The sequence below is a fragment of the Eptesicus fuscus genome, chromosome 12 (genome assembly GCF_027574615.1).
Source record: "Eptesicus fuscus isolate TK198812 chromosome 12, DD_ASM_mEF_20220401, whole genome shotgun sequence".
Taxonomy (NCBI): Eukaryota; Metazoa; Chordata; class Mammalia; order Chiroptera; family Vespertilionidae; genus Eptesicus; species Eptesicus fuscus.
This window is the reverse complement of record NC_072484.1, coordinates 67,521,593-67,582,540: the sequence shown is the minus strand read 5'-3', so window position 1 is coordinate 67,582,540 and position 60,948 is coordinate 67,521,593. Positions and strand designations below refer to the sequence as shown.

Here is a 60,948-nt window from a genome sequence, read left to right as displayed (position 1 = left end):
GGGGAGTTGCGGTGCCAGCTTAGGACCGGAGAGGCTATCCCCAGTTCCCCAAAAGAGGTTTGTACGAACATGGTTCTAACAGTCAGGGTCAGCCGGGTGAGGACAGGGACCAGGCGAACGAGGCTCTTACTAGGGCACAAGCTAAGGGGGCACCTAAAAACTCGGGAATCAAGGCAAATGTTTTAAACTTTAAAAAGTCAAATTGGCAAACCGTGGCCCACAAGTCAGCTGCCTGTTTTTGTAAATAACATTTTATTAGAACTAGGATCAGGATTAGGGTTTACTTTCTTAGTTACAGCGCGAGTATACCCCACAAGCTTCATGAATGTAAGTGTTCGCAAAGCCCCTCAGCCTGCACGTGGTGCTAGTGTGGCCAGCTCACCTAATTTAACAAGAGCATGCCTGCACAGGGCACTCACTACGCCAGGCTTGGGTAAGTCCTTCCTGTGGCCCATGGACTGCCCACGAGGCTCTTTTAGATATTCCACATGTGCGCCATGCCCTTTCCAATGGACAGATCTCAGGGTCACTGACTGTGCCACTCACTGGTTGGGCAAGATTTAATTCCTCTGTGCCTCACTTGCCCCTTCTGTGAAATGGGTTAAAGCACGCAAAGAACTTAAAGCTTCTCAAACTGTTGCTGTTGTTAAAAATGTGGGATATCCTCCCAGGGTTTGAAACCCAGCTCTGCCACTTCCTGTGACATTAGGACATGATGTTTTGCATTGCTCAGAGTGTTTCCCCATCTACAAGGTGGGGGTTATAACTCCTGTCTGAGAGGGTTCAGGTGGGAATTCACACACTGGCTCATCACTACAAAGCACCGGCCAACCCCACATGGACTCCGAGGGAGCTGGAATGGCAGAGGACGCCTCAGAGCTTGTGAGACAACTAGGGCCGCTTAGGAATGCTTGTTAACCTCTTACTTCCCATAGGCCGAGCACACAGATAAGCCAATAGTCTGCAGCATCCCTCTCCCTCTCAATGTCTGCAGGGGAGATCAGTTTTCCTTCCCCACCGCTGCTGGCTGCCATGTCATGCACACCAATGTTTGTCAAGCGGCCACACCTCCACCCCAGCTACCATCATCACCGGCCCAGGCGGTTGTGTGGCCTTCTCACTGATTTCTTGCTCCCTCTCTTGCCCCTATTCCTTTTTCTACCAATGTAATGCTTTCAAAACATGTCTCCCTGTTTAAAACCCTCTGAGACACATCCTATATAATAAAAGCCTAATATGCTAAGTGTCTGGTTGACCGGTCAGCCATTCAACCAATCAAAGCGTAATATACTAATGATGCGCCAAGGCCACTCAACCGCTCGCTATGACGTGCACTGACCACCAGGGGGCAGACGCTCTGACCGGTAGGTTAGCTTGCTGCTGGGGTCGGGCTGATTGGGACTGAGCGAGATGGGCCGGGCACGCCCTGGAGCCCTTCCGTGGTCCCTCCCCGGCCCCGATCGTGCAATGGTGGGGTCCCTCAGGCTGGCCTGTGCCCTTTTGCAATCCAGGACCCCTTGGGGGATGTCGGAGAGCTGGAGCTGGTTTCGGCCCCATCCCCCAGGCCAGGCCGAGGGACCCCACTGGTACACAAATTCATCCACCAGGCCTCTAGTTATAAGATAAAGACCTGTCACAGCCAACATTTCATTTCTTAAAGGATCAGTGGAAAGAATATGGGCTTTGGAGGCAGGAACCTTGGATAAGTTCCCCTCAGTTTAAACCCATCTCTCCATCTATAAAATGGGGACAATACCTAACGTAGAGTTTAGATCCTGGCACAATGCCCAACATGCAGTAACCTGGTGGTATTAGTTCTACAGTCACCACTGCCCAGGAAGGGCTGCTTTCTTTCACTCCTGGGCACCTGCCACATGGAGTGCCAGCCATGGTGAAGGAAACAGACACGTCTCGGGCCCACCCGACTGTTCCCTCCAGAGAGCAGGTGCATGTCCATCTTGCTCATCGTTGTACCCAGTACCTACTACAGTGCCAGGCACACAAAATATTCACTTGCTAGTTGGAGCTGACAAGGGAAAAAGGTCTTTTACTATACCTTCCACACACACCTTCGGTGGGGCAAGACACTGAGGCTGGGCAAGGTTAAGTGTGAGCACTTTGCATCTTATTTCAGGTATCTTCTACCTTCCTGTAAACCAGGCTTTATCAAACTTCAGCCATATCCAAGCCACGTCACCATTTTTACTCTCCTTCTGTCTGTGAGACAAATTGATTCACTTTTTTACCTATATAAACTAAAAGGAACTTTATATCAATCATTGTCTTAACTAGAATATAACCAGAAAATCACAGAGCAACAAATATAAAAACAATGTTGTATAAAAGCTTTTTAAAGAGAAATTGGAGTTAAGCAGTATTTTTCATCTTTTTCACCATAACCCTCAAAAATATGTTTTACATCAAAACCCAGTACATACCCGTCTATATACATATATATAAACAAGTCTTATAAAACAGTATTTACAATACTACATGTAATGCACATGTAATGATATTTCCTAGTGTCTGGTTCTACTTTATTTTTAAAATGCCGCTTGTATCCCACTACATGGATTCCAAGAGGAATGTCACGAACACAACAAAAAACAGCACTGGCTTAAAAGGCTGGTGCAGAGGCACTGTCACCGAGACTTTGTTCTCGTCTCCCCAGGAACGAACAGAGGATACTCTTCTCATTACGTGGTTCCATGTTTTTTACTGCCATGCCCATGGTCCTAGGTTTATTTGTACTCAGTTCTGTCTAGAACAGGGGTGGGGAACCTTTTTTCTGCCCAGGGCCATTTGAATATTTATAACATCATTTGCAGGTCATACAAAAGTATCGACTTAAAAATTAGCCCGCTATATTTGGTCAAACATTGGCAGGGCCAGATCAAATGATTGTGTGGGCCTCATACGGCCCACAGGCCCGATGTTCCCCAACCCTGATCTAGAACATGGCTCATGTACAAGGTAAGCTCCTGAGAACAGGTCAGTGCAGGGGATGATGGCACTTAACAAGCATGAACACAGACAGCACTTAAAAATATCCCAATATATATTTTTTTGGGGTGTAATCCATCCTCTTAGCACTTCTTCAAATTTACTGAGAGGTAAACAGGTAAGTGTCTGTGGTTGCCACACACATTCTTCTACCCGACCATGGACCGCTTTCTTCCTCTCAGGCGCACTTCATCTAGTTTTCTGAGCACTGGCCTGGCCTTTTTGGAGGAGGCGGAGTAGCTCTTCAGAAAGGCTTCAAACACGCTCTCGGTGTTGGGGTGGGTGCTGAGGAAGGCTTTCTCTAGCACGTAGAGGTCAACGCCCTTATCTTCCGGAAGTGCTGAAATGAAACTCAGCCCGAAGTCGATGAGCACAATGCTCAGCTGTTCCAGGGGGGGTTTCAGGAGCATGTTCGAGGTGGTGAGATCACCATGAATGAGGTCCTCATCGTGCATTCGAGCCAAAACCTGCCCCATGGTCTTGGCTAAGCCAAGGAGACTTTCGGGAGTTTTTCCAGTCTCGATAGCGGATTGAATATAATCTCGAACAGTCACCGAGCCCTCAATTTCTTCCATGAACAAGCAGTTGGAAGCATAATCCACAAAGAAGACAACTGGGGCAGATATCCCTGCAATCAAGACATAACCAGTTTGAATTAAGACTCTTTTTTTTTTTTTAATGGTTAAGCTTAACTTTCAAAGATTGATCCAGTTTTTTACATATTCTATCTGCTTATTTCAGGAAAAAGATTTAGAAACAGTGCAGAATGGTACATCATAATTCATCTGAAAGCTTCCCCTGCTCATGCGCTTTATAACTGCTCCCTGAACCACCCCATGGATAATTTAGTAGTGCCATGGCTCCCTCTAACTTTCCACCCGTTATGATTGGACTTCATTCGTACTTATTTCCTAAAAAACAGACAAAAAAAGCCAGAAGGGTAATGGTAGCCCACGTAAAGCACTACCTATCTGACAAGGACCCAAACAGGAGGCCAAGCAGTGTACTGGCTTCCAGATTCATCTTCAAAGTCAGAAGGACGAATTCAAACCCCAGCTCCCTTCCTTGTTAGTTGTGAACAAGGGGTGAAGAAAACAAGATGAAATCAGCACAGCTAAGCTGACTTAAAAGGGAGTCTGTACAGTCAGGCTGACCAAATTGGTTCAGACAAATGGGAGGAAGCCCAAGGAACAGATTTTACTTCACTTTAGCCGGAGAACTTGAACTTTTGAACTCTTCAGCTGTGTCAATGCCTGGAGGATATATAAATACTATAGATAACCCCCTAAAGAACTGATATTCATTATGCAGACCATCACTAATCTAGAGGATTACCATCTCAGACCAATCCAGAGGCTAGGAATACAGGGCTGAGATAAGAACTCTCAACTTTTTTCTTCGGAACGCTCTGGGTGTTACCTCATAATGTTTCCGATTTGCAAATTCTAAGACCCTTGAATAAAATTTTGTCATTTCAATTTTAACAAGGTCTCCTGATGCATTTGCCACTTGTATAACCTTAACGTCACATCAACTTCTCTACACCTCCCTTACTGCTTCTGTAACATGAGAACAAGACTTCCAAAGATTAAATGACTCTTCACTAAATGTCAATCATGCTCAGGATACTGGGAACATTTTGGGGGGTGTAGGGGAGATACAGCAGGAAATAGGGCAGCCACAATCCCTGCTTAATGCACCTGATATCCTAGAGAGGGTGCAAAAGAAAATATAAACACACGAATAACTTCATTAAACCCAAGCGGGGCAGAGATCCGCCTGCTTGTTCTCTACTGCATTTCTTCCAGATCTCCCAGCACCTGACAATGTCCGGGGTACACAGGTGCCTACAAAATACCAATGTAAGGAAGAAAGGCAGTTAGTGTGAAAGTGAAAAGCCAGTTTTCCTGAGGCAGAGGAATATGAGCTGAGCGCCTGGCTGGGCCACTAACTAGCTGAGTAACCTTGGGCAAGTTACTTCCCCTCTCTGAGACTCAGTTTCTCACCTGAGAACAAGTTTACCGTGATGGTGCACAAGGGTGTTTTAATGGCGGGGGGGAAAAAGTGACGTAATGAAATCTACCTTCATTAAGCACTACATGCCAGTCAGACATTCAAATGTAATACATGGCCTACATACCTCACCGAATGGTCCCAATAGCCCTATGAGATTAATACTGCAACTGGGACTTCTCTTTACAGGCGAGGAAACAGGCTGAGAGGTTAAAAAACGTGTTCCAAGGCTACAGCGGTGTCGGTATTTAAACCCAGAGAGTCTGGCTCCAGGGCAAGTACTTATACTCGCATCTGCTTCTTAAAAGTAATGCATCGAAAATGATCAAACACCGAGACGGCACCCAAGGGGCAACCGAGACTGAGCGCTGTACAGGAGCGACATGGCAGAGCCTGGAACTGACCAGGCCCCGGGACCAAGGCTCGCCCCGGCGAGGCCCAGCGGAGAGGCAGGGCCAGAGGAGTGAGTGCTCAAGGCCACGCGGGGTGCAAGGGGCGCAAGGGAGTCCCGCACCCGCACCCACACCGCACCGCCCAAGCCCCGGAGCCTCGGCCCCTCCACGGCCCCGAGCCGGGCCGTCTCACCTGCGCGGCGGCAGCGGAGCAGCGCCCGGGCCTCCTGCACCGTCCGCCGCCGGCCGAGCCGCGCCTCCAGCGCCGGGTGCCGGTAGCCCTTCGGGAAGCGGTGCTTCACCATGGCCGCGCGGCCCTGGAAGCGGCCGCGGAACACGCGCGCCTCGGCGCCCTGCTTCACCAGCTCCAGGCCGCTCAGGAAGCGGCTGCACCGCTCCCGGGCCGCGGCCAGCGCATCGGCGGCCAGCGCATCGGCCTCCGGCGCCGGTTCCTCGCTCTTCGCCGCCGCCACAGCTCCGGCCGCCGCCATGGCTGCGCCTCGGCGCCCCTCGGCTCTGCCCGGAGGCTGTCGGAGACGTTCGGCTCGCTCCGAAGAGCCTCGGCTCTCTTCGGCCAATCGAACGCCGACACTCCCGCCCCGGGCGAGTGGTTCCGCCTCCCGACCTTTCGGCTCTACGGAAGCCCCGAAAAGACTCCAGGGGCCCCGCCTCCCAGCTCTTCGGCTCTTTCCGGAAAACTGCGGCCAGAATCTCCGGTCTTTTCCGGAGCTGGGCGTTACAGCCTAAAAGGCAACCACAGGTTCCTGGCACAACGTGCAATGCAGCAAAACAACATCATTTCTCTGAGTTTCAGCTTCGTCACCTTCAGTACAAAGTTTTACTTTGGCAATTGCTAATTAAAATTAAATAAGAGGTTGCCTGTGCGGGTGCCTGGTGGATGGCATACACTCTTCATATGTTCATCTCTCTTCCTTTTTGCCTCTCACTGGGACTCTGAGACACTGAAGAAAGGCCCTTGGGTCCTAGGGCTGCTGTGACGCCTGCTCCCAGCTCCACAATTTCATTCATCACACGGCGGGTCACCTTTTCAAACATCAGGCCCTTTGTGATGGTATACTGTGGTTTCCAGCACCCTTCATCAGGCGAGACTACTCAGGGCTCACCCAGAACTAACTCGATTAATAACGCCCAGTTTCCCAAGTGTGTGGTTTCATTATCATAATTAGTGTCCACATAAGCCTTCTATTTCTATGGTTACCAAATCGTTCAGAGCCCCGCCTTTGAAAAATCCACTGTGCAAACATATTTACATCCCGGGCTTGCTATGGTCAGACTGGTTCTGGCTTCTACGGCAGGAAACCTAGCTTAAAGCCTTCCAATGGCTCCCCACTGTGCTTGGGATAAAGACCCACAAGGTCCTGCATGGGAACACGACGTCCATCTTCCAGACTTAGCTCCCACCAAATTCCCCTTTGCCCTCGATCTTCAAACACAATTGCCTTCTCTCAGTCTTTCATTCTTTCCAGTCGCCCTCTTGCCACCGAGCCTTTGCAACTGCAACTTCTCACTGTCCTTCCCTCCCTTTGTTGCCTAGACCCATCTATAGATCCTTTCATTCTTAGCTCAAAGGTCACTTCCCCAGGGAAGCCCTCCTGACTTCTCAGAAGAGGGAAAAATCCAACTTTTGTAAGTTCTGGTGGCTCCATGAACCTCTTCTCTTTTACATTGTCACAGACGGTCGTTTCTGTTTGTTTGTATTGGTGGTGGGGGTTATATCTTCACGGGCCTTCGTTCCTTGTTGCCTATTGCCTACAGGTCCCCCTCACCTCTTGCCACGTGGGCCTCTCACGACATAGCAGGTGGCTTCATCAGAGTAAATGAGTGAGCGCTCAGGAAAGGATGAGCAAGATGAAGTCACTGTCATTTATAACCTAATCTCTGAGATGGCATAACCACTTTTGCTGTATTCTATTAGTTAGAAATGAATCACTAGGCCCTGTGCACCCCCAAGGGAAGTCATTTGTAAAGATGCTACCGAAATGCTTGATTAGAACTTTTCCTTTCTCATCTGGGAAAACAAAGAGGGATTCTCTATCTCTAGGAGAGAGAGAACACGACAGCAAGCGTGCAAACATCCTCATGACTTAATGCCAGCCACAGAGATCACAGAGAGCGTCATGCTCCTTTCCACCGGATAACTTCTACAGGGCATCGCACAGGAATGGAGCGCTTGCTGTACCAGGTCTCCCGGTGACAATTCCAGACACTCACAGACGGAGGAGGAGCTGTCACTTGGCAATGGCCAAGAGGCCTCCTTGGGATCTTTTCATGCCAGAAAGGTAGCAGAGCGTGATGGGTAAGTACCTGATTTCCCCATGACTGGGCTTGACTCCCAGCTCAGCTATATACTAGTGTATGTCTTTGAGCTCTATTTATCTTATTTATTTGTTTATTATGCAAGCAAGTCACTTCACCTCCCTTTGACTCAGTCACATCTTTCATAAAATGGGGGTAATTGTAATAATTTATTTCTCATTAGGTAGTTGTAAGGGTTAACAGTGAGCTAATATATATTAAGTGCTGAAATCAAAGTATATAATCATTGCCCCATAGTTAAAGCTAATATCCTGGTTACTATTGCTGCATAACAATTTACTCCAAAACAAGGCCTGGTGCACGAAATTCGTGCCTGCACCCTCTCGCAGTCCAGGACCCCTCAGGGGATGTCCAACTGCTGGTTTAGGCCCAATCCCACTGGGATCCCTGCGAGATCGGGCCTAAATCGGCAGTCGGACATCCCTCCTGCAATCGGGGACTGCTGGCTCCTAACCACTGGCCTGCCTGCCTGATCGCCCCTAACTGCCTCTGCCTACCTGCCTGATCGCCCCTAACTGCCTCTGCCTTGGCCCCCACCACTGCGGCTTTGTCCAGAAGGACATCTGGAATGATATCCAGAAGGTCATTTGGCTGTCTGGTCTAATTAGCATATTATACTTTTATTATTATAGATACTCATGGAATGTGTGGGTCATAAATCCAGCCTGGGAACAGTAGAGATGGCTTGTCTCTGCTCTACATGATCCTGGGCCTCAGCTGGAAAGATTTGACACTGAGAACTGGAATCATCTGAAGGCTCAATCTGGAGCCGGTGCTGGGATGACTCAAAGGCTTGGACTACCCACTAAGGCATGCCCACGTGGCCTCTCTCTGCACCTTGGACTTCCTCACAGCATGGCGGCCTCAGGGTAGTGGGACTTCCTAGAGGTGGGGGGCTCTAGGCGCCAGTGTCCCACTGGCTCAGCCTCAGAAGTCACACAGTGCTGCTCTGTGCACTGGTTGAAGCAGTCACAAGCCCACTTTGATCTCAAGGAAGGAAACAAAGAATTGTGGAGCCATGTTTTCAAGCTGCCCGGCTATTATTATTTCCAGAAGCGTACAGGGTCCGCTGGCTCAGAAGGTCTTGTCAAGCGCTGTCTTCTTTGCCGGGTGCCCAGTTGTGTCTGTGGCATACAGTCCATGCTGGGTGAGGGTATGTGACACATGTCAACTAATGTGTCTGTGTATGAGCATAGGATGAGAAAAGCCTGTGACCACATATATGTTTTTGCCTGAGAGTGAGAATTAGTGGGGGTATCCCCAGCCTGGCTCCTTTCCAGAACTCCAGACTCTTACATCCAACACCCCACCGATTCACACAGGGATGCTGAGTGAGCACCTTAAATGTCACACAGCCAAACAGAACTCTGGATGTCCTCTCCCGCCCCGAGCTGCACCTTTCCCAATCACCAGGTCCTTATCACGTCTCTCTCCGATCTGCCCACTTTCCTCCACCCCCACTGCTATCACCTAATCCAAATCAACTCCACCTCTCACCTGCAAAAGTTTCCCCGTCTCCACTCTCACTCCCTATAACCTACTAGAATGCCTCAATTATTTTTTTTTTTGTGTGTGTCACTTGGAATAAAATCGACATTTCCCACCTCGGCCTCGAATGATCTGGCCCTTGCCAGCCCCACTCTTGGGCCCCAACTCCCTCCACTCTCTCCGTCACGTGCTATGCTCCAGACACTCTGGCTTCACTTCTGCTGCTCCTTACACTCCGCAAGCTCTTTCTGCCCTGCCTGGGACCTGAGGTCTCAGCTCACATATCCCCTCTTCAGAACAGCCTTCCCAGACCCCGAGCTGAAGCAGCCACCCGTGCCTGCCTACCCCATCGCCCTAGTTCCATTCTCTCCCCAGCCGTGTTCACTAGCTGGCATTTCTCTGGCTTGTTATTTAACCTTCTTCCTCCCCCACTGGAAAGCAAATTGCACAAGAGCAAACAGATCTGTCCGTCTGTTCTCCCAGCCCAGCCCGGAGGCCTAGCACAGTGCCTGTGGTACTTGGGAGGTGTCCAAACCTGTGTCCAATGACGGATGAGTCCACGGGAGAGTGTCTGAGTGGCTGAAGTGGGTATGTGTGTGACCCCATCAGTGTAGAGGCGTGTGCGTGTGTGTGTGTGTGCGTGTGTGTGTGTGTGTGTTTGTGTGTGTGTACATGCTGGTGGCCAGACAAGTGTGGACTGCAGTGATTTTGAAGTCTTCCTCCGGGGGTTGGAAGGGGAGGGGAATGCATGAGGGGGCCCCAACAGGGATGACAGTGGGGAGCACCCTGGGGAGGATGGTGAGAGGCACCCCTCCCTGGAGAACTGTGAGTAGTGGCCCCCAGCCAGGCGCAGGCGCCCCTCTGTCACGCCTCCAGACACAGGGGGCCAGGGCTGGCCTACGTGGCAGCGGCGTTGGGGGCGGGCAGGCAGAGGGGGAGGGACGGAGGCGGGCCGGCCAGAAAGTTTGTGGGCCTGGCGGGGACTCCGGCCCAGGGATGCGCGCCTGGCCGCTCCGCGTCCGCAGCACGCCCGGGTGTCCTGCTCGCCATGGGTAAGTCGCGATCAGGAGCTGCCCACCGCAGAGTCCCCGCGACCTCGTCTGTGCGGGCGCCCTCCGCCCTGGCTGCGCACCCCTGCCAGGGACCGCCCACTCGGTGGCGGTGGCGAGCCCCGCACTCCAGGCCCTGGCTGGGGCCCGGGAAGGGACCTGGGCGCACTTCCTTCCATGCTCCTTTCTGCCCAGGAAAAAGTGACTGGCGAGTGCTCCTTACCTAATGCTGAGCGCTTCCTGGGGCCAGGCCCTCTCTTGACCGCCTCAAGCCTTACAGTCCCAGGCAAGCGAAATTGTTCTGTTCTGTTCTGAAAAAAAAAATAGAGGCTCCGCAAGGAGCAAATTCATTAATTAATAAGCCGAACACCTCTGTTCGCCAGGCCTGAGGATGCTGCCCTGAGCATACAGACAAAACCTCTGCTCTGGAGATGATTCCACAGAGCGGAGACAGAGGAGATTAGAATGCAGGACGGTGTGTGGGAGTAAGGAATTCCTTTGTTGCTGTGGGGGACCAAGGTTTTAATATTTTTCTCAGGATTCAGAAGCCTCAAAGGGTCACTCTGCCCTCCATTCATCTACTGTGTGGCAGACATAGGTTTACAGGTTGGGGGCTCAGTGGAACACATATAATGAGGTGGTGTGATAGTGACGAGGGGGGCAGGTTTTCAGGTAAGCAGGCAGGAGGGCCTCCTGGAGTAGGAGGCATTGGAGCTGAGCAATCACTCAAAAGAACTGAGCTTGCTAAGATCCGAGAGAAGAGCTTCGAGGTGGAAGAAACAGCAAGTGCAAAGGCCCTGGGGCAGGAGTGAGCTGGAGTAGTCCAGGCCTTGTGGCTGGAGCACATTGGGCAAGGGGAGAGCAGTAAAAGGGAGGTCAGAGAGGTAGGCCAGGGCTAGATTATGTGGGACTTTGTAGCCATAGTGAGAAGTTTGGATCTTATTCCAAATAACATGAGAAGCTGGAGAAGGATTTTAAACTTGGGTGGGACATGACCTGAGTTGTGTTTTAAAAACTCGCTCTGGGTTGTTCTGTGGAGACTCAAAATAGCTAACGCTGGCTGTCAGGTAGGTAGGCGTATGAGGTGGGTATTACTCTTATCCTCATTTGTAGATGAGGAGGCTCAGAGAGGTTAAGTGAGCTGCACAAGGTCATACAGCAGTGAAGAGGAGAAGCTGGGATAGAACCCGCACTCTGGTTCTAGCCTGCATTCCTAACCACTGTACCACCCAGCCTCTGATGCACAGGGTGATGGTGACCAACTCCAGCTCTGGCTCCAGCGTCCTAATTTGGGGGCCAGGATTTGGTCTGTTCCTGTCCATGGCCACTTCTAGGCCCTGGACCTCGCCAGATGCTCAAGAGCCAAGATCCTTTCTCTCTGGATTTCCTACATCCAGAGTTCATTCATTCATTCATTCATTCATTCAATCAATCATCCACTTATTTGACAAGTATTTATTGAGGGCCTACTATATGCCACAAACTGTCCTCAGCATCAGAGAGACAGCTAAACAAGCAATTCCTGTTGCTTTGGGCCTGACATTCTGGTAGGGGAGACCAATAAATATGTAAAATATATTGTTATTTCCAATGGAGATAAGTACCATGGAGAAACACAAGCAGGGAAAGGGGATGCGAAGTGCTGGATGCTAGGGGGAGGCCGGTGTGGCCAGAGGAGCAGGGTGAGAGGAGGCAGATCTTGACGGGCCTTGAAGGTCACTGTACGGACTTCGGCTATTTTCGGAGAGAAGAGGGAGCCTTGGAGGACTCTGAGCAGAATGACACGGTCCAACTTAGGCTTTCCCAGGAGCCCTCTGGATACTTCCTCTCCACCTCTGCCCCGTGTCCCTGCTCTCTCTCACACCCCGTGTACCTCTGATTGGCCCTTCTTGCTTGAAGTCAGTTCAGCAAAGCTCTTAAATATGTAGGTTTGGAGATTCAGATGGGTCAGCGTTTGAGTCCTGATCCTGTTGCTTCTCAGCTGTGAGAACACTCTGACCCTCAGTTTCTTCATCTGTAAAATGGGGACAACTGTAGCAGTACCACCTAGCGTTGTTATGAAGACGAATTGAGAGAAGGCACCTGAGATTGCATAGAGGAGATGCTCAATAAATGACACTGGTTATTATGACTATTTCATTTCACGTTTATTTTTCCTTGTTCTCTTGCCACTGTGGCCAGAATCTGTTCTGATGCGTTTTCCAGCAAAACCTGTAGACAGTCAGCGTTGCCTGTGAGCCCCTTGGCTGGGTTCCCTGTCGCCTCAAGAGGAACCTAGGGTACAGCAAACAGATTCTGTGCTTCCACTTGATTGCCTCACATGGCCTAGAAGAACTTCCTTTCTGGCAGTAAATTCCAAGAACTGAGGGAGGTGGGGCAGAGAGAGGTAACGATGAGGCAGGACCTGGGCAGCATAATCTCCCCGGGGTGTTTACTGATGGTCATGAACAGGTAGAACAAGGCCAGAGAGGGAAGGGTAGGAGTTATTTCCCTGGGGGGGGGGGGGGGGGGGTGATGGGAAGAAGGGTTAGCAGGAAGGGGGGGATTTTTCCATCCATGAAACTCCTCCACCTGTACAAAAATCGCCTAACGGAGATGGGGAGAGGCAGAAATAAGAGAGAACCGAGTGAAATCATATTATGCCAAGGTTTTCTAATGGAGTGGTGAAGAGAATGGAGTGTGGAGCCAGACGGCCTGGCTTTGAATCTAGGCACAGCTACTTACCGCTTTTGACCGTAGGCAAGTCATTTCACCTCTCTGATGATCAGTTATTCATTCATACATAATACAAAACCCCACCATCTAAAGCTGTGGTGAGAATCAAATGAGTTTTTGTACTTACGTGCTCAAAGCAGTGCTTTACGTGCAGTAACTCACTTGGTCCAGAGAAAACACTCAATAAATCTGGTTACAATGTTATGAATGTTGTCAGGTCTGGGTGGTTTGGCTGGGGCCAGCTCATGAGGGGCCTGGGATATTATGTGACGGCGTTAGCACTCAGCATGGCGTGAGATGCTGCTGGATTATTCTAGACGCTTCCAGAAACATTTAAGTTTAAATATGTGGATTAAAATTTCAGAGTAAACTGTATAACTGAACTGCCTATATGGTAGCCTTTAGCCACACGTGGCTATTTTTACATGTAAATGGATAAAAGTTAAATAAAATGAAAATTCAGTTCCTTAATCCCATTAGTCACATTTTAAGTGTTCAAGAGCCACATGTGCTGGTGACTACCATAGACCATCTCTCTCTCCCCCGCGCAAGCCTTCAAAGGCTTCCACCCACTGACAGTGAAATTCATCATTGTCCTCATGACCTACAAAGCTCCACATACATGATCTACCCTGCCTGCTTCTCCTACCTCATCACCTCCTCTCACTCACTTGCTGGGCTCCAGCCACGCTGGCTTCCTTGCTGAATAGCACAGTGATTAAAAGCCTGCACTCTCTGGCTACATCAGCTCTGCCACTTACTTGCTGTGTGACTCTGAGAGAGTTTCTTAACTTCTCTATGCCTTGGAGGATGACGCTAACAATAATATGTTATAGGGTGGTTGTAAATGAGGAATGAGTGAGGGAATACATATAAAGCTCCTAAAACAGGGTCTGGTACTTAGTAAGTGCTATATAAGCACTAGCTATTAATATTAATAGTTATTGTTCAAACATACCAAAAATTGTCATGCCTCGGGCCTTGGTTCTTTTTTTTTTTAAATATATCTTATTAATTTTTTACAGAGAGGAAGAGAGAGAGTTAGAGAGTTAGAAACATCGATCAGCTGCCTCTTGGCACACCCCCTACTGGGGATGTGCCCGCAACCAAGGTACATGCCCTTGACTGGAATCGAACCTGGGACCCTTGAGTCCGCAAGCCGACACTCTATCCACTGAGCCAAACTGGTTTCGGCAGGGGCCTTGGTTCTTGCTGTTCCCTCTGTCTAAAATGTCAGTCACCCAGGTTTTATATGACTTTTACCCTCACTTCATTCAGATCTCTGTTCAAATTTTCCCTCTACAGAGAGGCCTTAGCTGACTACCCTATTTAAAATAGAAGTCCTCCATCACTCTCAATCCCCTTTCCCTGCTTCTTTAAATGATACCTATCGCCACCTGAAGTTATAGCACAGATTTATTTGTTCATCATCTGCCTTTTTCTACTATTGCCAGCCCTAAGAATACAGCTTGGTGTGTTGTAGGTGCCAGATAAATACGTTTTGAATGAAAGGTTGAATGGATGGGTGGGTGGGTGGGTGGGTACATAAGGGATGGAATACACATATAGCTGGATGAGTGGATATATTTGTGAATAGATGGATTAATAAATGAATGGATGTTTGGGTGAATTAAGGGGTATGCGAATGGACAAATGAATGGATGAATATGTGGTGGATAGAGTAGATGGATAAATGGAAGAGTGTATAATGAAGGGATGGGTTGATTGATCAATAAATAGATGTGTGAATGGATGAAAGGAGGAGTGGATGAGTGGATAGATGGTTCAATAAATGGATAGATAGGTGATGGATAGAGTAGTTGATGAAGGGGTGGGTGGATGAAGGGAGGAGTGGATAGATGCATGGGTAGATGGGTGGCTGGGTGAAAGGAGAAAGTAGATGAATGGGTGGAGGGATGGAGGGAGAGATGGGTGAAGGAAGAAGTGGATGGATGGTGGATAATGAGTGGATGGATCAATGGATGATGGATGAATAAATGAATGGATGGATGGATGGATGGATGCAACTGTCAAACGGAGGAGTGGTTGAATGGATGGAGGCTCTAGCAAGGAACCATTCTGAACCCGGCCCCTGTCATTTTGTTTTCCAGGCCGCCCACCACCCCTCCTGCCCCTGTGTGCCTCTGTGTCTTTGCTGGGTGGCTTGACCTTTGGTTATGAACTGGCAGTCATATCGGGTGCCCTGCTGCCACTGCAGCTTGACTTTGGGCTCAGCTGCCTGGAGCAGGAGTTCCTGGTGGGCAGCCTGCTCCTGGGGGCTCTCCTCGCCTCTCTGGTAGGGGGCTTCCTCATTGATCGCTATGGCAGGAAACAAGCCATCCTGGGGAGCAACTTGGTGCTGCTGGCAGGCAGCCTGAGCCTGGGCCTGGCTGGCTCCCTGGCCTGGCTGGTCCTGGGCCGCTCAGCTGCTGGCTTTGCCATCTCCCTCTCCTCCATGGCCTGCTGTATCTATATGTCAGAGCTGGTGGGGCCACGGCAGCGGGGGGTGATGGTGTCCCTCTATGAGGCAGGCATCACTGTAGGCATCCTGCTCTCCTATGCACTCAACTACGCACTGGCCACTGTGCCCCGGGGATGGAGGCATATGTTCGGCTGGGCTGCTGCACCTGCTCTCCTGCAGTCCCTCAGCCTCCTCATCCTCCCTGCGGGTACAGACGATGCTGCAGCCCACAGGGATCTCATCCCCCTCCAGGGAGGGGAGGCCACCGAGCGGGGCCTGGGGAGGCCAAAATACTCCTTTTTGGACCTCTTCAGGGAGCGGGATAACATGCGAGGCCGGACCACCGTGGGGCTGGGGCTGGTGCTTTTCCAGCAGCTAACAGGGCAGCCCAATGTGCTGTCCTATGCCTCCACCATCTTCCACTCAGTTGGCTTCCGTGGGGGATCCTCAGCTGTGCTCGCCTCAGTGGGGCTTGGCGCGGTAAAGGTGGCAGCTACCCTGACTGCCATGGGGCTAGTGGACCGAGCAGGCCGCAGGGCCCTACTACTAGCTGGCTGTGCCCTTATGGCCCTGTCCGTCAGTGGCATAGGCCTGGTCAGCTTTGCTGTGCCCATGGACTCGGGCCCCAGTTGCCTGGCCATGCCCAATGCCACCAGGACATTAAACCTCCCTGGAGACTCTGGCCTGCCAACGGGCTTCTCTTCACATCCACTGTCAACAACCAGCAAGAACCAAGAGGAGCCGTTCTCGCCAACTCCTGAGAAAACCAAGCGTCATTCCAGAGCTGGGGATCCCACAGCCCCTCCTGTGCCAGTCCTAAGCACCGCCTCCCCGGCACCCCCTTCTCCTGCCCCGGAGCGTGCCCTGCTGCACTGGACCGCGCTGGTCTGCATGATGGTGTTTGTGAGCGCCTTCTCCTTTGGATTTGGACCAGGTAGGTGCGAGTTCCTTGCAGGGGACTCTGAACCTTCTACCCTTCCTAATGGGAAGCTTGGGGACGGTGCCCTTCAGGTCTCGGAGGGACACTAGAGGGCGCTTGACCATGAAGCCAGTGCAGCTTTAGCTTCAGGGCTCCTCCTTCTGAGGGCAAGGGCCTGGCTGCATGTTTGTAATATTGTTTACTTTAAAAAGCCCCCAAATCATTTAATCTAAAACCTGAATTTGCTCCTGAATAGCTCACTCAAAGAATTTGGAGGGAATTTAATGAATAGGGTGATCAACTATCCCGGATTGCCCAGGACACGGAAAGTCCCATGTCCCAGGCATCCACACCCTTGGTCCTGGGGAAACCAAGGAGTGTTGGTCACTCTAAAGGGATTCTGGGATCTTACAGCCTGTGGGGGAAGCAGCCGGGGAGAATCTGGTCTCAGTAGCCTACCCGGTGTGAGTCACGCGGATGGAAGGCTGCCTGCTGGACCTTGCGTGCCTGCCCAGTCGGGCCACAGCTTAGGAGCCCTACCCTGCTCTCCTGTCCTAGTGACCTGGCTGGTCCTCAGCGAGATCTACCCCGCGGAGATCCGAGGGAGGGCCTTCGCCTTCTGCAGCAGCTTCAACTGGGCCGCCAACCTCTTCATCAGCCTCTCCTTCCTCGACCTCATCGGTGAGTGCGCTCACCTCATTCCTCGGGCCAGTGCCTCTGGATCCAGGAGCAACCTCCTTATCAGTCTGGGTATAAATGATAGAAAATCCAAGGCAAGCCAGTTCATGAACAAAAAGAGAATATTTTTTTTTGACTTAAATAATTGAAAAGAGGAGGGCAGTTGGCGTCAGGCACCAGAAGCTCCAACAAAACTGTGGCCATCTCTCATCTCTCTCCGCTCTGCCTCCCACACGGTGGGCTTCACGCTCAGGCAGGCCCTCCTGGCGGCACCGATGACCGCCAGCGACCTCACACGGGCAGCCCCAAGGAAAGAGAGCATTTCTCTCCCAGTGGCTCCGCCCCAAGGCCCAGTATTGCTTCTCATTGGCTCACCAAGATCACATGCCCGTCCCTGAACCAATCACTGCGGCTGGAGGGCGGTCTCCACCCCTTGGCTCCAGGTCTGGGTCACAGACCCACCACGGAGCCAGGGGGCAGGGACAGCCTCTGCCCACCGCATGGACCGGAAGTTGGAGGGGAGTCTTCCCCAAAGGAAAACTGGTATCAGGACAAAGGGAGAGGCGAGGCTGGGAGACACGGACAACAGATTGGTGAGGCTTCCGCCTTATCCCAGGCCCCACCGGTGTGAGGGCTGGCTTGATGGGTGACTTGGGAGTGGAGGCTGAAAGAGGAGAACAGAGGCACCCGCTTTTCCTGGTCAGGGGAGCATCTCTGATTAGTGTGGTGGGGGAGGGCACGAGCTCTGGGTGGAGACCTGAGTCTGGGGCTCTGATGTCGCCCCTCTCCACCAAGTGCAATCTCTTCTCTGCAGCCCAAAGTCCCCACTCCAGAGCGTCAGAGTTTTTAAATGTTTCCTGTGTGTTAGCAGCAGAACTATGCTTCAAAGAAAACTTTGTGCACATGTTCCAGGGAAGTGTCTGGCGACGTCCAGAACCCTCAGACACGCTGTAAAATCCTCCAAGCCCCATGACAGGTGACAGTCCACACCAACACTGGCGAGAACTTGTCCGAGACCAGAGGGTGCGGAGTGCAGCCTTTTCTTTTTGTTCTAAGCCAACTCGTACTGGCTCGTGCCCACCGGCCAGCAGGAAGGTCTTCTCAGATCTAGTTTGGGTGACATGTCTCTCCTCACCTAGCATTCAAACCCAGCCTAAGTGGGGGCGGGGTGGGTGGGAATTTTACGGGCACAGAACACTGGGGAAGGGTCTCTGAGATGCTCCTGGCCCAACGTAGCCCTCGGTTGTCTGGGCCTTCATTGCGGGCCCCACATTCTTAGGGTTCAATGATCTTCCCACTTCCTGCAGCCAAGCGTTTCTTCCTCAAAGGCACAGCCACCCCTGGGGGCCTGTGGGAAACATGGGTATCTCCCACCCCCAGGCTTAGGGAATCCAGACTTCTCCAGACTGCCTCCGTCTTCAAGCATTCCCTCAGGGGAATGAGTGAGCGGGTGAGAGAGTAGATGGAAGAATGGGAGGGGTTTATTAGAATTGTATCCCACCCTTATCATCCACATTTCACAGGTGGGGAAATAGGTCCTCCCTAAATCCAGCCAGGTAAGTGTGCAGACGAGGTCCCAGCCTCCAGATTCCCAGCCCAGCTCCCTCCCTGCGGATATAAGGATTAAGTGGAGATCCGGCTGGCCAGGGGAGGCGCCTTGGAGGAGGCGTGGCCATGGCTGGGAGAGGCGAGAAGGGCAGCCGAAACATCCTTTGTGCTTTTGGCTCAACCCGGTCTCTTCCTTGACAGTCTCCTTTCTCTCTCTTGGGCTGATTGACTTCAAAGGAGTCAGGGTCATCCCAGGGGTCCTGGTCGCTGGCCCTGAGACCCTGGCCTCCCCCTGAGTGTCCAGGAAGAGGGAGAGGCTAGGATACCAAGGTTTCTGTCTTCTCTCCCAGACCAATCAGACTGGGGCCAAACGGGCTGACACTCAGTTCCCTGCATGCTCAGTTCATGAATCACTAAGGATTCTTTTTCAGGGCTGGGCTTTGCCACCGCTGCCTCCTGCAGCTGTTTCTTTGCTAAGGTGGGTAGTCGTCGCCCTCCGTGCCCATTTTCTGATTCTGGGCACACTCCACCCGTTCGTGGTTTAGATGTGAGTGAGTGGGCTGCCCCAGAGAGACAAGATGCCCTGGGCAGCGTTTGTGGATCTGAGCCCTGCCTCTGCCGGCCTCTGGGACCATCAGTCCTACTCCCGCTTTAAGGCATTTTTCTGACAGTTGTTGGCCATTCTGCAAATTGGCCATCTGGAGAATGTTCTCTAGGCGAGCTGACTTTCAGTGCGTGACCCGGAACCAGCCAGCTGGCTGCGCCCAGGCCCACACCCCCACTCCCTGTTCCCAGGCACCATCGGCTTGTCCTGGACCTTCCTGCTGTACGGGCTGACTGCTGTCCTTGGCCTGGGCTTCATCTATGTATTTGTCCCTGAAACAAAAGGCCAGTCGTTGGCAGAGATAGACCAGCAGTTCCAGAGGAGACGGTAAGGGGGACAGGGCGGGGCCTTGGGGAAGAGTCCCGTCCAGCCGGATCGCTTCCCTGCAGGACCTGAGCTGTCAGACTCCCCCTCTGCAAGAGAGCACTTTGCTTTTCTTCTTGCCTCTCTCACCGGATGCTGTGCATTTTGTCCTGACTTCCTACAGGAGCTGTTCTCCTTGCGTTGTTTGGAGTCTTCCTACAACGGAGTTTCATTTGACTTTAAGCCCAGCTGACAGGAATTTTTACATCCTGTAATTGGGGAATGACAGGAGGTTAGAAGAGAAGGGTAGGGTCAGGCTGGAGCTGGGGACTCAGGGGCACATGGCGGTGAGGGGAGACACAGGGAGACCAAGAGGAGTAGCTGGGTAATTCAGAAGATGGAAATGGATATTAAGGCCGGAAGTAGGAAGGAACAGGTAGGATTGGGGGTGGCGATGGGGGTCCCAGGGGATGTTCCACTCCTGTCTCCTCCAGGGAGGCTCCCAGGCCCTGCCCCCCTGACTCTGCTCACTCTCTGCTTGGCAGGTTCCCCCCGAGCTTTGGCCACAGGCAGAGCACGTCTGGCGTCCAGTACAGCCGCATCAAGGTCTCTGCGGCTTCCTGAGGAGCCCCGCTGCTTGGGAAATGCTGGGCCCATGGTTTTAGCAGATGAGATCCAGCTGCCTGGGCTCCAAGCACAAGTTCTAGGTGGTCCTTTGAGACCGACCCCTGCTCCAGAGAAGGTCTTCTGTGCTGGGGTGAAAGGGATGAGAGTGCGAGAACCCGAAAGTCTTCATGTTCAGTCTCAGGCTCTGAGGGTTTCCGGGGAGCTGCCTTCTTGCCTCAGTTTCCCCACTGGCCCTGCACAGCTCTGCAGTACTTATAATGAGAACTTCTTATGGAGTTTCCACTGCGCCCTGGGCTTTCTCAGAGAATCTCTGGCAGGGAGCCTCTTCTGGTATCGCCCCTCAATCCAGCTGAGGGTGCCGTAGTCTCTGCTCTTTTGTTTCATCCGGTTGGGACTTCTCAGCGAGGGGGAAGCCTGCTCTTTTGACTCTTGGAAATCAGTTTTGTTCACCCCTCTAATTCTCTTATCCGGAATATCTACCACTCACCAGCAGCCCACGCTGGTCGGCAAGAGGCTTGAGTTCTAGTCCTGATGCTGCTGGTGTCACTGCTGTATGACCTCAGGCCTCAGTTTCTCCCATTTGTACAGTCAGGGACCTGGACCAAGTGGTTCTTAAGATCTCTTCTGACACCAATGAATTGAATTCTAAATGCTGATAATACAACAGATACTCAACATGGGCCTGCTCTCAAGTCGCTAGTCATCTCTCGGGAGGATGTAAGTTTCATTAGGAGAAAGGTCGACAGAAGTCCAGAATTAAGTGCCCTAACATCCAGCGTGGAAGGAGCGGCCGGGGCTGTCTCCGGGATGGTGCTGGCTGCCCTTCCATGAGAAAGGAGATGGGTTTGGAGGCCCACAGACCCGGTTGTCAGTGTTGCCTCTACCTCTTGGCAGCTGTTGACTTTGGGTGAGGAACAACTCCCTCAAGCCTCGGTTTCCGCTTCTGCAGTGTGGGGGTGAGTACACCTCCGGGGTGTATTTAACTCCATCTGGTCCCATTCAGCTAATCAGGGAGTCGGGGGTCCCATTCAGCTAATCAGGGAGTCGGGGTGTCTGTTCACCTCAGTACCCATGCTCCCCTCTTTGGGACACTGTGAAGGGTTGTCTCCCCATGGGTGAGTCACATAGAGATTGAACAGGTAGTTCAGCCAGTGGTCACTGAAGAAAGGCACTGGCCAGAGTTCCCGGATGCTGGGAATGAAGAGCTGGAGGAGGCCCAGGGTGCTGGCGTCGGGCCGCTCAGCTGGGGGGTGCTGGCGCAGCCCCCATGGACTCTGGTTCCTCGACTCCTCTCCTCTCCTTTCTACATACAGATGCTCCTCGACTTGTGATGGGGTTACAGCCCAATAAACCCATCGCAAAGCCAAAAATGCATTTTGTACACCTCACCTACTAAACACCAGAGCTTAGCGTGGCCTACCTTAGACATTCTCAGAACACCTGCATAGATTAGCCTACAGCTGGGCACAGCCATCTAACAAAACACTGTCGGGTATCGGTTGTGTGCCCTCGCGATGGAGTGGCGGCCTGGGAGCTGAGGCTCGCTGCCGCTGGCCAGCGTCACAAGAGAGTATCCTACCACATGTCACTAGTCCAGGAAAATGGAAATTCAGAATTCAAAGTGTGGATGCATATTGCTCTCACGTCATCATAAAGTCAAAAAATCATAATTTGAATCATCGTAAGTTGGGGTGACTGTACTTCCCTTCAGGCCAGTGGGGTGCTGGAGCTGGCTCCTACTGGCTCTGAGAGCTGACTGTTAAATTTTCAGGATTTTTGAAAGCTTGAAACACAGTTAAACACGGCCATTAAAAGAAATTAAATTACTTAAACTCATAATTAAAGAAATTGTATTAAAAACAAAGGAAATAAACACTAAAAACGCATTACTTCCTCATTTTACCACATTTACTACTATCTGTGCTCCGGAGGTTACTTACATCTGTTGCATCTTCTGAGGGACACGGGGGAGCCTGGGCATTTCCTGCTGATTCCACCTCCATCAACACTGGCCATGGGGAGTATGTTGGCACCGCAGAGAGGGGGGACATTACCGATCAGGGCTTGATGTACTGTTTTGTTGGTTTTCCAGGCTTAAGACTGTGACAGATAGAATGTTAATACCAGTGCAAATAAAACACTTATGTCCATTGTGTCTATGGCCAGCACATGGTGAGTAGCATAAAAAATGGAGGAAATACTGTTTTATGATGTGAGCTGTTTATTCAGCTTAGCAAGCAAGTTGCTCCTGCCATTGATGAAGGAGTTCTAATGAACCCCTTCATTGTTTTACTTTCCTCTGACTCATCGATGTAAACAGAAACTGCAACCAGCATTCATGCTGGAATGCCACTTGTGAGCGTCTTCTTGCTGAGTCAGATTGTCATCGGGTGATTATCTGTCGTCTAATTTTGTCCAGCCATGGCTCAATTGCAGTAATAGTTGTTTGTGCATACAAGTTTGACAAAAAATAAAAATCATTTCGTGAGAATTAATCGGCAATATGGAATTTATAACAAAGAGTATTTTCAAGAAAGTATTTATATTATTTGTAAATTTTGTGCAACAAACACATTTTCATCCCAGCAGAATTTACACGTGTGCACGCACACGTACACACACGCACACACACACACACACACACACACACACTTTTCCCCTGGAGAGCAGTTGTTAAACACTTACCAGCACATCCCTGCTAAAATCTGTCCTTGGGGCCCCTCCAGATCAAATTCTCTCTCCAGAGACTCCCAAACCTCTCTCAGTTCTCCTTTCCCGTCAGCCTAGGAGAAATGCGTTTCTAGTCTTAGGGTGGATTCTCCTCTCTTTTGGTCAAGGTATAAACTCATAGACCACGCGGGGAATGTCCAAGAGTAAGCCTGTTGTATTAGGCAGAAGGGAGTAGTGAGGTCTGTGGAGACGGGCAAACACAGGCCCTCTTTATAGGAAGCGCTGACACCCAATTCCCGCTGGTAGCCGCTGTGTCAGAATGTGAGCCTGATGTGGCCTAACCATCTGAATCTTCAAGGAAATCTAGAAATTCTGACTTCCGTGCAAAATTTCCCGATTTTAAAAATAGTATCAATTGATTCTTAATTGAAAAAATAGCTTTTAAACTCAACAAAACACACCTGTAGCTACATGATGACCTTTATTTTTTTTTTATTTTATTAATATTTTTATTGATTTCAGAGAGGAGGGAGAGGGAGATAGAAACTTCAATGATGAGAGGGAATCATTGATCAGGTGCCTCCTGCATGCCTCACACGGGATTGAGCCCGAAACCCAGGCATGTGCCCTTGACCTGGAATTGAACCCAGGACCCTTCAGTCCACAGGCCAACGCTCTATCCACTGAGCCACACTGGCTAGGGCTAAATGATGACCTTTAGTATGTGCCTCAGTTCTTGATGCCTTCCCTCTGAAATACTCCTTTCCTCAGGGGTTTTGAGGCTCCCAGCTTAGTTTGCTTACGGGTCGTGGCTTTTGTAAATCAGTATCGAGCAAACTGAGTAGCCAGGCAACTTAATTTAAAGAGGTAGGAGGTGGTGTTATTGAACATGGAGAGATAAAGGCATGCAGGGTACAAATGGTTCATACTTCAAACATATTACACTGGTCACAGTTAGGTGTGTGTCTTGGGTAATTGCTCATCTGTATAATGGGAACGATGCTATGCTACCTATTATTTAGAGATGCCATGTGTCCATCACTAGTTCAGAGCTGGGCTCAGAGTAGGTGCTCAAAATGGTTGAGTAACTGTTCCAGCATCCTCCAGGGACATCTGGCCCCCATGCGGAGGATAATGAGGGCAAGGACCAGGTGGCAGTTCAAAAGGGGGTGGGATCAAAATTATTTTTAATTTGGGGTACCTCCTAGGTACTTGAGATCTTTAGCACTAATCAGAAAGGAGACGTGGCCTGTTCATTGATCTGCAGGGTGGATGCTGGGAAATTCTTCTCCCACTTACACCTTCCTGGGTTTGGCCAAATTGCATGACACAAACTACTTAATGAACGCTTTTGCCTTTCAACCTGTTGCACAGACGGGTGATCTGCCCTGGTGTTAACCACAGGTTTTCTTTACGTCTTGGTTCTGATGTGATTGAGGATCGTGGGGTTTCCTGGCACAAAGATGATCTGAAAGGAGCTGCAGGAGGGAGAGGTGAGGGTGTGGGGGGCTACATAGAGAGGAGGGGACCTGGCCCAGATGGCGGGGCCGGAAAGTGCACATGTGCAGACAGCACACCAGGTTGGAGTTCTGCCACGGCTACTTGCTAGTTTTGCCTCTAAGCGCCTCAGTTCCATCATCTATAACATGGGGCACTTGCCAACCCTACCTCAAAGGTTTGAGGACAGTTAATTGAGATATCAGATGGAGAACCCACTTTCCAAGCTGTAAAGGGCAGTGCACCCATAGAGAGTGGGTATCCTCCGGAACTTTCCCCAGAACTAGGCAGGGCTCCCCCCACTCAAGGGCTGCCCCCACTCTGACTCAGGGCCAGACTCAGTTTCCATATTTGTTCTTTTTGCTTCCAGCGCAAATATTTTTTCATCTGTGGCATAGGAGGAGGATGGAATTTTGACATGAGGCAAAAAAATGCTCAGAGCCACGCTCTGAAAGAGTTTCCAGACCCCCACATGCTGGGTCCTGTCCAGGGTAGAAAAGAATTCTCGTGGGTGGGTTGGTACATGGGTTTGGAGTTTTTCCTCCTCATGAAACTTGAAGTGGAAAAGCTGACATTCTGCTTTTAATTGATCCTCACAAGATGCAAAAAGTTCCCAAGTAGATTGTTCTGTTGAAAGCTTCATATTCTAAATGAAATTAAATAACTAAATCAAATTTAGTTCTTTCAAATTGTTTCATTTAATGAGATGAATGGCAGCACAAAAATATTACACACATCTCGGGATTATTATATCATCTACCTTGTGTTAAAATTGTCTTGAAGCATTTGTTGACTCATATTTAGGTCTTCCTAAGTTATCTGCCTAATACAGTCTCTCACTGTTCGTTTGCATTCTTTATTTTCTGTGACAACATTTGAGAATCTTTAACGTTTGTTATTGCACATAAAGTCAATAGCTTTCTCAGTGTGTGTGTGTGTGTGTGTGGTTGTGTGTGTGTGTGTGTGGTTGCGTGTGTGTGTGTGTTCCCACTGCATTTGGCACTGCAGAGTTGCTAAATTCTTCCAGATTTGGAGCCCGATGCCATCCCAGCTCTCCTGATTTGACAAGCTGGGTCGCTGGTTCCAGAGATGTGATCCCCAAAGCTCCCTCTGTAGCGTGTCATTCTTGCAATAATAAATTTACATTTACTTTAAAGCTGGTCGATACAATTTCAATATGTAAAGCAATCATGAGATTTTTCTAAACCTCCAAGTTACCTGTGGAAGGTGAATAACACGCCTTGTGTGTTTCATTCATGGGACGGATGGAAACCTCACTGATTACTGAACCACTGGTGACACACGGGTGGGCGGCTGTCCCTTTGACTTTCCAAAAGCCAAAGCTAAGCCTAGCATCCACTGGCCATGGTTGTCTCCATGCGCAGCCAACACCAATCTTGGATGTACGTGAATTTTCTACTCTGAATGGCTATTCAACAAGATATTAACAATGTTTATCTATTAAGTGGTGGAATGAAAAGGAATTTCAATTTGGTTGAATATGTTTTTTTTCTGGATTGTCAAAAATTTCAATGATTAATACAAAATTTGTAATAACAATTTAAAAGAACCTCAATAAAAATTACTACAAACCATAAAGATCAGAGTGAAGCTGTGGCACATTCGATTCTTATTCAGTAACTATTTGCTCCCTCCCCACTCTCCACAGAGTGTACTTTGTGGCCTCATGATGTCGTTCTTGTCTATGAACATAAATCAAGCTGGTTAGAAATAAAGATAGATATTTGGACAGGTAGATATTTCCACATCATTGAGATCATACTGTATGTAAAGCATGGAGGCATTTACCCTTTTATATTATCAGGTCTTTCACATGAAGCTTACTTCGTGTACATGTTGCCCTTGCCAACGTCAAGCATGGTAGCAGCAATTTCTCCCAGCGTCTGGCTTTTCTTCATGTCTGAGTGTGTAGAAAATTGAATTATGTGCTTACCAAGTCAACATTCGTTTTCCTGGCAAAGACAGAATCTGCCAGTGGAAACAGAGTGTTTTCATTTTCTCTCTTTCTTCCTCCCTCTCCTTCTATGCTTTTCTGGTTTCTCTGTGTGCATCCTCCCCTACCCCCGCATTTGGAAACTGTGAAGTTGCTAAGTTCTTCCAGATCTGGGGTCCAATGCCATCCTACACCCCTGGATTTGACGGGCGGGCCGGTGGTTACTGAGAGATGATCCATAAAGCTCTCTCTGAGGCCATCTCTCCGTCAGATGTCAAGTCACGAGATGGGAGATGGCAGCCACGCTGCATCTGGACGCCAGGGTTGGTTGCCTTCTCCCTGGAGAGTGTCTGCCCCATGCTGGGCCCAAAATAAGTTCCGTTATAGCCTTGACAGTTTTTCAGCTGCCGCGCAACCAGATCAGAAGTTCTTGGCAGGAGCTGTAAGATTTTAGCTCCAAATAAACTCTTCATTGCTCTTTTACCACCATCTTCAAATGGCCATAGTAACTTCCCTGACTCCACTACAATTACAATGCGGCTGACCCTCAACCCTTGTGTTAGCACCTGAGATTTCCATCCTTTAGGCGCATCCTTCCTGTCACCTGATCAGAAGCCTCAATGTGGGAAACCAGGAACTACCCCCCACCTGCCATCGCTGTATCTTTGAGCTTGCCTGTGGGGCTGGACCTTCCGGGACATCAAAAGAGTGGAAGTCAGAGGGGCAGTCAGCCCTCAGCTCTCTTTCCCTCCAACTGCCCATCAAACACACGGTGGGATAGTTCTTTATCTGGCTCCGCGTGAGCTCCTGGGCAGTTCCCACAGCTTGTCTGCTCACTCTTAGATAACGATAAAGGACAGTATGATGGTGAGAACAATAAAATGTCTTCTAGTCACTTCCAAGTGTAAAACGGTCTAAGTTCAGTAATTAAAATGTTAAGTCGTGTCAAAAATTCAAACTTCATTCATGTTACACCTTTCTCCTCCCTCCCCTCTTACTTCCGCTCCCTCCCCTCCCCCACAACCTGACTCTCAGCAGGTGAGGGGCATGAAGGCCTCACACACTGGTGCTGTTAGGATGTGGCCTCGTGCTTTCTAGGCTTAGTGGGTGTTTGCAGCCTCTTCCTTCTCTTAGGGTGTGTGTGTGTGTGTGTGTGTGGTGGTGGTGGAAGGGGGAGAGGGGGGAGAGGGGGGCTGTTCTTGGCAAGTCCCTCCCTGGGAACCTCTGAATGAACTTCCTCAGAGCCAGGTGATGTGTCTCCTCCGGCTGGCCACTTTCCATTTTGCCCACAGATCCTTGGCATCTCCACACGATCCCTCACATTTCCAGGTTGTCCTCCCCCTGGGAATTCCAGGCCATCCCAGGCCAGGGGCTTCTGTGGGATTCAGATCCAGTCCCTGGAAAAATGTGCACCTTTGACCAACTCTAGAGCCACTGTCTGATGCCCCTGGTAATAACCCACCATCGTGCACAGGCTGAGCAGCCACGACCTTGAACTTCTGTTCACCCTTGAGGACATTCTCCTTGGGGACTCACCCCTTCTCCGGGCTGGACAGTGACCAAAGCTCGGCCAATCAGAGCCAAGGATGCTGCATCCTGGGGGATATTTTTAAATATCATAGGAGAGACTGTCTTTTTTGTTTTGTTTTTTAACTGATTGCTGAGGGACTAGGATGTGAGCCTAGAGCTGTGGCTGCCCTTATGCTACCAGCAAGGAGAGCCTGGTTGAGGATGAGGCCAAGACAAGGCAGCGAGAGGACAGGGAGGGAAATAGATTCCCGACATCCTCTGAGCATCTCCATCCGTGAACATCCTCAATATGTGAGTCAATACACTTACTTTTCTTTTAAGCCAGTTCACGCTATTTTTTCTCTCACTAGCAATCCAGAGACCTGGCTGATACAGAAAGAGGAGGAGTCACAGGGCAGGAGGAGACATGATTACGCATTTAACCTGAGACATGCCTGGTCTTAAATGTCCCCTTAGCATAACTCCCAGCAGGAGTCTCAGCATTTCCTCCATTCAACAGATATCTCCGAAGCACCTCTGGTTTCTCGGGCAGCCTGGAAGTGACTGTTACTATCCAGGTTTCACAGGTAAGAAAATCAGGCTTCAGCAAGGACCTGGCACCTGCCCACTGTCACACGCACTGGATGGCAGAGCGGGGTCTCAGCCCCATGGCGTCTGTCCCCAAAGCCCTGGTGCCCCCATCAGGCTGCAGCACCTGCTTCGAGAGGGGCCGCCGCCGTTACCAGCCAGTGCCTGGCCGCGTGTTGGACCGCATTCCCGGAATGAGCTCCTGGAACAGCTGGGCACAGACCGCCATGCCCAGGGGGCGGCGGGCCTGGCAGGGAAGGGGTGGGCGGCAGCCTTCCTACCTCCCAGAGAACCTCCAAATCACGTCCATGGGGCCCCAGGAGCCGGAATCGTCCTGCCGTCTCTCCTGAGACTTAATTCCTTGCATCCAGTGGGGGCTCCGGCATAGTTTACTGAGGGAAAGACGGTGGGCAAAGGCTTGCCACTGCAGCACAGTGCCAGGGCCGCGGTTCAAAGTGGCACGTCCCGCCCCCCGAAAGGACTGCGTACACATGCAATTCTACGCCCGAGAGTGTAGCCCACAGACACGCTGGCACAGACCCATGCCAGGACCTCAGCGCAAGGCTGGGCGGGGTGGGCACTGCCCCGCACTGGGCGGCACCATTCCCATCCTGGGGGATGCGGAGAGAGGTGGATAGCTTTTCAATGTCTACCTCTGTGTGCTGTGTGATTTTTTTTTTCTTTCTACCATGGTCAAATATAACCCCTTCCAAAGAAAACCTTTCTCGTGTTTACATTCCTTAATGCAATGCTCGGCGCAGCCGCGCTCACCAAGTGTGAGCAGCCGCTGTCATCGTCTCCGTGACTGTCTTTCAAGCGCTGTTTTGGAACTCCTGTAACGTTATTACACCGGAGAGACACACGAGGGTGCACCAAGCACCTACAAAGAAGCGTGTTCCCAGCAGCAGCCCTCCGAGGCTGTAGTTTTGAGGGTACAGGGGTAGAGGGGAATAATATTGGGGGTCCTCTATGAGTGACAAGGGCAAATCTTGGCTCCATCTTGGTCAGTCGGCCAGCCCTTTCAGTGAAATTACCAGGCTCGTTTCCTGAGCGTTTCCCTAATGGAAATCAGGGTGACTCCATTCTGACTCCCATCTTTGAACGTCGTCAGAATGGGGAAAAAAAGATCCTCAGGTAAAGATTGACAAAAAAAATAAAATAAAAAATAAAAATGCACCCAGAATCGGGCCACTTCTCTTCACCTCCGTCGCTAGAACCCTGGTTTGGGCTGGCATCCTTTCCCACCTGCCCTGTGTCTGCGACCTCCTCGCTGGTCCCTGCCTCCACCCTCACCCCTGACCGTCTATGCTTCACACACAGCCAGAGGGACCCTGGCAAAACCAAGATTTACCACAACCCTCCTCCGCTCCGGACCCCACAGTCCCCTCCTCATTCAGAGGAAGAGCTGACATTTACAGTGGCATTCAAGGCTCTTGGAGAGCTGGCTCCTTGGCACCTTCCGACCTCAGCTCACTCCGCACTCCATACGCTCTGCTCCAACCACTTTGGCCTCCTTGCTGTTCCTCAAACACACCCCACAAGCTCCCGCCTTCTGCCCGGAACAGTCTCCCCCAGATATTCATGAGGCTCCCTCCCTCAGCTCCTTCCAGGCTCTGCAAAAAAGTCACCTCCTCAGGGAGGCTCACCATGATTGCTCACCTAGTAACCCAACCGCTTCTGTCCCCCTTACACTGCCTCCTGCTGCCCAGACCCCACCTGACGAAGCAGATATTTGTTTCTCTACTTGTGTATTTTCTGTTTCTCTCTGTCAGAAAGCAAACCCCATGACAGCAGGGTCCAGGTCTGTTTTTTTAATTCACAGACAGTAACATGCACTTTCTGTGCTACAGTTCTGCAAATTTCGATGAGTGCAGAGTTGTGTAACCAGCACCATGGCCAAGATACAGAACAGCTCCACCACCTCCAACAGTGTCTTCGAGCTGCCCCTTTGCCAACCCGTCCTCCCCCTGCCCATTGGCAACCACGGATCTGCTCTGTGCCCGCGAGGTTGTGCCCTTGACAGAGCGTCACAGAGGTGAATTATAGAGCAGCTGGCCTCCTGAGGCTGGCTTCTTTCGCTCAGCATTGATGCTTTTGCGACCCATCCGAGCTGCAGCCTCTGTCCTCAGTTCATTTCCTTCTGCTGCCCTTTCCGCCCAGCGGGTGGATGTGCCGCAGTGTGTTGATCCACTCCCAGGGAGGGCAGCCGGGCTGTTCCCAGTGTGGGGAGATTATGAATGAGCTGCTCTCAGCGTCCACGGACTGCTTTTTGCATGCACAGAGGTTTTCCTTTCTCGAGGTTAGACGCCCGGGAGTGGGATTGCTGGGTCGTATGGTAAGTATGTGTTTAACTTTATGTGGAAACTTCCAGATTGTTTTCCAGAGTGGCCGCCCCGTTTTCCAATCCCACCGGCAGTGTGGGAGACGAAAGCTGCTCTGCACCCCCACATCTGTCTTCTCCTCACTACCATATCTCTACCATCCGGCGCAGAGCCTGGCACATAGTAGGTGCTCAACCAATATTTGCGGAGTGATTAAAGGGGTGACTTGGGACTATCACACCAGGAGGCTCTGCAAACATGATGGGATCAAGTTTGCAAAGCTCTTGGCATGGTGCCTGGTCCTTAATAGGCACTCAAGGCCCGAGGGTCTTTGTTAACATCAGGGGCCACCTCCCCAGGGCCTGGGTCCCCACATCACCACCTCCTCCATTCTGATCTCTGGCTCCCAGCTCCAGGATTTGGGGATAGAAAGATCTTCTCTCCCCAGAAACGGAGGAGGTGAGGATCCCCCTACTCCTAGGAGGACCCCCCAAGCTTGCGAGCACTTTCTGAGCCAATCTCATGGCTCTCCCTGCTCCAGCGTAGGCGGAGCCCTGGGAGACTTGGATCCCACTGTGTTTTCCTTGCCTCCCCACTCAAGAAGGAGAGGTCCACAGGCCAAAGAATGGAGCACGTGTTTGTTTTCCTAGCTGGCCCTGTCCCCCTCGAGGGGGACACCAGTGCCCCCACACCGCCGAGTTTCGCCGAGCTCTTTGGCCTCCCTTCTCCTCCCCCACCGGGGACCTGTTTGCCAGAATCTTTTCACCACCTTTTATTTTTCACAATACCTCTGACCCTTCGTGCTATTATTTTTCTAGGTTAATTGAATACGTTCTCCTCACCGCGGAGGCCTGCAGGCAGCGCCAAGCACAACAGGCCCAGCGTGAAGGGGGCCTGGGAGGCCCATCCCACCTCTGCAGCCCCGGGGCCTGCTCCGGCAGGGCCAGGGGGGCGTTTATGGGGAACAGGAATGTGAGTGAACCTTGCAGGCCAGGCTGGCAGCAGCCTACTGGGGTGAGGGCGCGGCCAGGGAGGAGGGAGTCTTAGGCTTATCTTTCTACCCCCCTTTTCTCATCAGAGCAGATTATCCCTCAATTCTTCGGTAGTTCACGTTGGTATTTTCTGAGCATCTTCTCACCGCAGAAAACGAGCGACGTGAGGGGTGTAAAAGTGAAAGCCAGGAGTGCAGGGTTCTTAACCCGGGGCGGCTGCGCCCAGGGGGCGTTCGGCAGTATCTGCAGACCTTTGGGTTGCTATGACTGGGAGGTGAGGAGCCGCTGGCAGTCAGTGCTGCTCAGCCCCCGGCAGGACACAGGAAGCCTCCACAACAGACAGTGACCTGGCAGGGTGCCGAGGCTGAGACCCCATTTATCACTGTCCTGCTGCGTGGAGGAGGAGACAGAGCCAGGCAGGTAAGCAACGTGCCCGGGAAACACAGCCAGGAAGTGTCAACCCAGAACGCCCGACTCTGATGTCCTCCTGTGCCTCCCACTCTTAGAGTTCGTGGGGGTGAAGGGGGAGGGGGGCCCTGGGAGGGGGTTCATTCAGGGCTGGGAAGGGGTGGGAGGTGGGTGGTGGAGTCCCAGGGGTCTTCTACAGAGAATGAGAGCACAAGGGACTTCGGGTAGATTCCCAGGGGGGTGGAAGAGTCTGTTATAATCCCTCTTCTCATCCACGTCTAATACAGGAAAAATCTGCTTCCACTCTTTGGTGGGACATCTTGCCCCGTCACCCCCAAATGCCTCCACTTAAGGCAGATTCGGAGAACTGCTCTGCAGTACCCAATGACAAGCCGCAGAGGGCGCAAGAGTTCCTTTGCTCCTTTCCACCCATAGCCTTTTCATTCTAAAGGAAATAGATGTGCCTTCAAGAAAATACGGAAAATACCTTTAAAAAGCAGAACAAAGGAATATAAATTGCCCGTCGTCCCACCTCCAGGAAAAGCTAAAAATGTAAATCATGAGTCTTTCCCGTCTTTCCCCAGGCGAAGTTGTTCATCTTTTTGTTTTGTTTTGATATCTTCTCATGCAGGTGTAATTGTCCCGAAGACATACATGGTTTTGAGGCCTGGATTTCCCCCATAAGTTATATCAGAAGGCTTTTCTATTGCCCGACAAGCCCTTCACACCACCCTTAGCCACTTAGTGACCGATGGCTGTGGAGCGGATGGATGCCTCCTCTCGACAGTCGTGTGTGAAGCTCCCACTGTGTGCCAGGCTGGGTTGTGCTCAGTGGGGGGACTGTAGCAAGCAAGGAGACCCAGGTCTGGGAGGCAGACATAGCCAGGGTCATTTCAGGCGCGGGGCAGTGCTGGGGTGGGGGCGACACCCAGGGTGGTGTGATGGAGCGCTTCTGGGGGTGGTTCCTGCCTCTCCGGGGAGGGGACATTCAAACAGGGACCTGGGTGATGGCCGGGGTCGGCCTGCAGAAGGAGCTGGGAGACCAGTGCTTCCGGCAGGAACATGCCTGGCACGTCTGAGGGAGGGGCTGGGAGGGAGGCACCGGCTGAAGGCCTGGTGACGTGAAGTGAGGTGGCCAGCAGCCAGACCAGGTGCGTCCTATGGCGGCTGCAGAGGGGACTTTGGTTTTCATTCTAAGAGCCGTGGGGTGTCTCGGGTGGACAGGAGTGACAAGCTCTTCGCACTTTTTCTCGGGGCTGGGGTGCTGCAGGAGACTGGCCGGGAAGCTGATGCAGTTGCCCAGCAAGAGGTGACCATGGCTCAGGCCAGGTCAGAGAGTGGGGGGAGAGATGTGATCCAATTCAAGTGGATCACATTCTATTTTGGAGAAAGGCCCCTGGGCTTGCTGAGAGACGGGAGTGGGAGTGAGGGACAGTGAAGGGTGCCTCCTGGGTTTCCTGTTAGTACCTCTGGGCAATGGCAGTGCCACACCGGAGACTGGAAAGGAGGAAGGGTGACTCACGCGCTGCTGCCCCTGCCCAGCCCTCCCCGGGGCCGAGTTCACCCGCCTGGGCCCAAGGAGGGCGTTGTGCTTTTCTGCTTCCTTAGTGAAAATAAAGAACAATGGTACTAAAGGAGGAGGATAAAGACTCAATTCTGGCCTAAAATATAGGACTCTCTTGCATTTCATTTTTAAAAATCGTGATTTGTTTTCTCTTTCAAATTGCAAAAATAATTATGAGGCATTGTAGCAACATTTATAAAACACTAGAGGGCCAGTGCACAAAATTTGTGGGGGGGGGGGGGGGGGTTGTCCCCTCAGCCCGGCCTGTGCCCTCTCGTAGTCCAGGAGCCCTCAGGGGGGATGTCCGACTGCAGAGAGCGGGCCTAAGCCCACAGTTGGACATCCTTAGCACTGCTGTGGAGGCGGGAAAGTCTTCTGCCACCGCCTCTGTGCTCGCCAGCCAGCCAGCCAGCCAGCCATGAGCCCGGCTTCTGGCTGAGTGGCGCTCCCCCTGTGGGAGCGCACTGACTACCAGGGGGCAGCTTCTGTGTTGAGTGTCTGCCCCCTGGTGGTCAGTACGCACCATAACGACCAGTCGTTCTGCTGTTCGGTCAATTTACATATTAGTCTTTTATGCCTGTGGGATCGGGCTGAAACTGGCTCTCCGACATCCCCCGAGGGGTCCCAGACTGCAAGAGGGCACAGGCCAGGCTGAGGGAACCCACCAGTGCATGATTGGGGCCAGGGAGGGACATGGGAGATTGGTCAGCCAGGGAGGGGTCCAGGGCGTGTCTGGCCCATCTTGCTCAATCCCGATCAGCTGGACCCCAGCAGCAAGCTAACCTACTAGTCGGAGCATCTGCCCCCTGGTGGTCAGTGCACGTCACAGCGAGCAGTTAAGCGGCCTTAGCATATCATTAGCATATTATGCTTTGATTGGTTGAATGGACAACTGGGAGACAGGACACTTAGCATATTAGGCTTTTATTATATAGGATGGGTCAGCACAAAATGGGCTAATGGGCCCCCAGATCCCACCACCCAGAGACCCTCAGTAAGCCTTTGGAGCTTCCTTTACCCTAATATATATATATTTTAAATATATTTTATTGATTTTTTTTACAGAGAGGAAGGGAGAGGGATAGAGAGTTAGAAACATCGATGAGAAAGAAACATCGATCAGCTGCCGCCTGCACACCTCCCACTGGGGATGTGCCCACAACCAAGGTACGTGCCCTTGACCGGAATCGAACCTGGGACCTTTCAGTCCGCAGGCTGATGCTCTATCCACTGAGCCAAACCGGTTTCGGCAACCCTAATATCTTTATCAATATCTCTACCTGTGCCTCATTCATTGATTCAACAGATTTTTGGGGAGCAGCTACTATGTGCCAGTCACTTTTCTAGACGGTGACGGTGTACAGGGACTAAAAAGACAGAAATCCCTGCCTTCGTGGAGCTGACACTCTAGTGAGCAATAAATACAAGAAGCAGTGCTAGTAAATGATGCCGTATATTATAAGGGACACATGCTGTGTGTTAAGTGGGGGTTTGGAATTTTAAATAAGGTGATAGGGGAAGGTGTCCCTGGGCAGGTGACATTTGAGCAGAGAGGCCTAAATCTATGGAGGGAGCAAGCCAGGAGGACAGCTGGGGGAGGGGAGGGAGAACAGCACGTGCAAAGGCCCTGAGGAGGGAGAGCCTGGCGTGATTCAGGAAGAGCAAGGCCCATGTGTCTGGAGCTGAGGGAATGGAAGGAGGGGGTCAGGACAAGGAGGAAAGGGGAGATGTGGGGCCATGTCAGCCATGGAAGGGATCACTAATTTACTGAGTGACATGCAAAGTCACAGTAGGACTTTTCTTTCTCTGTAAACATTTAAATCCAAACAAAAATCGAGAAAACAGTACGATCAACCCCACATACCCACCTCTCAGTCCCAACTGCTGGTCCACCCACCGCCCCAGCCCACTGGGTGTTTTTGAAGCAAAACACAGACATCATATCCGCAGCACCTAAAATGAGGTTTGGCCCATAAAAGGCCCTGCTGAAATGGGCGGTTATTAACCGAAGGAATGAGTGAGTTTGTGTGTGAATGAATGAATGAGAGCAATGAGAAGAACCCCTGGAGGGAGAAAAGAAGAGTGAGGGGAGGCCGAGACCTTTCACTCCTAAGAGAGGGATTCGGAGTTGCAGACCATGGTGGATAGAAGTATAGGAACAGATCCCCAGGAAATACCAAGCCTCGTGCAATATTACAGGTTTCGAAATGTAGCCTTAATGCGATTTTTTCATTTTGGGAGCAATAAAAATGTAGGCAATGTCTGCTCAGAACATACTCCCTGATTCAATTTCCACTCCGTGCGTGAGCGTGTTGTTAAATTGTCTGGTCCCATGGTTAAGAGCGATAGATTCGTAGCTCGCATGGGCAGGTCCAGGGAGCTGATTTGGGATTCGGTTCACCTGGCAGGTTTTCCTCTCATCCTGGGCAGCACCGACGTCCCCGAAGAGGACCCGTTTCTAAGCCTTTTGACAAGAGCCCACGGTAAAATCTGCAATGTACATGGCGACCCAGCACATGCGCATGCACACACACCCTCAGACACACACGTTGTAGGAAACCATACTTACCTTCTTCATGCAACGCACCCTGATATTTTCTAGGTCACTTGTTTTAAAAATGAGGTTTACAGCCCACCAACTTGCAGAGCTGTTTAATGGGCCACCGCTCAGTTTGAAAACATCAAATGCCTTCCGTGTACAGACAGGGAAACTGAGGGGTCGCCAAGGTGGGCTAAGGATCTTGCTAAGGTCACACAGCACGTGAGTGGCAGTTTCAGGGCAAAGGGACTTCCACTCTCCTTCCTGTGTAGACGCCTGGGCGTCTGGGAGTCCAGGGCACGATGGGGAGTCTCTGAATGAAAGAATTCTAGCATCGAGGACAGAGATTTGGCTGTGGTGCCCTGTCTGCTCCATTCAGCTTCCCCTCCACCCTGTCCCGCCAAGCCACCCTCCATCCCATGTGCTGCCTGATTGTCCTCATGCTCATGGCCAGCAGACAAGGTCGTATTAATCTGTTCGTTTCCCTGTTTTCCGTCCCACGCCCCTCCCCCAAAGCACCAAAAATGCAATGTGCAGGAGAGCAAGGACATCCCTATACTGGGTTCTGCTGTGTCCCCTGGCACATAGTAGGTGTGCAATAAATCCTTATTGAACAAAACAAGAATAAAGGGATCGGCTGGCTGCTGGCATCCAGGTTTTGATGAAAGCCAATCTCAGACCACATGCAACTTACACAAATCGGCATTTATTAACAGGCAGCAGAGAACAGCCTCCAGGTCCGTCGGAAAGCTCAGCAGGCTGCCAGACCCCTGTCCTTGGAGGCTCAGAAAATGATCTGCAGGAAAGGCTCACTGGGGCAAAGGCAATACTATTCCGGCAGCAGGATTTGCCTAACATCCACGGGGTCAGGACCAAGGCCATTTAAGGACCACATCTCGGGTGCCATCACCTAGGTCAGCCCTGTCCTACAGACCTTGTGACAATGCTAGATGTCCTATTCTGTGCGGTTCAGTACACTCGTCTCTAGCCACAGAAGGCTATGGAGCCCCTGAAATTCAGTTAGTGCGACGGAGGCACTGAATTATCCATTTTACTTTAACCTTGGTTAATTCCCATTGAACTTGAAATAGCCACAGTGTGGCTGAGGCTGCTGCATTAGACAGCACAGCCCTAGTTGATTAAACCCTGCCCGTGCAATCCTCTCACCCTGGGTAGCACCGAAGTCCCTGAAGAGCATTTATTTCTAACACCTTCTTTGTGAATCCTCAGCCATGGCCTCTACCAAGGACCCTTTATTGTCTAACATTCCCTGTGCCAATGGGCAAAGCCTCTGGTGTTGACCACACAGAGAGCCAGTGGGGCCGTTGAAGTCGCTGCCTCCGGGCTGTGGTCGCTCTGGATGGGGATTGGCCTGGAGGATAAACTCCTGATTAGAACCACTGGCCACCGCTGAAGTGAAGGTTGGAATTAACTAATATGCTTATGTCCCCCTGTCTCCGCACAAATAGCAGAAATATTAAACACATTTGTGTGTCATTTCGACTGTGGTGGGACATGAAAGCTGCTGAGACAGTGAATAACAGGAGAGGCTGCAGGTAAGCCCGGCTTCCCTGCGCAAGTGATTTTTTAAGTGATGTTTCAAGTTGACGACAGAGAGGAATTCAGGGGAGGGCAAAAGGAGAAAGCATGGCAAGCAGAGGTCACCGCAGGTGCAAAGGCCCAGGGGTGCACGTCCTCCGTTTGAGGGACAGAACGAAGACCAGCATGGCACGCCAACAAGGGCCCAGACTTCCTGGCTGTGCTGTCACAGCAAGAATTTGGGGTTTGGTTCGCCCGGCAGGTTTTCCCATCCTCTGCTTGAGACGCTGGCAGGTACCGGGTTAAGCAAAGCTCAGAAGAAGCCAGAGATATTTCCAGTTGAAAAACATCCTTTGTATATGCTTTCTGCTACAGGATCCAATTTAGCATCGATAGTCTCGTTTTAAAAATCATAATTTCCATTAGATTGAGGCCAGGATGCCCCGCAAAGCCTGGGGTGGTTTGCCAGTTGATTCACAGAATGAAATCTTATCTAAAATCTTTTTATTTTATGCTATTAAGGGCACAGGAGGGAGCAGAGGAGTGAAAAATCTCCCCGCCAGGTTAATGCACAGGGTCAGCTGGAAGTGGCCCCAGGGCTGTCTTAAAGCGATTGTCATTTGTGATTTCCCATTATTTTGTTTCCCGTTACCAGTAATTGAAAAATTATTTTCTTCCCTTCGGGTGAAGTTAATGGATTGACGTCTCCTCAGGAGCACCTCCCATCCTCACTGGCGACTCCTGCCCTGGGCTGGCCTCGCCCCAGGGCCCGCGGGAGGCCGGGGGTCAGCGTGGTCTGCTCACATTTCCCTCTGCTCCTCTGGGCGGTGGGCACGGAGGGGGTGCAGCCCTCAGTACAGAGACCGCAGGCCACACGGCACCGAACCCTTACAGAGGGGCGCCTCTCACGCTGCCCACGCGATGGCCAGGGAAGGGGGCCTGCAAGGGGTGCCCGGCTCTCCCAGGACGCCAGCCGTTGTGCAGCAAAGAAAACCACGCGATGTACGTGAGCCAGAAAAGAGGCGGCGTCTTCCCTCCCTGTCTCCTTTTCAATTCCTTCAAAGATAATCGAGGGCTTTGATTTCCGTGATGGAAGTCCCACGCCCTCATTAGAGAGAACACAAAGGGCAGCAAGCCGCCGTCCCCCCGCTTGTCTACTGCAGCCCGCTGCCCCGTGGTGTTCTGGGCACTTACTGTTCCCTCTGCCTGGAACCTTCTTCCCCCAAATGTCCCCACTCCCTCCTGTCCTCCCCAATCTCCGCTCAGCGGTCACCTTCTCAGTGAGGCCTTATCATCACTCGATTTCAGGTTCCCTTCTTGGGTCAAAACCGGGGCGATTTCTGCAAGTGGGAGCCCGGGGAATCCGTGTCAGATTAGCAAATCGCCAAGGAAGATGAGTTTGTCCTGAACGTGGGGTTGGGGGGTTGCAGCTGGGAACTGCTCTCCAAGGAGGAAGGACTCCAGGGTGAACTGGAAGCAGAAGCAGCCTGACCACTAGAGGGATCCCGGTGTGGGTAGAGGTTGCAGAGAGATGGTATTAACCAAGATCTAAACTGGAGCAGCTAAGGAGGAGAGTGAGCCATGCTAATCTTAAAAACAACAGCGTCTAAATGTACTGAGTGCCTGTGACGTTCCAGGCGCCATACTAGTACCTTAGGACCATCATGGCTAAGCCTTCGACAGTCCTGTAAGGGAGGGGTCGTTATCCTCCCTGATTATTGTTACAGAAGAGGGAACTGAGGCTCAGAGAGGCTCACTGACTCGCCTGGTGTCACACAGCTAGTGAGCAGCAAAGCCAACATCCGAACCCAGGATGTGGGACCTCAAGGCTCATTTCTATTTCTAAACCGCCTCCCCGGGCCAGAAGGCTCCAAGGTTGTGGCCGGGAAGACACGGGAGGTGCCTGAGCTGAAGGGCAGGATTGGGCCGGCAGCACGAGAGGAAGCGATACAGACACGCTGAGTGTGACATCGACACAGGGGCCTCTTTTCATTTGGTCAGAGGTGGTCGGCTCGGTGGCTATGGTAACTGCCAGGTGTGACCGGGGCTTGGGGGCCTGTGCTGGTGTCTTCCGTTTATCTCCTCACCTTTTCCCGTCACTCTCTGCCCAGGAGGCTCACCTGTGTGCACTGTCGGCAGGGATGTATGGCCGGCGGGTTCTGGTTCGGTTTGGATTGGGGGGGGGGGTGTAAACAATCTTCTGCCTCCCTCCACCCAAGGCCATGGCTCTGGGAAGTGGCCCCTCCACATGGCTCTCTCCCCAGGTTCTGGTTACTGTTTCCCCCTCATGTCCCTGGGCTTCGAGGTGATAACAGACCCCCTGTGTCAGGGGCACTGGGTCCCCTCCACCTTGCCCACGCTTTGTAAACAGAAAACTCCCTTCCGATGACCCCGTTTCATTGCGCCCCATTTCTCCCTCGGATCCTGACCCGTACAGACCTCCATTTGTTCACATTTACTCGTTCCGCACTTCCTAAGCCCGGATTGCAAAGGGGAGGGGGGTGCAGCCCTCGTGGGTGAATGTGGCTGTCACACATGCTTCATTGATTCTTGCAAGTGAGTCTGGTCTGCAACCTTCAGCCGTGGGGAGAGGTCACGTAAGTAGAAGTTCACGCAGAAGTCTAGATCCGTCTGTCAGAGGCCGTTTCCACGGCAATGCTCAGCCAGCACAGAGGAGCTGATGCCTCCGTTGCCTTTTTAGAAGGTGGCCTGAGCTCTCCAGGCACCATAAGGCCGCCCAGCCCCCTTCCTTATTGACACCACCCGCCTGGCTCCTGCGGGCCCTGCGTCTATGACCTCTCGAGTCTTCCAGACGTCAGCTGCCTTTCACCATGCGCTGCTCCTGAGAGAGGCCACACGAGGACTCCGGCTGGGGCGGAGGAAATAGCTCAGGTGGCCGTCACCAAGTGCAAGGTTAGGCCTGGATGTGAAGCAGGGGAAAGGCAGCGATGGCCCGTGAGCTTGGTGGCTGGGGTGGCACGGGCAGCAAGGCGGGCCGAGGTGTGGACCTGCCTGACGGGGGGCCACGGTGTGTGATCATGGGTGAAGCTAGTTAGATTTGGGAATAGCAGCCTCGGAAACGAGCCGGCGGTAAGAGCTGGGAGGGAACGTGAGAGCCTCTCATTGAAGCGTCTCTGTGATACTGAGCTCAGACGGAACCAAGGGAATACAGGCTCTGGATAAAGAGCCACGTTTGCCCTCCTCTGGGGTTTCCTGTGGAGCTCTGGGAACAGGTAAGAGGGAGAAGATCAAGGCCCTTGACCTTCTAATGAGATGCTGCGGCGGATGCCCCCGTTTGCTTATCCAGTTTACCAGCTCACACTCTCCGAGGGCAAGGTTAGGCCTGGAGAGAGCTCCCTTCATTGTCAATGAGCCAAGAAAGCTTCCTGGCAAGTTCCCAGCACCCAGAGAAAGCCCCCAAGCCCCAGCACAAGAGCGCTTAGAGAGAGCGCGGAGTGTTAGGGCTCCATCTCCGTCCAGTGGGGTGACGGTGCTGGCTCTGAGTCACCCCCACCAGAACATCAATATCGGCTTTGGGTGTCTGACAGACTTCAAAACCCAGCCCAGCCCTTAAACCTGGGGGCCTTTGCAATGGAATCCACCGTTCTGATCCGGCTTCACTCACCTGTAAAATGCATGCAGACCATCATAGTGGAGTCCACGCGGCTCTGTGTGGCTGAGGACTTATGGCCTCCGATCCCCCGGGAGCCGATAGGCAGGTAGCATCTCGGACCCCACCCCAGACCCACTGCTCCAGCATCTGTGTTTTGCCAAGAACTCTGAGGGATTTCCGTGCATGTTCAGTTTTGAGAAGCACTGATGGGACTCACGGGGCTTCTAGGAGGAGTACGTGCAATTCATTGATTCCACACGTATTTATTGAGCACTGACTATGTGGCAGGCTCCGGGGCAAATGCCGGGAGGACAACAGAGAGCCTGATAGGTAAATCCTAACTGTTGTGGAGTTTACCTTCTAACTGGGGAGAGACAAAGCAACAGACAAGATAAAGACATGAAACACGGACTATGTTAGATCGTGATCAGCACGAGGGAGAAAAACAAAGCCGTGCTCCCAGATGGGAATGGCAGGGAGGAGGATTACGGTCCTCCCGTAGGTAGGACGACAAGAAGGTCATGTGTGAGGAAAGTGCTCCCAGATGGGAATGGCAGGGAGGAGGATTACGGTCCTCCCGTAGGTAGGACGACAAGAAGGTCATGGAGCTGACGTGTGAGGAAAGGGGTGTTCCAGGTGACCCCGAGCACATGCTGGGACCGCGGCAGGACCACGCCCGCTGGGTCTGAAAGGTCGTCAGGGAGCCCCGCGTGGCTGACAAGGAGTGAGTGAGGGGACAGGGCTAGGAGATGAGCTGGGAGAGAAGTGAGGGCGGGGCAGACCACGCAGAGACCACGCAGTCACCACGCAGTCACCGAGGACCCGGCTTCTCCTCCGTGAGCGGGGACCCGCTGGGAGGCGGGCAAGAAGCAGCGGCGATGGTAAGAATGCAGCCTCTCAGGCCCACCCCCGCTGCTGCCCGTAGTCAGCGGCTGTGGAAACCGGTGGGACTCCCCCTGAGGTTGCAGCTCCGCTGTCCCTTCCCCAGAATTCCATCCCTGACTGCCCTCGCTGGAGGGGGTGCAGCCGGGACACCCAGTCTTCGGCAAGCTCTTGGGTGGGGCTGGCGTGGGGAGCTGGCAGTCCTATTCACGGCCAAATCGCACAGCCCAGCTCCATCCTTGGCATGAAATAGGTGCTCAATAAATACTTGTCAGCTGAGGGAGTGGACATACACAAAGGCCGGGGCTGTGAAAGGGCGGGCGGGCGCGGGAAGGTGCGCAGGTGGCTGGCGAGGAGTGGCAGGGTATTGTTAGGAGCAAACACCCGAGCTTTGTCCATTCAAAGCACCCTCTGGGGCCTGACGCCCGGGAACGCGCTGTGTCTGGTCACTCAGCTGGGACAGGTGACCCAGAGGCCACAGGGACTCGGTGCCAAGAAACCCTGTTTTCTGTGTCGCGCTTGGCAAGGCTCCTTTCCTCCCGCCTCCGGGCCACCACGCGCCTCAGCCCGGGCTCCTCCACAAAGCCGTCCCCCCGGCTGCGGCTGCGGTGCTCAGACACCGCCGGCCCGAGGCTGCCACTCGGGGAGCCACCCAGCAGCACACGGAGAAAGCAGGTGTGTGCACGCTCGGGGCCAGGACAGCCTCCACTCCAGGGGGCACTTGGCACTGCCTGAGGCCTTTTGGGTTGTCACAACTGGGGGCGTGCAACTGGCATCTAGTGGGTGGAGGCCAGGGATGCTGTGAATACCCACAATGCATAGGATGCCCCCAAACAGAGAATTATCTGGTCCAAATGTCAGTAATCATTGTCCCCGAAGGAGCCTTTTCTTGGCATTTTTCCTAATTGCCCCCCCCCCCCCCCCCACAATGAAACGTTCATACCACAGCGACGCTGAGTGTTCTGTACATCGGTCTATGTGCTGTGGGTACAGCCGTCCATTACACATTCAAAGAGTACGTGCTACAGGGTGAACCTTGAGGACCTGATGCTCGTGACATCAGCCAGTCGCAGAAGGACAAGTACTATAAGGTTCCACTTATGCGAGTACCCGGAGCAAAGTCACAGACACAGAACGGTGGTTGCCAGGGGCGGGGGGAGGGTGTGGGGAGTGTCAGTCTAGCAAGATGAAAGAGCTAATGGGTGGATGGCGGTGATGGTCGCACAACAACGTGAGTGTGCTTTAAACATGGCTAAGGTGGTCAGTTTTATGCTATGTGTATTCCACCACAATTTTAAACAAGAGTCATGTCTTTTTCACACACACACCCCTGGGAGCATAGCATACCTGTCCTGGATGTGTGGTTGAGAGAGGTCCATGCACAGGACACACCTGCTTGGATGTTCATAGCAGCACCATTCGAGGAGCTGGGAGGTGGGGGGGACATGGGGGTTCCTCCCTGGCGATGGTGGGAGTTGTTTTCGGGAGGACTGTCCCCAGCTGGCCCTGCCGGGGAGTGGAGGGTGGAGGGGGAGGGCAGAGGTGCTGACGAAAAGACCTGTCATCGCTCAGCCTGTCACAGGTGCTCCTCAATCACACTCTCCAGGTTCACAGAAAGCCCTTACACAGCCAGAATGATTTTTTGCTTCCTCTACTTGACCACTCAACAACATTTTCAAACTGACCTCTTCCCTAGATGCCAGATAATTCATTTACCCCCCCAGCTCCCCCCAAAACAAGATGTGCTGCTTTTTGCAAGATTCTATCTCACAAACAAGATTCATTGTTTCCAACCTGCAGTTTGCGTAATCTTTCCTCTCCCTTATAAATTCTGGCTCTGCCTTTGTTCCTTGAAACAGACTAGGAAGAGGAGCCTTCCTCGTGTGAGAAGGAAACAGCATGCAAATATCTAACTCATGTCTCCAGATTATTCTTTGGCAGCAAGGAAAACCTGCCAGGTTCCCGCCTAGGAGGATTATGCGACAGTTACAAGCACTGCCCCAGATGTGCACAGCAACACGGAGAGGTCTGCACACGCCATGCAGTGCCATCGCACAGACGGCAAACACAGATGCCCGCAAAGCAATTAGACGTGTTTTGCAAAACACACGTACCCACAGAAGGATGCACTCAGACACGCCACCGGGAGCCCGGGGAGTGGGGAGTCGGGAGTGGGGAGGAGAGGAATTAATGAGAACCGGACCTTGCCCAGCCAAGCATGATCATGCGGCAAAGAGGAGGATGAGAGACTCAGCCCTCTGCACCTGGGGTGGGAAACAAACAAACAAAAAATGAAGAAGGAAAGTCGTCTATCACACAGCACCACATGGGCAATTTTAGAGTTTATACACACAAAGCAGCGCTTGCCTACTTTAGGCCAAGTTAGACAAAGTGAAAGGCACACATCTGAGCAGCCCTTGGTGGTGGGAGGAGAGATGGAGGATAGAATCAAGGGAATGGGCACACAAATGAACAAGTCATTCAAGCGTTGGGGCTTGTCTGGACCAATTATGATAAAATGTCATTACCTGGGGAGTTTGGCTAACCTCAGTCTCACCAGTCAAGGTCCAAAAAAAGCCCAAGCAGGCATAAAGCATCATGTATTAGTTAAGATGCCCACTGAATTGGCTTAGGCCAAAGCAGGGCCATTTTTTTGTTGTTGTTGTTGTTATTGTATTTTTGTTTGTTTGTTTGTTTTAAAATATTTTTATTGAGGAAGGGAGAGATAGAAACATCAACAATGAGAGAGAATCATTGATCAGCTGCCTCCTGCACGCCCCCTACAGGGAATTGAACCAGGAGCTCCTGGTTCATAGGTTGACGCTCAACCACTGAGCCACGCCGGCCAGGCTCAACAAACCTTTATAAGCACTTGCTGTGTGCAGGCACTGTGAGTGAAACAGACATGCAAGGCCATTTTCTTAAACAGAAGCCGTGGGCTCTCCCAGACCCGAAGGCTGAGAGACCAGCAGGCCCTATGCCAGCCCCAATACAGAGGGCACTTATCTCTGTGGCTTCTCTCAGTTTCTCTGAGTTCCTTCTCTCTCCTCCTCCATCTGCAGACCCACTTTCTCTGCTTCCACTCTGAGAATAGCCATTCTTTTCTGCATTGATTCAACCCTGACTGTCATGTCACCTTTGCAAGCCTGAATCAGAGCTTTAGCAGTTGACCTGGAGAGATTTATATGAGACATTTTTGAATAAGAGAAAAAAACAACATGTAGTAAAGAGTCTAAAATAGAATCCCATTTTATGAAATAAAAAACAATTGAAAAAATACCTATCCATTTGCATATAGTTGTGTGTATCACATAATTATAAATACAGACACAAATGAAAATATTTTGAGAGGCTACATTCTGAGTTGCTAATGTGGGCCATCTAGTGCTGGTTACAGGTGAAAGTGAGAGGAAACAGGAACAAAGGAATTAAGTACTGAACTTAAAAATGCATATTTCATATATCCATTTATATAAAACTGTGTATAAAAAAGGAAATTCAGCAGAAGAATTAAGAAAGAAACAGAGAGAGCAAAAGAGAAAAACATAAAAGTGCAGCCAGACTGTGCTTCAAATCCTTAGGTTACATTTCAAATTCCCAGGGAAGAACTCTGATTGGTCCAATTTGGATTAGAGACCACATTTGGGCCAATCAATTGTGACCAGGAAGCAGAGTCATCTGAGATCTATATCTATATCTATATCTATATCTATATCTATATCTATACCTATATCTATATCTATATCTATATCTATATCTACTAGTATATCTATATCTATATCTATATCTATATCTATATCTATATCTATATCTATATCTATATCTATATCTATATCTATATCTATATCTATCTGTTCCCACTTTATTCGTGTAGCTGAGGATCCAGAAACCCAAGAGCTGGAGTAGTTAGTCACATAAAACAAGTTTTCTACTAATGTTTTTTTCCCCATGAATTTCTAGAAACGTTAAGAGGAAGAACATGAACCAAGTAAGATGTGGGGGCAGCTTAGGAGTTAGCCAGGTGAGCGAAGCCAGGAAGACCATACGCAAAGGCTCTGGCAAGGCAGGACATGGAGCCATGGGGACCGTTAGTGATTCTAGGTGGCGGGAGTGGGAGGGGCAAGCAATGAGAGATGAGAGGACAGTAGAGACATGAGCAAAGGCCTGGCCATGAAGGCCCTTGGTCAACCCTGGTGCGTGAGGAGGTAGCAAGTTTATGGGACAGCTCACACAGGGTCTTGGGCACCATTGTGTGGTCTTGGCTTTTTCCGAGAATGAGACGGAAGCCACTGGTGGGCTTTGGGTAGAGGTGAGACAGAGTCTGACTTAAGTTCTAACAGGAATGAGGTGCCATTGATATCTGCCCCCAAAACTCAGCCAGGCCATAAAACAGATTGAGGTCTGTTACTCTCTTATCTCGAGTTTCCAAGATGAGAAGTTCAGCCTGTCACCCCGAAATACAGTGAGGCCATTAGCCCCCCATTTTAATCAGATCTCTCCTATCCTATTAAGCAATTTGGGGCCGTTTCTAGAGAAGATTTTGTCATTTCCCTAAATCTCTGGCTGCTTCGTTTAGACCCTATGTTTAGGCAGAATGCAATTAACACATTCCAAACCTGGTTTCCCCTGAAATCCAATCAATTGTAACTGGTTTTCAAATCACACGCTTTCTCTAATTGTGAGCTGCGGCCTCCGCAGGATAGCGATTTAAGTCAATTATTGCATCGCCTGTATGAAAATAATGCTATTTATGTTGGCAGCTCCCCACATTACTGATGAGTCTCCTCGAGCTAATGGAATAATGAAAACACAAAACAGATTTGCCGTTCTTAATAAGAGAAAGAGATAATGAAGGCAAATTAAAATAGAGGCTCAGATCTTCGAGGAGAACAGGTAATGCAGTTTCTCCTTTTAAATTAACACCCGGAGTCTCAAATGCTGATGGCAGGAGGCGGGAGGAACTCAAAATTCTATTAGACACAGTGTGCCACTTGGGCTCAGTTTTGACGACCGTGGTCCTCCGTCGCACTTCCTGCTGGTGCGCCCCCCACCCCCTCTCCACCCCATTTAGTGAGTAAACCCGCTTTCCACCAGCTACCAGGTTCAGCTCCCTACATGCATTAGGTCATGTAATCCTCTCCAAATTCTATGAGCTTGCTGGTGCTATTATCACCATCGTAGGGAAAAGGAACCTGGGGTTAAAGAATGTGTCATGGTTTAAATCTGCATTGTAAATCAGCACTACTGTCGCCTGGGGCTGGGTAACTAACTCTTCCTCATGTGGGGCTGTCCTGTGCACTGTAGGACTGTGTGGTAGCATTCCTGGACTCCACTCACTAGATGCCAGTTACTATCCCCACCCCTTCGAGTCATGACAACCAAAATGTCCCCCCATTGAAACCCACTGGTGTGTACTCTGGGTGCTCAGCCACGACCCAGCAGCCTCTCTTACCAGGAAGAGCAGGCAGCATGGGGCTGGGAATCAGGAGACCTGGGTCTGCATCCTGTCGCTGTCTCATTGTGGGGCCCAGGACAAATCACAGCCCCTTTCTGGGCCTGGTGTTCTGACCTGTCAAATGGGTGCAGTAACACTGGGACCTGGCATCTGGCGTGGTTGAAGAAGCTGGCCCAGGTCATGGGAGGCTTGGTCAAGGGAGAGCAGCATCCAGGGGGAGGTCAGAGAGGGAAGCATCCGAGAGTCACCAGGGGCCAGGCCAGCCAGCCTGAGGGTTCAGAGGGCAGGAGCAAGGCCAGCTGAGGCCAAGGAGGGTGGGAAGCAAAGGCAGGCCAGACTCTGGGAGGCCAGAGGAGTAGGACGTGCCCTACCTCTTTTCCCTTCTTTCTATACTATTCTCTCTCCCTATTCCCCCTCCTCTGTTCTAGGCACTCAGGGTCTTATACTCATACCATAACTTTGTATCTCCGTTTCAGATAGAGAGGTGAAGCCAGTTGCCAAGTCTGCACAGCTAGTAAGTGGTAGAGCTGTGGTCTGACTATAGAGTCTGTTCCCTTGAAATCTGCTCCTCCGAGCTCATGGCTGCTCAGTGCACCTGGGGAAGTTAGCCTAATCTCACCAAAGGTTTTGTGCCCTTCCTGTCCTGAAGGGACGGTATGGGAACCGGACAGCTCATTAAGAGGGAACTATGCATTGGTAAGAATGGCCTCCCATGACTCAGCTACCCCAGGCCCCAGGATACTTGGGCAGGACTTGGATGGGAACAGCCAGAGGACTGAGTTTGGCTCTCCCAGCAGTCCATTGACATGGCATGTGGCTTGAAGACCAAAGGAAAGTGATCAATAAAACAAGACTAAGCAAAAATATACCTGAGGGTATGGACCAAGAATCACCCAAGAATAACAGTCAGTCAGTCAGAAAAGTGCCCAGCATGGAGATGGCACAGTGAAGGTGCTTAGTAAATTCCTGCCTCCATTCCATACCACCCCAGCACAGCACTGGCCCTGCCAGCCGGGGGTCTGCTTGGAATAGATTTTGCTGTCTTCCAACTGCTCCCTCCCTTCACTTGCGGCAGACCACTCTCCCTTGGTGGCTCACCTTTCTTTTCTGAGACCAACACTGAGCTGTGTGACCTTCAGCAGGTTGCTTGACTCTCTGAGCCTCCACTTCCTGGGGGGTTGGGCAGGATCTGTGGACTCCCTTCCAGCTCTAAAATAGCAAGAGTATCCATTCTGCTCCCTTCTCTCCTCTTTTCCTCCCCCTTCCTCCATCTCTACTTGTCCTCTTTCCTTCTGTCTATGCTCCTCTCCACACACCTCTGCACACAGCTCCAAGCTTCTGTCTAAATAATTTTTCCCCGAGGGATGGCGGAGCAGGACAGAATAGAGAAGACCCCTCCTTTTCTGAGGGCCTCAGGCTAAATATCAGGACATCGGCTTGCCTTGTCAAGAACCTTCTAGCACAGGTAGATCTCAGGTGACAGCTGGTCGACAAGCTAAATATTTATGGAGCTCCTAAGATTTCCCGCCACATTAAGCCCATTGCTTTATCTCGTCTGCACATAGCCCTCCTCTTCACCTTCGGTCAGACATTTCCCAGAATCCTCTTGGTTTCAGGCACCATCTCTCAGGAGGGTGATGAAACCATGTCTGCCTCTAATCACTTCCAGCAATAATAATAGTTCCTAACATTGTATAGGATTTCTCAAAGCACGTTTGCACACGTTATCTCACTCGCTTCTCACAATAACCCCATGACTTAGACTTCATTTAGAGCCCATTTTGGAGAGTGCTGCTAGGCCACCTGCTCCAGGCCTCACAGCTGGTGTGGCAGAGCTGTCAGCAGCCTCCCTCATGCCCTCCACGGTGGCCCAAGGCCGCTCACCCACGTCCAGCTCACCTGTGGGCCCCAGGACAAGAGTATCAAGGGAGGCCCACCTACCAAATTTCTAATATGTAAGTTATAAAAAAAGCTAAACATGTTTTTTCTCCTCCTACCTTGCCAACTATATTTGGAAGGTTTGAATTTAGAGATCTCGCACTGCTCAGAGTTTCGCACCAGAATGTTCTAGAAGCCATATTGTGGGTGACGTTTTTAGTTTCATGAGCCAATAAATGTTCTTTGTGCAGAAGCCAGCTTAAGTTTCTGTCACTTATGACTGGAAGTCCTGATAATACACGGCTGTGGAAGCCAGACTAGGGGACAGGTAGCCCCGCAGTCCCCTTGTGAACTGCGAAGGTCAGAGAGCCATAGCAATTGATGACAGAACTTTCAGATAAAGGAATAGTAATATAAAGCTGAATCAAAAAAGTGGACCAAAAAAACTCATAGCCCCTTGCACAACATGTGCACACACCACACACCCTTTTCAGGTAAAATAATACAGAAATACTGTGGGCACCTTGAACTTCTCAAGAAGGTATTTTACCACCCAGCAGGGCTGGGATTAACATGAGGCAAGTGTCACAGCTGGTTTGCTCCAATCTCTTTATTTTACAAATGAGGAAACCAAGGCTCAGAGAGAGGAAGTCACTTGCTCCAGGTCTTACAACTAGTGAGTAGGGAGAATCATTACTCACATCAGCAAATATGTATTGACCACACACCATATCTAATATCTCATAGTAAGCACTGGGATGCCACAGGGCAGGGGTCGGTGAACTGTGGCCCACTGCCTGTTTTTGCAAATAAAGTTTTATTGAAATACAGCCCTATTTGTTTATGTATTGTTGGTGGTTGCTTTTGTGCTGCAGGGGCAATGTTGAAACTGCAACATAGACTGTGTATCATGAGACAGTTGGGCTGAATCTTGGGTTCTGATTGTCTACAAGGCACTACACCATGTCTTGATGTTTCCACTGTCTTCCTTGGAAGACCCCAGGACCCCAGGGCCAGAGGGGTGGGCATCTCTTCCCCTGCAAGGGGCCAGGGTGGCACTTTCTTCTTTCCTTCCTTCCTTCCTTCCTTCCTTCCTTCCTTCCTTCCTTCCTTCCTTCCTTTCCTTTTATTGATTTCAGAGAAGAAGGAAGAAGAAGAGAGAAATAGAAACATCAATGATGAAAGAGAATCATTGATCAACTGCCTCCTGCACACCCCACACTGGGGATTGAGCCTGCAACCTGGGCATGTGCCCCAACTGGGGATCAAACCGTGACCTCCTGGTTCATAGGTTGACACTCAACCACTGAGCCATGCTGGCTGAGCCAGGGTGGCAATCTTGATTTCAGAATCCTTATAGGAAAATAAACACCATTAATGTTCAAGAAATCCCATCCAAGGGTCCAGTCAAAACATCCCCGTGTGGGATTGATGCCATCCTAATGGGCTCCAGATGTCCCTCGGTCTCAGTGTCCCGGTGACCTGAAGGAGGGAGGCAGACCTGGGGGGAGACACGTGTTGGGTTAGGAACCCAAGGAGGCATCTTGCCACCCCAATTTCTCTCTGCCTGGGGACGTTGGGGGAACCTCCTCTCCCTACCCTGCTCAGCATTACCACACCCATCCACCTCTGCCCTCTGTGGTCTCTACAGCCTCTTCCCTTGAGTTATTTACCCAATCAAAGGAAACGCCCAGGCGGCGGTTAGGACTCTACTTGGAATCAGAGCTGAGGGTGACTTCCTGCAGGCCAGGCCGAGCTGGCACCCGTATCATGTCCTGACATACCAGGTATTTTACTTATTTTCATTTTATGATCTTCCTCCCCTTCTGGGATGGCAGCTTCATGGCGCAGGGGCTCCTGTCTGCTTGGCTTTGTGTAGCCAAGACACATAGGAGATGCCCAGCACACCTTTGCTGACTAAATCAATGTCCGAGGGCATCCCCTTTTACAGGTGAGAAAATCGAAGACCAACAGATGCAGGGTTTGCCCAAGTCCATGCAGTTCATTAAAATTGTCCTACAGATGCTGTAACAAATTACCACACACGTGGGGGCCTGAAACAACAAGGGTTTATCCTCTCGCAGTGCTGGAGGCCAGGCACGTAAGATGGAGGTGTTGGCAGAGCTGCCCTCCCTCCTACGGCTCTGGGGAGGATCCCTCCTGCTCCTCCAGCTGCTGGTGGTTCCTTGACTTGTAGCTCATCCCTCCGCTCTCTGCCTTTGTCTACACAAGGCCTTCTCCCTGTGTCTCTGTGTCGCTCTCCTTCTTACAGCCATTGGACTTAGGGCCCATGGCGAGATCCTTAACTAATTACATCTGCAAAGACCCTATTTCCAAATCTGATCAATTCTGAGGTTCTAGGTAGACATGAATCTGGGGGGACACTATTCAACCACTAGACCAGCAGAACTAAGGAGAACTTAGGTCTCCCCCTAATCCCAGCCCCCAGGGGGCTCCACGAGGAACTGTTTTGGGAGGTCGGGTTGGCAGGCTGCAGCTGTGGCTGTCAGTCTCTCATGAACTTGTCAAGAAGGAGAGGGGAAAATAAACTCTGGGGTTAATGAAAGCAGTGAGATGATCTCGGCTGATCCCATAATCCCTGCTCTGAGCTCGGCTTTCCATCTTCAGTTGAGGGTTCTTTCTTCTTCAGAGTTTCCCCAGAGAAGCACAGTTCCAAATTCAATAAACTGCCCGCCTCCCCCAGCTTTCCCTGAATAATGTAACGGCAGGATGATTTTCAAATGTCTGTCTTAACCCCATGATTAATGAACCTCACGAAAAAAAATGGGGGTGGGGGCGATGGAGGTGAGTGGATGAGAATGTGGTTGTTTGTGTGCTTGAATCTGTGCCCAAAGTGAATGTGTGAGCAGCCAACGTGTACATGTGTACATCAGTGCCAGGCCAGGGATCTGGGACTGCGTGTGAGCGAGTGAATGGGCAGGCTGATAACAGTGAGCATGTGCACGTGTATTTGCAACTGTGTGTGTGCCAGTGTGCACGAGGGCGTGTCATAGAGTATGTGGGTGAGTGTATTAGAATATGTGTGCCCAGGCAAAGGATGTAAGTGTGCTTGTGTGGGGAAAAGTGTGGACACATGTCCAAGTGTGAGTGTGTGTGTTCACATGTCCACAGGCCAATGTGTGAAGGTCTGAATGGGTGTATATGGGCCTGCGGGAGTTTGGGTATATGTGTGTGATCAGTAATGTGTGTAACTCTTTCAGCATGGCGACTATGGTCAACAGAATTGTGCACTTAAAAGTTGCTAAGAGAGAAGAGTATCAGTATTCTCACCATTACAACAACATGGTAATTATTCAGGGTGAAAGATGTGCTCACTAATCTTATTGTCATAAGCATTTCACAATCTATACATGATCAAATAATCAATCACACTGTATACCTTAAACTTATATAATGCCATATGTCAATTATATTTCAATAAATCTAGAAGAAAAAGTTCATGAGACCAAAAAAATGTATAACTTTAAACATCATGTTAATATTAATACCCAACTCCCTACACAGTTTTCCCCCTCCCTCATGTCCTCTCTGACTTTACCTTGTATCACTCTACCCCTCATTCTCTTTTCTCAGGCACACAGGGATCCTTGAACACAGCAGGCTCCTACCTGCCTAGGGACCTTTGCACATGCTGTTCTCTCTGCCAGAAATACACTTTCTCCAGAAACTTACATGGCTCACTCCCTCCCTCACCTGTTCCTGGATCTGCTCCAAAGTTACCTTATCTGAATTTCCCGATGCAGTCACCAGTCATCTCCCAGTACTCCCAATCCTCTGTCCCTGGGATGGGACAGAAGAGCAGACTAGGAAGAGGGGCTGGAGTGGTGACTAAAGTTGGACAGTGAGTTAGTGACTATAGAAAAATTTCACTGGCTTAACAAGATATCCCAGATAACATAAAATTCTTTGCCATCAAATTTTGGAAGGGAAGTTTTTTTAGAATGTTTGGCTGGAGAGGAATTTGGAAATTATCTAGCTTCATGCTTCTTAAATGATTTGTGGTCATGAACTAGCATTAATCCTCTTTGGATAACAAGTGACAAAATATAAAACCTCAAACTGGCTTAAGCAAAAAAGCAAATTTGTTGGCTCACATAACCGTAATATCCCCACAAATAGAACTAGCTTCAAGCTGGGCTGGATCCAGGGATTTACCCGTGTGATCAGGGCTGGTCCTCTCCATCTTTTAGCTCTGATTTCCTTGGTGCTGGCTTCAGACCCGGGAGGCCCTCTTTGCATGGTGGCCCGGAGTGGCTTTGGGCTTTCATTCAATTAGCTTAGCAACCCAAGTTTATTTCCTTGCAGCAAGAATTCTGGGATGACACTTGCTGCCTGGATGGAGTCACCTGCTCACTCCAGAAAGATGGCTTGAGGTGTAGGGTATAGCGACAATGTGTTATTTTTGCCAAACAGCGGACTTTCACCAGGTAACATACCCCCTGATTTTCTCCTGGGAAGCCACCTGATCCCGCTGGGTAATCAGTGCCGCTGGCCACAGGGATTGGTTCAGGGGCTCACATGTGTCTTAGCTCAGGCTATTATAATAACACTAGAGGCCCAGTGCATGAAAATTCATGCACTGGAGGGGGGTCCCTCAGCCTGGCCTGCCCCCTCTCACAGTCCGGGAACCCTCAGAGGCAGGAGGCAACCTGGCGATTAGGGGAAGGCAACGCCCCCATCACACCTCTGCTGCTGCCACTGCCGGCAGTGCAAGCCTCGGCCGGCCCTGGTTACCTGAGCCTCGGGTGGCCCTGGGTAGCTGGGCAGCTGCCATCTGAAGCTTGCCTGCACCTCGGGAAGGACCTGGGAGGCTGGGGGGCTGAGGGTGGATCTGTGTGCCTGCTGCCCCTCCTGGCTGGGCTGAAAGGGGGGGAAATGCATGTGCCTGCTGCCCCTCCTGGCTGCCCCTCCTGGTGGATCTGTGTGCCTGCTGCCCCTCCTGGCTGGACTCCAGCGGCAAATGCAAGGAGCGGCTGGACCCGCCTGAGGGTGGGCCCAGCCACACCACGTGCCTGCCACCCCCCAGTGGGGCTGAAAGGACTGGGGGACTCTGGCAGGGCTGAGGGGACTGGGCGCTGCCATCTTTTGGCTATGGGTGCTGCCATCTTTGTGATGGTGTGATGGTCAATTTGCATATTCCCTCTTTATTAGATAGGATTTCTTAAACAATGTTTATTCCTCTCCATTCTGGAAGTTGAAAAGTCCAAGATCAAGATGCAGGCAAATCCAGTATCTGCTGAGAGCCCACCTCCTGGTTTGCAGACAGCAGTCTTCTCACCCTCACCTGGTGGAGAGCAGTGAAAAAGGAAGCAAGCTCTCTCATGCCCCTTCTACAGGGCACTAGTCCCATTCATGAGGGCTCCACCCTCACGACCTACTCACCCCCAAAGGCCCCACCTCTTCATACCATCACACTGGGGATCAGGTTGCAACATATGAATTTGGATGGACGCAAACATTTAGTCCATAGCAACACGACTTCAGTCAAGTCAGACAGGCCAGTCCAAGCTAATCCCATGGCTTTTGCTTGAGCAACTGTCAGGGGAGTTCATTTCTCTCTCCCTCTGGCCTTGGTGCTGTGAGAATATCAGGCTGGAGCTCAGTCAGCCACCCTGGCATCCCCAAGGGGAATCCCATCCCAGATTCAACCCAGAGGAGGCATGGGTGAGAGTTGTCCTGGGTTTTTTATTACCCAAGAAATTCGTGAGGGTTATTGGTGAATGGGTACAGAGTTTCTGTTTGGAATGATGAAAATGTTCTTGAAATGAACAGTGGTAAGGTTTGCACAACATCGTGAAATGTACTTAATGCCACCGAATTACCCATTTAAAAAAATGGTTAAAATGGTAATTTCTATGTTATGTATATTTTACTACAATAAAAAATACTGTGGTACATCTACACAATGGAATACAACGCTGCTGTAAAAAAGAAGGAATTCTTACCATTTGCAACAGTATGGATGGAACTGGAGAGCATTAGGCTAAGCGAAATAAGCCAGTCAGAGAAAGATAAATATCACATGATCTCCCTCATTTGTGGTATATAATGAACAACATAAACTAATGAACAAAAATAGAACGAGAGTCATAGAAGCATCAAACAGACTGTCCAACCTATGAGGGAAGGCAGGGGGTGAGGGGATAAGAGATCAACCAAAGAACTTGTATGCATGCATATGAGCATAACCAATGGACACAGACATGGGGGTTGGGGGTAAGGGCACATAATGGGGGGTGGGAGCAGCCAGGGAGAGGTCAATGGGGGAAAAAAGGAGACTTATGTAATACTTTAAACAATAAAGAATTAAAGAATTTAAATTAAAAAAAACAACAACAACAAAAATACCAATAAATTCCTGTTGTGTTTAAGTCTGTTTGAATTGCATTTTTACTTTGTACCATCACAAGTCCATGGTAACTCTAGTTACATGCCTTTAACATATCGAAAAATACCTGTCTGGTGTCCCAGCCCCTCATGGGTATCACTGGCAACCAATGAAGATTCTGGATGAAGATTTTGGCAGGTGCCCATGTGCTTCTCTCTTGCAGGGGTTGCAGTTGTGTATTTACAGGGTCTCTGGCAGGAGAGCTCGGGTCCAAAGGTGTGACTCCAGTGGTGGGCATTCAAGCACAGCAACACAGAGTGAGGGGGCTTCCCCGAAAATCCACAACCAATTCATTCAACGACAGCGCTTCCTGCGGCACCCCCACCCGCTTAGCCCCTGGCATCTGGGCTGCAGGCACCTCCAGAGATGCCCCATCCCCTGGGAGCAGCCTCTCCTCCCCCTACAAGGAGCAGGCCTCCCACCCACCCCCTCTGCTTGGCCCTAAGTGCTTCCCCAAACAGATTTTTATCCCTTAAGGCGATTGCCTGTGATTTCCTGGTGACAGATGCTGTCAGATTTTCAGGCCCTGGTGGGGCAGATAGTTGGGGATTCCCCAGCCTCCCTCCCCGCCTTGTCTGGCTGCCTTCCTCCACCTCCCGACCTCCAAATGGTTATGAAAGCAACAAGCAGTATTTCTGGTCCAGCTGCAACATTTCTGAAGGGTTCCTGCTGCATTCTAGACGGTGGACTCCCCTCTCCTGGCAGGGGCTGGGATAGATCTGCCCCAGACGGTCTCCTCTCAGATTTCTATAGCTCTAGGTCATCTGCTCATTTTTTTCATTCATTCATTCATTCATTCATTCTTCATTCTGGCCACAGCAGCCTCTCTGACCTCATTTCCTACCTCTTGCTTTTATCTCAGGGTTCAATCACACTCACGCTTCTCTGTGCCTCCAGCATGCCCAGCGTTCCCCAAGCCGACCCCCAGCCTTTGCACTGGCTGTGCTCTGGGCCTGGAGCTCCTTCTCAGATCTCCTCCCGGCAGACACCAGCTCAGAGGAGCCTTGCCTGACATCCTGACTAAGTGAGCCTTCACCCCTCAGCCATCTAAAGCGTCCCTCTGTTTATCCCTCCGTGGCATCAGCATTATCTGTCGATTTTCTTGTTGATTGCTGGTGTGCTTGTTTAGGCCCCAGTTTGGTGCTGGGAACCTTCGAGTGTCTTTGGTTGGGTCCCCCCAGAAGCAGACACTGAGAAAGAGATTCTAGTGCAAGAAGTGTGTTTGGGAAGTGTGGGAGACACTAGTAAGGGAGTTGGGAGTGATATGGGAGGGGGGGCGCCCCGGGCGCCCCCCCACACCCACACACACACACTCAAGGGTGTGTTATCCAGCAGGATTCCACAGGGGGCAAGTGGGATTCATTGCCTCAGGGCACCCAGGGTGACTGTGCAGAACACTCACCTTAGAGTTAGTTACTTAGCAGCCGTCATGGTCATCAGGTTCATCATCAGATTTGGAGAGAGAGAGAGAGAGAGAGAGAGAGAGAGAGAGAGAGACCACGTTCATATAACTTTTATCACAATATTTGTTATAATCATTCTATTTTAGTATTGGTTATTGTTAATCTCATACTATGCCTTATTTATAAATTAAACTTTCTCATAGGTATGCATGTATAGAAAAAAGCATAGTATATGCAGGGTTCAGTACCATCAGGGTCTTAGAACATACCCCGGTGGATAAGGTGGAACCACTGCACATGTTTCTGCGGAGTCCCATCTCCAGCTGTCTGCCCCATGTCTCCACTGGTTACCTAACAACCATCAGACTAACATGTCTGAAAAAAATTCTCGGTTTTCCACTCCCAAACTTGCTTCTCCCACACAAGTTTTTCCCATCTCGGTAAATGGCATGTGCACTCAAATGTCACCTTGTCAGAGAAGATCCTACTGACCGCCAATGTAAACATGAAATAACATCCGCTCCGTGGCGCCTTCTATTTCTCCACCCCGCTTTATCCTTCCCCTCTGGTAGACCCACCTGATCAACTGCACATGCTTTGTTTATCGTCCGCCTTACCGAAACACCAGATTCTTAACAGCACGAATGTTACTATGTTCCCTGTGATATTTCCAGACCCTAGATCAGTGTGGAAGGCATAGTTAGGGCTCGGTAAATATGTTTGAATAAATGAATAGATGAACACAAATATGAATGAATGAATGAATGATTTTGTCTCCACTACAAGACTGTGAGCTGCATGAGGACCAGGACTATGTCTGACTTGCAGCTGAGGCTGCAAAAACCCAAATTCCCAACCAGCAGTGGCTTTAGCAATCCATATAATATTTTATAAGATTTCTAGAGCAACCATCTCAACCTTGGATTACTTTGCCCACCCGGGGACATTTGACAATGTCTGTGGAGACATTTTTGTTGTTGTTGTTATGACTGGGGTGTGGGTGCTGCTGGCATCTATAGGGTGGAGACCAGGGATGCTGTTCAACATCCTACAATGCACAATACAGCTCCCCACAACAAAGACTTGTCTGCTCCAAAATGTTAACAGCGCTGAGACTGAGAAACCCTATTCTAAATGAAGGTGGTTTCAAGGTTGGTTCAATCGTTCTGCAGTGTCAAGACTCAGAGGCTATGCTTCTGTGATTTTCGTGGGGTCCCCAACCCTGGTTATAATATAGTTGCCGTGGCTCCAAACATCACACTCATCATTCTGAGGAGAAACAAATCAATATCTATCTATCTATCTATCTATCTATCTATCTCAGGAATATCTTTCATTATATGGCCAGTGACACACACTCGGTCACCTGTCCATCCAGTCCCATCACTGACTCATACTATGGAAGTGGACCCAGTGCCTCAGAACAAAATCAAGATTATGTGAGCTAGAAAGAAGGGGAAATGGCGGTTGGGTAGCCAACTCAACCAACAGTGCCTGTCATTGAAAAGCATTTCGTTTTACTTCTTATGGACTCTACCACCAAAACCAAAACCAACCAAACAGGTAAAAATGCCTTGCTCCTTCTTCCCATTACTTCCCACTCAGAACTCCCGGGTTGCTGACCTGGCCGCAGTTCCTCAGCTTGCTGGGGGTAAGAGCGGGATTCTTTCCACTGTCCCATCCAATTGCCTTGGACCCTAGGTCTGCCTTTGAACCCGGTTCAACAGGGTGCCCCTTCCAGTGTCCCTTCACAAAGCCAGGCCCCCTCTCCTGCCCGCCAGAAATCTCTCGCTGGCTCAGCAGATCCAGGCTGCTGATAGCAGTGGCACAAACATTCAAGTTCACCGAAGAGGCCTGACCCCAGGAAAGCAGGTGGGAGCTAAGCAGCCTGAGCCGGTCCACAAATGCCAGACAGCTGTGCACATCTTTGGGGCAGAGACGAAAAACAGATACTTAATGTATCTGGTTAGAAATGAGGATTTTCTGGTTTGGTTATGGCTGTCATTGCTAATGTGTCTCTTCTATTATTTACAGCCTTCATGCACCTGACCTTGTCAGTTTCACCCTGAGAAGCAACTTGGTGAACCATCCCCAAGTCCCTCCCAGGGGCTCGGGGGAGCTCTCTGCCCAGCCTCAACTCTCTCGAATCTTGGTCTGGGGACAAGCCGGGGGAAGATGCTCATGCAGGAAAAGGCTTGGGAAGATGTAGACATCACTTCTCATTTTAGGGCAGAGCCAAAGCAAACCGATTTCTTGATTCTGTCCTCCTCTGCCTAAGCCCCCAGACCTGTGGATGGCCCCAACATCAGTCCCACCACCTAACGGTTATCCTTGTTTCCTTTCCTTCTTTCATACCCCATAGCCTTTCCATCAGCAAATCCCGTTGGCTCTTAATAAAACCTATTTCCCAAAGCCGTGATGCCCACCTACCCCCCGTGCAAGCCTTCATGCACCTGACCTTGGAAGGAAGAGGTCTAGGGAGGCAGGTAATGTGGGCCTCCTCAGCTGCCGCTCCAAACCCACCCTGGAGGATGAGCCATGGGGGTGAGGCCCCAGCAGGTGATGGGAGGGCAGAAGCAGAGTGAGGCCAGGGTCTTTATCCCCTTTGCCCCTGCCAGGCACCAGGGATTCCCTGTGTCCTGCTGAGGACCACAGTCTTCGTCTGGTCTGGTGACTGCTCCCTCCCTGCAGTCTGTGGGACTGTGGCCAGCAGAGGTCACAGCTCCCCATTCTTCACTGCTTGCCCAGCCCCCACACCTTCGTAAATATTTCATTCATTAAACTCCCCTTTATTACTCAGACTGAATGTGCCATCTGTTTCCTGTGGGATCCTGACAGACACACAGGCATCATCTCATTAGTTGTAAAAAGTAAAATTAGCCATGTGTGTAGGTGGGGGAAATTGTTTGAAAGCAAACACCAAACTGTCAATAGTCAGGGCGTTTGTTTGTTTGTTTGTTTGTTATTCATAATGAATATTACTGTGCTTGTCATTTAGAAAGCGCAGGACTGGAAACAAAACACCACCAGCCCCTCCCTCCGACCCACAGTAGCCTGGACGGTGCCCACGCTCTCCAGCCTGGCAGAGTTGAAAATGCCCTTGGGGGGCTTGTGTGGAGTTCAGGGATGGTCTGACCCAGGACAGTGCCAGAGGCGTTGAAACACCAGCTTCTAGACGTGGCTTGGAAAGTAGCATAAGAGCAGCATCCACGGCCTGCTTGCCTGTCCTTCCCCGGCACCTGGTGCACCATTGTAAGGAGACGAGGAAAGAGACCAGCCCTGCACTGGAAGCTTCCGAGCTGTCTCCTCAAATTCCCCATAATCTTTATGCAAGGAAACCAGCATTTCCAACAATTAAAGCTGTTTGCCATTCATGTTCTAAAATTCCAGATGTCCACTTCTGATTATGTCCATTCACCCTTCTACAATGATCCACAGGCCACCACTCGGGTGTGTTGAAGATGTATCTTGGGCTTGAATGGGTTCCTACACACTTTGTATTATTTTGCATAGATATGTATTTCTACCTTCTGTAGATGGTCTGATGCTGTACAGCTCTTACCCCTTCCACTCTGCACGGGATTAGGTTC

General features: G+C 50.9%; 2 protein-coding genes and 1 long non-coding RNA gene across 3 annotated transcripts; 2 read left to right on the top strand and 1 right to left on the bottom strand.

Moving 5' to 3' along the window:
- Positions 1-2,328: 2,328 nt before the first annotated feature.
- Positions 2,329-6,075, bottom strand: TP53RK (TP53 regulating kinase). Its single transcript, XM_008159067.3, has 2 exons — positions 5,602-6,075; positions 2,329-3,631 (listed from the first exon to the last, which is right to left on the bottom strand). The coding sequence occupies exons 1-2, from the start codon at positions 5,897-5,899 to the stop codon at positions 3,153-3,155; spliced, it is 777 nt and encodes a 258-aa protein (XP_008157289.2). The 5' UTR covers positions 5,900-6,075; the 3' UTR covers positions 2,329-3,152.
- A 1,403-nt stretch (positions 6,076-7,478) lies between these two features.
- Positions 7,479-8,768, top strand: LOC114228725 (uncharacterized). Its single transcript, XR_003614856.2, has 2 exons — positions 7,479-7,725; positions 8,378-8,768. It is a non-coding gene; the product is annotated as an uncharacterized LOC114228725 (long non-coding RNA).
- Positions 8,769-15,006: 6,238 nt separating this feature from the next.
- Positions 15,007-22,628, top strand: SLC2A10 (solute carrier family 2 member 10). Its single transcript, XM_008159079.3, is given in 5 exon segments — positions 15,007-15,094; positions 15,097-16,392; positions 16,936-17,058; positions 19,399-19,534; positions 20,056-22,628. Coding segments are annotated over 5 exon segments (1,722 nt in total). The 3' UTR covers positions 20,135-22,628.
- The last annotated feature ends 38,320 nt before the right edge of the window (positions 22,629-60,948 follow it).

Coding starts and splice junctions, on each gene's coding strand:
- TP53RK (XM_008159067.3), bottom strand. CDS start 5,899: ATGGCGGCGGCCGGAGCTGTGGCGGCGGCGAAGAGCGAGGAACCGGCG. Junction 3,632..5,601: donor GCTCCGCTGCCGCCGCGCAG/GTGAGACGGCCC, acceptor TCTTGATTGCAG/GGATATCTGCCCCAGTTGTC.